This window comes from Phodopus roborovskii, unplaced genomic scaffold (genome assembly GCF_943737965.1).
Source record: "Phodopus roborovskii unplaced genomic scaffold, PHOROB, whole genome shotgun sequence".
In the NCBI taxonomy this organism is placed as follows: Eukaryota; Metazoa; Chordata; class Mammalia; order Rodentia; family Cricetidae; genus Phodopus; species Phodopus roborovskii.
In genome coordinates this window covers 22,059,901-22,110,441 of record NW_026126588.1, presented here as the reverse complement: position 1 = coordinate 22,110,441, position 50,541 = coordinate 22,059,901, and the positions used below count along the sequence as shown (strand labels likewise).

The 50,541-nt window shown below is 45.2% G+C and overlaps 2 protein-coding genes and 1 non-coding gene across 3 annotated transcripts; 2 read left to right on the top strand and 1 right to left on the bottom strand.

Annotated features, from left to right (window-relative positions):
- Positions 1–1,194: 1,194 nt before the first annotated feature.
- On the top strand, positions 1,195–25,993 carry Rnf149 (ring finger protein 149). Its single transcript, XM_051204661.1, has 7 exons — positions 1,195–1,672; positions 12,443–12,693; positions 13,792–13,860; positions 17,344–17,426; positions 19,661–19,757; positions 22,883–23,078; positions 25,343–25,993. The coding sequence occupies exons 1-7, from the start codon at positions 1,228–1,230 to the stop codon at positions 25,384–25,386; spliced, it is 1,185 nt and encodes a 394-aa protein (XP_051060618.1). The 5' UTR covers positions 1,195–1,227; the 3' UTR covers positions 25,387–25,993.
- A 2,670-nt stretch (positions 25,994–28,663) lies between these two features.
- Positions 28,664–28,778, top strand: LOC127236820 (small nucleolar RNA SNORD89). The gene has a single exon (XR_007835802.1). It is a non-coding gene; the product is annotated as a small nucleolar RNA SNORD89 (small nucleolar RNA).
- A 3,334-nt stretch (positions 28,779–32,112) lies between these two features.
- On the bottom strand, positions 32,113–41,811 carry Cnot11 (CCR4-NOT transcription complex subunit 11). The gene is made up of 7 exons (XM_051204387.1): positions 41,292–41,811; positions 39,829–39,993; positions 37,890–38,042; positions 36,025–36,227; positions 34,359–34,561; positions 32,403–32,499; positions 32,113–32,323 (listed from the first exon to the last, which is right to left on the bottom strand). Exons 1-7 carry the CDS (start codon positions 41,806–41,808, stop codon positions 32,126–32,128), a joined length of 1,536 nt encoding a protein of 511 aa, XP_051060344.1. The 5' UTR covers positions 41,809–41,811; the 3' UTR covers positions 32,113–32,125.
- Positions 41,812–50,541: the final 8,730 nt, after the last annotated feature.

Genomic DNA, 50,541 nt, shown 5'->3' with positions numbered 1-50,541 from the left:
CTCTGCTGCAAGCACAGTCTAATAAAAAACACGGGGCTCCTGTATGTAAGAGGTTCTCCAGAGAAACTGGTTTGACCAATTAATTCAGCAGAAATCTGTGAGGATACCCGAGGCCCTCAGAGCTGGAGGATAATGTGAGTGTCAGTAAGCCAGGTTTGGGAGATGAGCTGAAGGTTTGTCACAGCATATTCCTCTGTGTGTGTGTGTGTGTGTGTGTGCGTGTGCGTGTGTCTTCAGGGAAATGCCTGACGATGTATGGCTACGCTGTAAGCTCTTAAGGCGTCCAATTCTTAGGGTTAGATGTATTTTGATATTCAGTGGCTCACATATGAGATTATATTAAATCTGTTTTCAAGTCCGATAGCTCACATATGATGTGTGATGTCACCTCAGCAAAGAGGAAGGATCTCACATCTGCTGGGGTCTAGTAAGACTTCACATTCTTGAAAGAAACAGGAAACACCTTTCAAGTTCAGGGAGATGCTCTCTCCCTGGTACCACAAACCTCAGCTCTCTACCAACCCAACCCACCCCCGAGTTTTTACCAGAGCAACAAGTTGTCATACATGCATGTAACTATGTTAAGTGTTGTCAGGCTCATTTCATGGTGTAGAAAAAAATCTACCCACCCATTATGTTATTTTATCCCGGGACTATTTACCAGCAAGCATTTATTTTCAAACAAATCCCGTCACCCCCCCCCCTTTTTTTTCCTTATGAACGATGCAGCACTAACAAAAGGGGTAGAAGCGAACCCTAAAGAGAAGAGCCACAAAGCAGCAAGCAGCATCCGGACACGAGGGCGGCTTCGCTCTGTTCTGTTTTTTTTTTTTAAGTGGTTGACGCAGCCAGGCCTTTGCGCAGTCAATCAACTCCACCCTCTGAGAGATTTCACACGAACGCAGTCCCACGCTAGCCTGCCGGGAGCCGCGCATCACTCCCCCAGACTTCGGGGACTCCAGACGCGCGGGCTCGCTTGCACAACGCATTTGCATCTGCAGCTCCGCAGGCTCCGGCGGGCCCTAGCGCCTGCGCACACGCGCCCCGCGGCCGCGGGCGGAGCCCCACCCCTTGCGTCGCCACGCCCCCCACGGCCGTCCCTCCGGGCGCGCGTGCGCCGCGGGCCCGGCCCCGCCCCCGGCGCGCTCGGCGGTCTCTCTCCTTCTCTCCAGAGCTGCGGGTCGGCCTGGAGCGAGCAGGCTCGTTCGGGGCGCTCGCTGGGCGGCCATGGCGGCGCGGGAGCCGGGGCCGGGGCGGCTGCAGCGGCCCGCGCTGGCGCTGCTGGCGCTGGCCCTGTGCGCTCCCGGGGTGCGCGGCGGGGCGCTCGAGTGGTACTCGGCCGTGGTGGGCGTCGAGTACGTGGACCCGCAGTCGAACCTGACGGTGCGGAGCGTGTCCGAGAGCGGCCGCTTCGGCGACAGCTCGCCCAGGGAGGACAGGCAGGGCCCGGTGGGCATCCCGCGCGCGGCCGGGGAAGAGGAGGGCTGCGCGCCCGACACGCGCTTCGCGGCGCCCGGCGGCCTCGGCGCCGAGCCCTGGGTCGCGCTGGTGGCGCGAGGCGGCTGCACCTTCAAGGACAAGGTGCTGGCGGCGGCGCGCAAGAACGCCTCGGCCGTGGTGGTGTACAACCAGGAGCGCTACGGCAACGCCACCGAGCCCATGTCGCACGCGGGTGAGCAGGACCCCCCCCCTCCACCCCCATTCCCAACCCCGGGGACGGGGCTGGGGCGAGCCTGCCGGTGGTCCCCGGGTGGCCAAGGCCGGGAAGCGTCCTGGGGAAAGTCTGCAGGAGGAAGGTCCTACCTACCGATTGCAAAAGGTCTCCGAAATCCCTAACCGCGGGGTCGCCTAAGGTCACTCACTTCCCCGTTTGCCAGAGTCGGTGGAGTGGTGAGTGTGTGGGCGTGGAGGGAGATTTCTTCCCCAGCGCACTCCAGGAGGGTTTGCATTGTCTCTCGCGCAGCCTAAAGTGCTTTTGTGGCTCTCGTGGGTCTCTGGTTTCTTCCCTCGGACCAGGGAGTGCCTGAATAATTTCAAAACCCTGGATCGGAAGACCTGGGCTTGCTTGCTGTATGTAGCAAGCACGTCACAAGCTTTGTCCCTCAGGACACATGCGGGGCGGGAGGTCCCGCTCGCCCGTTGCATTGAGCTCAGATGAAGTCTTTTTTTAACTGTATTCATTGAAGACAAGACCTCGCTGTCCGTCACGAGGCCGGTTCTAAACACACTCCTTGCTCCGGGGAAAGCAGCAGGTTGGTTGAGCTTCAGACAAGGATGAGTTAGCAAAATACCATCCTTGGGACGGGGTTCTTCCCCGGGGACCCAGAATTTGATTGTGTTTCTGTTGTGCCTTTTTCCAAGATCACATTAGCTTTAAGGCGTCACACACACAGTTGACTCATTCTCAATTTCCTGTGATTACCGTTTTTTGTTTCTGCTGCCACTAAGTCAGACATCCTTTTCCTGTACTGTGTTTTTGTTGTTGTTGATGATGATGTTCTGTTTTGGTCGGGCGCACCGCAGAGTTTATAAAGTAAAAAAGGACATTGGGTTTGGCCATTTCTGTAGAAGGTTGGGAATGGTGGCCGTTTGATGGCAAGGATGAGATCTCCACTTGTAGATCAACTCTTTCTCTGGAAGGTTGACTCCCTGAGTAGCAGAGACATGGGTTCAGACTGTAGGAGCATAACTTTAGGGGTGGGGTAGGAGACGGTAAGGAGACTTTGAAATTGTATGAGAATCTGCTAGAATGGAGTAATGCCTGAAGAGTTAGTTGGGTTTTTGTGGACACAAGGTTTGGTTGGCTGCAGACAGTGGTGAGTGAGAATGAGTAGAGGTGTATGTTCCTGTGGTCATGTTGTGTCAGGCACTGTCTTTGGTGTGTAGTTAATCCAGATTACAAAATGACCTAATTGTCATTGTACACACTCCCTGTTTCCACAAGACTCGGGGAAGGATCCCAGCATTACAGACATAGCCCATCTACAGTGCTCCCGAGTTCAGTTCTGTCAATGAAAAGAGGTGGGTATGCTGGACCTGATTCCCTGATGCTGGGTGTGTGCGTCTCAAGATGCTAACACACTTAATGTAGACTTTTTTCTTTTAAATGACAGGCTCATCACCCTACAATTTTCTAACTCTACCTTACTGCATTTTTTGATAATGACATTAACATTCTCCCAAGCAGACAACACTTGTTCTAACCATGGCTCAGCAACCTTTCTTGTTTATATTGTTGACATATAATTGATCCAGACCCAGAAAAACACCTCAGTGATGTTAATTAGACTCTTTGGTGGAGGAACACTTAAGTTCCCATTATCTGCTGGGCAGTGGTGGCACACACCTTTGGGAGGCAGAGGCAGGCGGATCTCTGTGAGTTGGAGGCCAGCCTGGTCTACAGAGCGCGTTCCAGGACATCTGGGTCTACACAGAGAAACCCCCTCTCAAAAAAAAAAAAAAAGAAAAGAAAAGAAAGAAAGAAGATGGGAGAAGCCAGTTTTGACAGACTATTTAAACTTGAACTCAGTATTTCCACTTGGGTTGCTTTCCTCTGTTTAGTCAGAATGTAACTGAAGCCAGGAACATGCACCGACTCAACTGTTCTTGGTGCAGATTGTAGCGGTGGACTTCTGTGAAGCAGGGGGAGAGGTGTGCTTCTGAAACTGCACACTGATAGTCTTCTGGTGTGGGGAGAATTCTTCCCAGTTCTTCTGAAACCCATTTCTTCCTCTCACTGGAATCTAGCACTAGGTACTTTATAACTGTAAATCATTGCGGAAACTAAGGACTTTGAAAGAAGAGTTCAAACTTAACTGAATTATATGCATAGGTGCTTAGAAAGCCTAAAGGATGAGTGTTGATGCTGAACGTTGTAGAAATTATCGACTAAGATAGGTAAAAATTAGATAAAAGCCGTATCATTAAAAGTCTTAGTGTTGACCTTACTGTAGTTATTGTAGGTTAATAAGTAACAGACTCCTCTAGCTGAAATTTAGGCACGGCCTTTTAAGAATGACATTTTACATCCTTGATTGTCATTTACTGAGTGCCAAACAGTTGGCAAAGGGCTGGAGAAAGGGCTTGAATTGCAATAAAGCAAGGAGGATTTTAGAGATAGAGAAGAAATACCCAACTTAACCAGCCAATTAATCTGTTTACCTGAACATTTCTGCAGACACTTAGAAAGAGCTTTCAGTGGGTTATACTACATACATTACAAACCTTAAAGACACTTCAAGCCTTTTAAGACCCCTGAAAATGACCACCGTATTGTAATGATAGGTGAATAAGACTTTTAATTGCAGTTTCACTGTGCTTAGTTCTAAGAACCTAGTCTCGGGAAGCTAGGAAACAAGGAGGACCTAAGAGAGACATACATGGTCCCCCTTAGAAGGGGAAAGGGACAAGATCTCCTGAGCAAATTGGGAGCATGGGGGGAGGGGAGAGGAGGACATGAGGGAGCAGGAAGATTGAGTCAGGGTAGAGGAGAGCAAGAAAAGAGATACCATAATAGAGGGAACCATTATATGTTTAAAGAGAAATCTGCACTGGGGAAATGTTCAGAGATCAACAAGGATGACCCCAACTAACAATCTGAGCAACCCTTCCCCAATAATGAGATTGGTGACTACCTTATATGCCATTCTAGAGCCCTCATCCAGTAGCTGATGGAAGCAGAAGCAGACACCCACAGCTAAACACTAAGCCGAACTCCTGGAATCCAGTTGCAGAGAGGGAGGAGCGATGAGCAAAGGGGTCAAGACCAGGCCAGAGAAACCCACAGAGACAGCTGACCTGAACAAGGGGGAGCTCATGGACCCCAGACTGATAGCTGGGAAACCAGCATAGGACTGACCCAGGCCCCATGAATGTGGGTGTCAGCTAGGAGGACTGGGCAATCTATGGGGCCTCTGGTAGTGGACCAGTATTTATCCCTAGTATACAAATGGACTTTGGGAGCCCATTCCACATAGAGGGATACTCTCTCAGCCTAGATATACGTGGGGAGGGCCTAGGCCCTGCCCCGAATGATATGACAGACTTTGAAGGTCCCCCATGGAAGGCCTCGCCCTCCCTGGGGAGCAGAAATGGGATGGGATGGGATGGGAAGGTGAGGGAACTGGGATTGACATCTAAAACTAGCTTGTTTCAAATTTAATAAAAAATATTAAAAAAAAAAAAAAAAAAAGAACCTAGTCTTGGAAATAAAAAGTACCCAACTTTAGAGAAGCCATATATTAAGAGGTATTCATTTTGTACTGGCAGTGCATGTTAAATGGTCTTTTATGCATAGCCAATTATTGATTACCTGTAATAATGTGCTCTCAGCTGATCTACAACTTTAATTTGAATTTAAAATGTATCTTGCTGCTCTACGGAGCCAGAAGTGGCTCCCTAACCCTCATAGAGGATGGGATCTACTAGAACAGTTTTGCAAAAAGATTGACTTGATGGAGAGGTTCAGTACATTAGGGAGTTATGTATATGTGTAGGAGGTGGGCTGTAGGATTTCCATGTAATAATTGCAAGAGACTAGAAGGTCTGAAATTAACATGGAAAAGCTTCAAGAGTTCCCAGTGAGAGTAGGCTTTTTAACAAATCCATTTTGTGGGGAGGCGGTAGTGGTGGTGATGTTTCTATTGTTTCATGTTTGTACGTTTATTTGTGGTGGGGGTCTTGCTAAGTAGCTCATCCATTCCTTAACTCATGATCTTATTGTCTTAACCTCCCAGGTGCTGGTGTTATGGGCGCTGATGGTCATACTGGCCATTTTTTTTTTTTTTTTTTTTACTGATTTGTTTTTATGTGTGTGAGTGTTTTGTCTGCACGTATGGAAGTATAGTACCACATGCATGGCTGGTGCCCATGAAGGCCAGATAAGGGCATTGGGACTGGAGTTGTGGTTTTTAAGTCACCATGGGGGTCCTGGGAATTGCCAGATCCTCTCCTGAAGAGCAGCAAGTTCTCTTAACCATTGAGCCGTCTATCTCCATGTCTCCCTGCACCCCGATATTTTTGACTAAACCAAATCATGCAAAAATATTTACAATTGTATAGTCCCCAATTGTAAATTGTTTCCTCATTCACCCTAGCCAGCCATTTAAACATTTGTATAACAAGGTTTAGTGCAAACTCAGTTTAAGCTGTACAGCGAAAAAGACTTTCCAGATTATTCCCTCTGCTGTAATTCTCCTAACTAGGTCATTTCAGTTGTAGTCCTGGAAGATAAGCTGGTTTTTCAAATCCAGTCATTCATGAAGAAACCTTCCACGGTCACCCATGCTCCATGCCACAAAAACCTGATGAATTGAGCAGGCGGTACTTGTCTAATGAGGAGCTGTGTGAAGGAAGGGCTATCTGAAGCTGGAGAGGTGGTTCCGTGGTAAAGAGTGAGTATTGCTTTTTCAGAGGTCCCCGGTTCAGTTCCCAGCACCCATGTTAGACAGTTCACAGTACCTGACTCCTGGCCCCCTTGGGCACCGTGTGTGTGTGTGTGTGTGTGTGTGTGTGTGTGTGTGTACAGCACACAATGAAGTAACATTGATAACAGTGACTGCTGGTAGAGCAGGAGTTGCTGTATAGAGCTTAAGCTGGGCTTGTACTAAATCTTGGTTTGTTGGGGATTCTCGGGTGGTGGGGGGATAGAAATGGCTAGAATGTGGCAGTTTTTGTATAAAGAAGAAAACCTGAACGTTTAGAAGATTCTGTTACTGGAACCTCAGTATCAATTATTGCTGCTAAATTAGTTTTCTCCACCAGAAATTCAATCTACAACTTTAAATATTTCAGTAGTTCTTATCTCCTTCAAGGCAGTACTAAGGCAGACTATAGTTTCCTTGGGTAGAGAACTGGTGTGTTATGTTCCTAAGTCTTGATACTAAATTTTGAAGTTACTGTCCAATGTTAATCCCTTACAACTGTGCGTGTGTTTAGTGTCTGACAGGGAAGCAAGAGGCACACAAAAATTTGAAAAGGAAATGGAAAGCATTTTATTTTTGGCATAGGAACACTTGCAATTCTGTTTCTGGTAATTTGGCCTGCTAAAAATACTGTTCCATATCTGTTACTCAACAAGGAGCTTTATGATGAGATTGTATGCACTGACATTGTGCTTGGTGTAAGTCAAAAATAAAACAGAAACTGTCCTTGGGGAGCTATCTGCCTAATGGTGAGGTGTAGAGATTACTTGTGGTGAGATTGTGCAAGATGGCCTTTTTTAGTCTATCGAGAATGATAGCAGCTCTAAGCCCTGGGGAAGAAAAGAATTCCAAAGGCTTATTTCTTGTGTTTACAAGTCTCTGTGCCTCCTGTGAAGACATTCACCTGAGATTTTTCTCCCTTGTGCCGACATAGGCACAGTTGTACAAAATTACTTGCAGATTCTTTTGGATTGGACCAGTGGTTTGATGGTAAATAGAGTCTGGGGAATTATGGTAGATATGCTCAGTATCCCTTAGCTGTGCACAGACTCACTTCAGGGCTAGTGCATTTTTACCCATCTACCTTGTTTGTTCATCTGCCTGCCCCTGCTTTGAGAATTGTTCTTGGCATACCGATCAGGCTGGCCTTGGGAACTCCTCTGCCTCAGGAGCTGTGAAAAGCAAATATATCCGTCAGGAGGCAGAAAAAGTTATCACTGAGCTTTGTCCATCTAAAATAGGTCTTGGAAGCTGCTGCTGAAACTGCTGAATAACAAACTATCCCCAGTCCTGGGCAGGCTTTTTATAAATACTATAACAATTTTTTTTTCACTCAGTAAGCTAAATGTGTGCTTTTCTCAAATGGTTAATTTTTCACTTCCTTCTTCATTCGATAAAGTGTCTGGTTTTGGTAACAAGCCAAGCTAGACTCATCACCTTCTCAAATACAAATATTTAAAAGATTTGTTTTCTTTTGAGTTTCTTATCTGCATGCTGTTATTTGTGCATCGTGTGTACTGTGCCCAAGAGGCCAGAAGAGGGCACTGAATCTCCCAAAAGTGCAGCTTGCAGACAGTTGCAAACTGATTTAGATGCTGAGATTTGAACCACAGTCCTCTGGAACCAGAGCCAGCGTTCTTAACCACGGAGCCACCAGTCCCTCAAATATGATTTTATGATGGTTTTATGGCCTCAAAATATTCCTTTCCTTTGGTCTGGTAAACTTACTTTATTCTTGAAGATAAAGCGTAAATGTGCCTCTCAGGGAAAGGTTTCCATCTACATCATATCTGTAGCTCTTTCTTGTTCTACTTAATAAAAGTGACAGCCAAAGAAGAATCCTCAGACTAATTAAAAACAACAACAACAGAAGAAGAATGATCATTCTCAGAGAGCAGTTTTTCCAGGAACAGACACCTCCCCTCAGGCAGTGAACAAGATGACATTTGAGCCGGGTCTGGCTCTGTGACTTACATACCTGTGGAGGAGGTTCAGGGAATGACGAGGTTCAGGGAATGACGCCTGCCTTGGACATAAGTTCCTGACCCCGAGAGCCAGCAGCAGGTGGTGTGTAATGTTGATCAGCTCTCTGGAAAGTTCTGAGCCCGCAGCATAGAGTGACAATATGGCAGCTTTCTGCTTTAAGTAATAAGTTCCATAATGAAGGGCTCACACACACACACCCTATACTCTCTCTCATTGCCATACAAACAACGGATGATATTGAAGCCAGAACTGTTATCAACTGGTAGTTAGGACCATTTGTGTTTTGGTGTGAAACCTTTTAACCAAGATGGTAGAATCATACCATTGTTTCTATTTGAAATACTATGCAGGCTTCTCTTTTCATTAAAAAGCTTTTAACTTGTACCTTGTCATCATGTTAGGGACCTGTAGCTGTGTAGTTGTTGCTGCCCATGTTTCTGGACTGCTGAACCTTTATTCTCCTGAAGGTAGTCAATGCCTGCCTTCATTAAGTCTTCTCAGTGACCGCTCACTAATGTACGAGCCAAGGAAACCATAGTTTCTTCTACTTAGGCCCAAACTGGTTCTGGTATCACCTTGCAGACACAAGCCACCTTAGAACGGTGCCCTTCTAGCGCTTCAGTAACAAAGTTCCTGTGGCTAAGATCATAGTGGAAATGCCGTGGAGTGCGTCTCCCCAAGAGAAGATAGTCCATGCTTTGTCTTCAGCAGATGAATGAAAAAAAAAAAAAAAATGAGAGCATGATGCCCCAAGGTATGGATCGAGGAGATCTATTGTAGATCTGAGGGCAAGCATAGCCAGACGAACTGGCCTATGACAGCAAAGAATGGGAAGAGGAGAGAGCGAGAGGCCCGAGCAAGCCAGGGGACCAAGAGCAGCAAAGAGAACATGTAGCCAAAATGGCTAATTTTACAGGAAAGGGGGCGGGGGAGGGGGGCAAGCTCAGGAGCCGAGGGATTTGGGTAAGGGGCGGGCTCTGCCGGACCGCTATGACTGCAAGGGGGCTTGGGAGCAGGGGAAGACTGGCGGTTCTACTTAGACTCCATTCTGCACAGTGAGGCGCCCACTCCATGCAGAAGCTACTAGCTCATCTTAGAGACAGCCAGCCAAGTGCAGGGGACTTTTAAGGATGGCGTGCTGCCCACGCCTCACCTGTTGGCTTTTTTCTGTTGAGTTCTGTCAGTGCGAGCAGCTACTGCTTTACCTGAGCACATACTGTGATCTGCGGCTTCAGATCCCCGCTTCAGCTGGGTCACATTAACTGGTTACTACAGAAGCGCTGAGTCATCGTATCTCTACCAGCCCTCAAGGCGTGGTCTTTAAAACCGGTTAAACTGAGGATTGACGCTAGAGAGCAATGACTGCAAAACTTCTCTGTGGAAGGAGCAGGGTTTTTTGTTTTGTTTTGTTTTGTACCACTTGAAAATTATACCTCCAAAGGCTGATATTTGGGGAGTCTCGTTCCTTATTTTTGCGCTATTTACCCCACACCAGAACTTGCATCATTTACCGGGTAAATGATGTTTATGCCGTCCTCAAACCTAGACTTCTTAATTACTTTATCCCTGTCAGTGTGACCCTTAGCACAGCACACACAGCCCCTTAAACACTAATCTTGTTTACCCCTTTTAACTTACATGGGTTTGACATCTGCTTGGTTGAAAACTAACTGAAGGAGAAAATTCAGTATACTCATATGATACTGATAAGTGGATGTTAAAATTTTCCTGGTCCTGGAGATAGAGGTCAGCCTCGTGCCTAGTAGGTGTCCACTCTCTGCTGAGCCATCCCCCAGCTCTTAACCTTTTTAAAGCAAAGACACCAGTAAATACAGTTACAGTTTTCAATTAATGTCGCCTTATTTTGGTTTCTGTGCTTGAAACTTTGGGAAGCGGGTAGTGAAAAAATTCCTAAGTTTTCTGAAAGGAAGCTTTTTTTTTTTTTTTTTTTTTTTTTTAACCAGATATTTAATCCCAGCACTCAGGAGGTAGAGGCAGGAGGAATTCATGGCCAACTATGAGACACTGTCTTAAAAAAGAAAAAAAAATATTCATCACGGAAAGCCTTGTGTCTTTATGCAACATTATGCAACGTATACCTTAGTGGGGAAAGAAATAAAAAGATGGTCTTTGTTTTTGTCCTCTATTCACCTCCTGAACAGCCTCAAATACCTGATTTTATTGATTTTTGGATTCTGTCTTACTGACATAGGGGCTGATCTCATCGAGAGGTCCCGGAATCTAAAATTACCAGGACATAATTAGCGTGTCTTGTTTTGACAAAAGGGTCCCACGATTGCCTTTTAAAGGATTTTTAATCATTGAAGGAACTGCAGAAGTGGCTTACTAGTTAAGGGCAGTGGCTGCTCTTCCAAAGGAAGTATACAAAATGCTAACTTGTGCATATTGTTGCTGGTAGAATATATGAACCTTTTACATCTTTGCTGACCTTACAGATGAAATAATGTGCTTTCATATATTTAAAACTCACTCATTGGGAGGTGAGTGCTATGGGCAGACACGGGATTTCTTCTTAAAGCGATGGAGTGTTTGCCAGTCTTTTGTTTTTCGAGATAGGGTTTCACTATGTGGCCCTGGCCCCCGCCTCTGCCTCCCGAGTGCCACACTTATCAGTCTTTTGGCCACCAAATTGTGCTTAAGACATTTTTTATGTTGTTTGTATTATTTCTTAGTAAACATTAAAACGTATACTTTTCTAAAATCTAGCTTCCTTTGTTACTTTAAGCTTGACTTTGAAGATTGTCATTTTTTCCCCCATTGTCAGCTCTGTCTCCCTCTCCTGAACCACCATCCTGTTCTTTTAAAGAACCTCTAGGTGGATTTTTATAATTGAGTTTTTAACTCTCTTCATCTGGATTTTGTGTTTTTTAGAACACATTTAACATTTAGACTAAGTAATTTATTTTGGCATACATTATGAGAAAAACATGCAGATTTTCTCCAGTGTAAAACCCATTTGCCTTTACCTAGTTTTTGAAAGTTATCATCTGCTGTCTACTTTCCTATTTGGCTTTGTGTGGACGTCTTCACCTCACACCACCCAGCTGCTTTAATATAATACTTTAACTGTGAAAACTTGTCCAGCTTTCGTCATTCAAATTATTTCCCTCATCATTCCTTCTGTGTGACTTAGAGCGTTTTCTTTTCAGTTCATCTGTTGATATGTTGTGGTTACTGCATTAATTTATAGCTAGAGTCATAAGAAAACTGAAGATTTATTTGTTCACACACACACACACACACATCCTTTGTCTCAGGGCTGTTCGTGTCTTCAAAGCATTGGTAATAGTAACAGTGATCACAAGCTTGGTGGGATGGTACACACCTTTAATCCATCCCATCACGCAGGAGGCAGAGACAGGTTGATCTCTGAGTTCCAGGCCCGCCTGGTCTACAGAGCTCCTTTTATGACATTCAGAACTACATTGTGAGATGCTGTGTAGGGGGTGGTTGAGTTCTCATATTCCCTAATTTTTTTTTCTTCTCCCGAGACAGGCTCTCTCTGTGCGTTGGCTGTCCTGGAACTCACTCTGTAGACAGTTATAGCATTTGAACCTAGGGCCTTGCACATGTTGGGCAAATGCTCTACCACTAAGCCACACCTTCAGCTCCTGGGGTGCTTTGTGGGGGCAGGCATGGCAAGGCCTCACTCTGCAGCCAGGTTGGCTCACTTACTCTGTTCTCCAGGCCTATCTTTAAACTGAGAGTCTGCTATCTCCACCGCGCCCGCCTTAGAGAAAAATGTTCAGTGTCCAGTTAACTGTGTAACAGTTTTGTGCTTCTTAAAGGTGTGATGATGGATTCATCTGTGAATCTAAGTGGCATCCTTGCTTTTCAGAGAATAGTTCATTGTGATTTTCTTAACTCCATTCAGCCTATTTTCTCTTTTGGAACCAGTTTTGGTAGTTGATGTTTTTCTAAAAGTTACTTGTTTTTATTCAAGTTTTCAAATGTACTTGATGAGCATACTCTTAATCTTATCTAACTTTTGTCTTCTTTGTTCTTTTGTGCAGGAACAGGAAATACAGTTGTCATTATGATTAGCTATCCAAAAGGACGAGAAATTTTTGATCTGGTGCAAAAAGGAATTCCAGTAAAGATGACCATAGGGATTGGTACCCGCCATATGCAGGAATTCATCAGCGGTCAGTCTGTGGTGTTTGTGGCCATTGCCTTCATCACGATGATGATTATCTCGTTAGCATGGCTGATATTCTATTACATACAGCGTTTCCTATACACTGGCTCACAGTTTGGAAGTCAGGTAGTTATGGCTAACTATTCATTTTAATGCATTAATTCAGTTTGGTTCATTTTAAATGACAGCTCATGAATATATCCTCTATACTACTTGAAGTTACATGTAACCACACCAATTTCAGTTTACTTATTAAGCATTCATATGACTTTGATAGTTTTTCGATTGGAACGTATTTTTAAGTCTAGGGCACTGTTTGTAGATTTGTTTCCTGCAGGTGCCTGCCCCTTCTGCCTTTTTGTAGACAGAGGACTAGCAGAAGGTCGTGTGACTGAAAGAACATATGTAGCTCTGTTTTCTAGCTCGGTGTAAGGGTAGGAGTAAGGAGGAAGGGCCTGCTCTGCCTGCTCTGGAGTGATTGACAAACCGTTTACCTGAAGGCAAGCTCTTTCCTGAGCAGAGCAGAGCAGAGCAGAGCAGAGCCGGGCTGCAGTGGCGTAGGCAGACCTCTGCACAGGAGGCTTCCTGGCCTGATAACTAGGCGCACTCTTCTCTCGGGGACTACTGGTGGAGAGTGGGTGGTACCTGCTTCATTACTTTCTTGTCAGTGTTTAAGCGTAGGATTTGTTTTCTGGAAGTTTCTGGAAGTGTGGCTAAGTGGCATCACATGTTTAGAGTGTTAGGAGTTTCCAGTTCCATTCCCACATCACCCAGGAAAGGAGGCATGTTCTTCAGCTGTGGGATTAAAAGCGGCTCTTCCTGGGCTGGGGATATAGCCCTGGGATACAGGGCGCTTGTTTAGCACGTGTGAGGCCCTACACTTAATTGCAAATAAGCAAGTAAGTAAATAAATACATTCTTAGCTGGGTATGGTAGCTCATGCCTGTAATCCTGGTATTTGGAAAGCTGAGGCAGGAGGGTTGTTTGAAGCTCAAGGCCACTCAGGACTCCAAAGTAAAGCATTGCCTCCAAAAGGGAAAAATTAGTTCTTCTCAAGTAGCTTATAAGTTATATGGCTCTTTTATATATTAAAAGTTTTTTCTAAGTTATTTTCATAGTAACCGTTTAACTTTGTTTTACTAGTGAAAACTTTTCTATTTTGTTTACATTGTATTGTGTGTGTGTTATTTTAAAAAGACTAATAATAATGTTTTCTTTCCCAAGAATCATAGAAAAGAAACTAAAAAAGTTATTGGCCAGCTTCCACTACATACCGTAAAGCAAGGAGAGAAGGTAATGCTTTTCATTGTGATTTCCGGGGTTCAACGGGAGGATGTTTGTGTGTTTCAGAAGTACTTTCTTTCCAGTCTACTGTTGAGCAGTAACAAGCATGTGACACTTGGTTAAGCCTTTGTTTGTGTGTTTTAATATTTTAAAGAAAGGCTGACAGGAATATAACGAATGAAGAGGTTATTTATAGCAGTCATTAGTCACGTGGCTGTTTAAATATAGGTGAATTACAATTACAGCCCAGGCCTGTGGCTCAATAGTAGAGCCCATGCTTAGCAAGCTCAAAGTCCAGCACCTCACCGACCAAGAAAGGTTAAATGAATTAAATTTAGTTTAAAAGATAGCTCCTACATTGTATGTGTTTAGTGATAACAGTGTGCCAATATTTCTGTCATTGGAAGTCCAATGGGCCAAAGTACATGGCTGGAAAGATGCTACGCATTTCAGAGGTACGCACCTGGGTTACTCCACATTTATTCTACTGAATCAGAGCCTGAACATTCTCCCTCAGTTACAGAGAGAATACTGAACAGTTGTAGAGGAGAGAAGGGGTACTTTTAAAAGGGAACCATTTTGGATGTGCCCCGAAGATTTAAAACATGCAGGGAACAGTGCGGAGCCAGAGGCACCGACTCCTCAGGGACACACCCTTGGGAGGGAAATGTGCTAATGCAGTACATTTGGTCTTGCGGTGGCCGTCCTCAGCAGCGATGTGTTGCCTTGTAGCTGTGGGCTGAATGCGTTGCTTTGATATTACTCATCTCATCTCAGTAAACTTTGAGACTCAGTCGGTTGCACCTTCCAGTCCTCACTAACCTTCACGGAGGGGAGAGGAAGAAACTGCTTACTCCTTTCCTGTGCTCTATTTGATAGACCTGTGAGTTTTAGAAGTTGAAGTCTGTTATTAATGGCTTCTGTGGTATATTTAGGGTTGAGATGTGCTTGGGGTTGTGTGGGTGGTTCATTTCTTCCCTCAATAATGTCTGCACTGTAGTATAGTGCAGTTTTAATATTGGTGCAGAATACTGATTGCTTACCCCACAAACCACCAGGAGAGTTTCCAGTTAATAACTAGCCATGCAAAGTATGTATAGTTTCTCATGGATATTAATAGGAAATTATTCTGATGATTTATAAACTAGATGCTGAATTGGTTTCTAAAAATGAATTCTTATTCCTTTTTCAGGAAGGAAGTCAGTACTTTGTGCAAACTTAAAATTCTACTGTGCCTGTTGCATGTTTTTTTTTTTTTCCTTCCTTAGCAAAATTTCATTGCTTACATGTGAGAAGACCCATTCATATGTGTAACTTACTGAGCCAAGCCCTTGAGAATACAAGTAAATTGATAGTATTCTCATCCCATACCCATCATTTGCTAAAGTATGATACTAGGAGCTTGTTTTAAAATTGTCAAAATAATTTTTTTTAATGTCTCTAAATGGTCTATGAAGTATATACCTGGATTTGGAAGCATTTTTACATTGTAAACTTACATAGGAAAATGAATTTTTGCATTTTACATCTTATCCAGTTCTGGAGACAAGTGATAATTGTTTTAATTTTTCTTTTCTGTAGACTTATTTATAATAATGTAAAGCTTGTAAATTATTAAAGAATTTAAACTTTTTTTGCATAACACATGAAATATAAGTGAAAATATTCTGTTACAACATAGAATTTAAGTGGCCGGAGAGATGTCTGTGGTCAAGAGCGCTAACTCCTGTTGCAGAGGACCTGGCTTTGGTTCCCAGCACTTACATCCACTCATAACTGTCTGTAACTGCAGCTCCTGGGGATCCAGTGCTCCTGGACGCTGAGGCTTCACACACGTGTGTGTGTGTGTGTGTGTGTGTGTGTGTGTGTGTGTGTGTGTGATCAGTGCTCCTGGACGCTGAGGCTTCACACACGTGTGTGTGTGTGTGTGTGTGTGTGTGTGTGTGTGTGTGTGTGATCAGTGCTCCTGGACGCTGAGGCTTCACACACGTGTGTGTGTGTGTGTGTGTGTGTGTGTGTGTGTGTGTGTGTGATCAGTGCTCCTGGACGCTGAGGCTTCACACACGTGTGTGTGTGTGTGTGTGTGTGTGTGTGTGTGATCAGTGCTCCTGGACGCTGAGGCTTCACCACGCGTGTGTGTGTGTGTGTGTGTGTGTGTGTGTGTGTGTGTGTGATCAGTGCTCCTGGACGCTGAGGCTGTGTGTGTGTGTGTGTGTGTGTGTGTGTGTGTGTGTGTGTGTGTGAGATCAGTGCTCCTGGACGCTGAGGCTTCACACACGTGTGTGTGTGTGTGTGTGTGTGTGTGATCAGTGCTCCTGGACGCTGAGGCTTTGTGTGTGTACATGGTGTACATAAATTCATACAAGGATACTACACATGTATCTAATAAGAAAATCTTTTGTAAACTATCACAACATAGAATTTAAAATGCTGTTAAAGTTAATTTTAATGGTCTTTAATAATGATATGCACATACTAAGTCAGGTTTTTACAGCTTCCTTATTAATTGCTACACCTGGCTAAGGGTATGCTTAAATAATAACTCAAGGGTAGGTGGCTGTGTTTGATATTCTGAAGCTGCCAAACTGCAGCCTCAGAAGTACACTCTGATTGAGTTCCTAAATCCCTGTCTCAGAATCACAGTTTGTCCTGGCTACACTGACCCCTACTAACTAACTCACAGAAAAAGCCCAGGGCCTGTAGATTCTTCGGTGTACAAAGAATGTTGCCAACTCTCCCACCCTACAGCCTGCAATTTTTGTTTCTTACACTTTTGTTCATCTGTTAGGCAAAAACAGGCAACTTACTCTAATGGAGGAGGTTTAACACTAATGAAGTAAAATTTCAGATATGAAGCCATTTGTACTTTCTCTAAGTTCTAACTCTTTAACAAAGGTACAGATATCTTTTAAATAATTCCAGAAAGCAAACACGTTTGAATATTTAAGTTTTATGCTTGAAAATACTTTGTTTATCCATAATAGCAGGTATGGCTGGAATGCAGTTAACTTTCTAGAGTGTTTCCTGGCTTTGATGTAGCCCTGAGTGTGATCTCCAGCCCTGTGTAAACTCAGCCTTGTGGTTCACTACGATAATCCAAATTTTGGAAGATTGGTGGGGGGGGCATCAGAAAATGAAGGTCATGATTAGCTACACAGTGAACATGAGGCCAGCCTGAAAACTGAGACCTTATCTCAAAAACAAAGTGTGTGTGTGTGTGTGTGTGTGTGTGGTCTGCATTTCTACAGCCCTTAATAGTCTACGTTTCTTCAAACACTAATACACTATTTAAAACAAGGCTAATGCCTGATTAGGCAGACAGTGGCTTTTTTCCCCCCTTTGCATTCAGATTCAATAACTGATAAGAAAGTAAATGACAAATATGATTGTGTATTTGGGTCAGGTTGTTCCAGCATGGAGGGGAACCCATTGTTTTATTTTAGTCAGTGATTGTATATGTAATGTCTGTGTGTAACTATGACTTGTTTTCAGGGACTTGATGTTGATGCCGAAAACTGTGCAGTGTGTATCGAAAACTTTAAAGGAAAGGACGTTATCAGAATCCTGCCGTGCAAGTATGAACACGTTTTTTGCTACTAAGAGACTTAAAAATTACCAAACCAGGTTGAGTTTTCTGACAGAGAGTCCTATGCTTTTTCTAATAGGAAGAGCTTGTGATCTTTGATTATCCCATCTTTCATGTTGTCTTCAAGAGTCCTTAAAATTGCTCTGCTGGAGAAACTTGTAGATGGCCACTAACCATTGTGTCTTTGTTTTAGACTGGCATTCAGGCTTATCAAGGCTTGTTCACACTACATTGTAGACCTAGTTCAGCAGCGCACATGCTCAGTCAGAGGAATCAGCAGCAGTTTGCTAGTATTTATAACCCGGGTGATAGTTCCTTCTGAAGCTATGTAAAATGAATATTCTTCCCTTTACTTAGGTAGCACAAGTGTAGTTTTAACAGTGGGAAATAGTGATTTCACTTTTAATAGTCTGCTACTTTAATTGACTTTCTTAAAAGAACTGCTGATAAGCAGAAGAGTATGTATAAAAATTAGATTGTTTTTTAAAGTTTGATACATTTCTGTTGTACTTTACATATTTTAGAATCAAGTTACAAGTTAGGGTATTTGCTTGTTTTACAAAATATTTTACTTTGTATATGGTACTTTTTAATAGATTATGTTCTTGATACCCCGTTTTAAAAAAAAAAAAAAAAATGAGTATCAAAATAAAAGGGTTCCCTGGGAAAAGTGTCTGGCTGAAGTCTGTCGGCATTTACATAAGGTCAGCACAGTAGCTACTTAAGGTTGGTCATGCCCTGTAGAAAAGCCCTGAAAGTGGGGTTTTAGCCTGGTTTTAGAGCAGGACTTTCCCAAGTGTGCAGAGAGAGGCAGGAGGTGTGGCTGACGTCTGTGCCGAGCTTGTACTTGACCTCTGCAGATACGATATGGTGCGCACATTATTGGGATTTTATTTTGGTCATTTTTCTTCTGAGCAGTGCTAAACATCCCCCCAACCAAACTGAAAGTCTCTTTCTTGTTTTTTGAAAAATTCTTCAGATTCAGTCAGTATTAATTTGAGGTTGAATGATAGGCTGGACTAGACTGTTAGATAATTAAGAATTGCTATTTTTAATGGCACTGCAGTTGTTTTGTTTAAAGAAAAAAGTCTTCAAAAGAGTAATAATAGGGCAGTGATGGTGGACATCCTTAATCCTGACATTCAGGAGGCAGAGGCAGGAAGATCTCTGGGTGTTTGAGGTCAGCCTGGTCTACAAAGTGAGTTCAGGACAGCCAGGGCTACACAGAGGAACCATGTCTAAAAAGAAACAGAAACAATCCTGCGTATGTACCTGTCCAGCATGCTGTAGGCAGGGAGCCGTCCTGGGTTTGCACCTGTCCAGCATGCTGTAGGCAGGGAGCCGTCCTGGGTTTGCACCTGTCCAGCATGCTGTAGGCAGGGAGCCGTCCTGGGTTTGCACCTGTCCAGCATGCTGTAGGCAGGGAGCCGTCCTGGGTTTGCACCTGTCCAGCATGCTGTAGGCAGGGAGCAGCCCGTGATGTGGGAGCAGGGTTAGGGGGCTCAGCTGTACTAATGCTGTCTACTCATCTGTCTGGCTTCAAAGCCTCTAATTAACTTCACACATAACATGGGAGGAGCAGGGAACCAACAAGAAAGGAACATGTATGTGGAACATGTATGTGTCTCTCTGGTAGCAACAGACGTTTATTAAAGAGGAAATACTTCTTCCTGCCAGTAGCAGGTGTTGTCATGTATTTGATAGACTTGATGATATGACCAGTTTAGATTAGTTTATTATTGGTGGCTTGTTTGTGGGATTTACTAGCCTAAGTGGTCTGTAACTATTCTACTAAGGCACGTAAAAATGGTTGGGCATTATAGCACAGTACTGCATTCCTAGTATTTGGGAGGCAGAAGTATGAGGATTCTAAGTTCAAGGCAATCCTGGACTGTATGGCACATTCCAGGCTAGCTTCAGTGACATCGTAAGACTGTCTCTCATCTCACATAAAGAATGTATAACCGTGCTTGAAATGGATCCATCCTATTTTTGTGGCATGAAGAATAAAGAGAAACTTTCACTTTTTAAAAAACATTTCACTATTAAGTCCAGAATCTATCTAGCTGGAAACTAGAAAAAATAGGTAAGTGACTAGACTACAATGTTGTGGTACTGTTGGCTAACTTTTAACAGAGGGATGTGTTGGCAAAATGCTTTATTTTCTTTGTAAGATATGGAAACATTTATTTTAAGACATTAATACATACTTAATTTTTTTAGGCATATTTTTCATAGAATATGCATTGACCCATGGCTTTTGGATCACCGAACGTGTCCAATGTGTAAACTTGATGTCATCAAAGCCCTGGGATATTGGGTTTGTTACGCTTTCGTTTATATTCACTCTCTGCCCGGGTTCTTCCTGAGTATCTCACATTTATCAGTGACTAGAGGCAAGAGGGGCAGGCAGAGCGCTGCTCCCGATACCCTTGCTGTTGTCTAAAGATCTCTATAGTAAAAGTGAAGTGTAGAGTAGTCCACAAAATCAGCGAACTGAGTTTATGACAATAAAATATGCTAGCATGTTCCCCAGTTTGTAGCCACTTAAAGCAGTGTAGTTCTGCAGTGTGTGTGTGTGTGTGTGTGTGTGTGTGTGTGTGTGTGTGTGTAAAACCCTGACTCAGAATGTATGAAACAGAAGTGCATTCTGCGTTTTCTGGCTTCAGGAACACATTTTACACATACCACACCCAACAGTTTTTGTCATCTGCTTTTATTGTTGCTTGGTTTTACAGTTTATTAGTACAGGCTAAATTTGTCCTATATTAAATTTTGCCCATTATTTTGTTATATTTTGGTGGGCAAGGACCTTACTTAGGAGATAGAAGACCTGCCTGCTCCAGGTCATAAATACATTATTGCATTTAATCTTCACAGTCTCTCTTTGAAGCATCCTTGCTATCTCTATTAATTAGAAACAAGCCTAGAGCCACTGACCTTTCATATACGTTCTCGCAGCTAATTCAACTTTCAAACGTAAATTCTTTTTAAGTTTTGGAGGTTTTCATTTTGTTTCTGTTTTTTAGATCTCCATATGATCTATTATGACACAAAGTACTATTGATTAAATAATAAAGCATTATAAATAAAATCTCCATATGATCTATTATGACTCAAAATACTACTGATTAAGTAATACAGTATTATAAATAAAAATGTTCAAAGTGACTGGAAATAGAGCTCAGAGTGCTTGCACACTTGCATTGAAGCCCTGGATTCCGTTCCCCTCAGCACGTTAAACTGGATGAGCATTTTATGCAGCTTTAGTCTGTAATAGACATGCAAACTTCTCTAATGGCATCGCTCAGGAGCTGTCAGTGGGCAAGGCTGGCTTCCTGGCTGCAGCTGTGACGTCACGCTCTAGCGTGGCGTGTCTTCAGCTTGCTGCTGCCATGTCCTGCTCTACGGTGTCTCACGTGGTCAGGGTGCTCTTGCTGCAGCCGCTCAGGGAGAAGAGGTTGCCCCCAAGAATTGCTGGGTTTCACCCTGCTGTGTCCTAAAATCTGCAGAATACCTAAACGTCTTCAGTCTCGTTAGCCTGAGATAGCATGCCTCCCTAACGAGCTGGGTTCATTGGAAGTTGCAGTTCAGTAAGAAGCTGAGCCTCAATGGTTCAGAATCTTTTTCTTTCTTTCTTTTTTTTTTTTTTTTTTTTTTTTTTTAGATTATTTTTTATTATGTATGTACTGCTCTGCATGCTTGTCAGAAGAGGGCGCCAGTTCTCATTACAGCTGGTTGTGAGCCACCGTGTGGTTGCTGGGAATTGAACTCAGAACCTCTGGAAAAGCAGTCAGTGCTCTTAACCTCTGAGCCATCTCTGCAGCCCCATCAGAATCTTAATTGAGAAAACACAGGGTGTGATGAGTTGTCTTCTTGAAGAAGTCATTGACCTCCCTTCCTTGCCTTTACACAAAAGCTTGTGCTGAGTTGTTGTCTTGGTTGAGTGACTCACAACCAGCTTTGTGTCTCCTGACATTTTTGTGAGACTGATCTCTGTTCTTAGCTAAGCCAAGGGCTTGCACCCTCATGAATTTTGTTCAGAGAATATAAGTCGACATATACGCATGTATTAGAAATCAGTTTTCATTTTATATAAAGTTGAGTTATTTCTTTCCTTGGAGTGTTTACTTCAAGAACCTAGAACATAGAGGGCCAGAGTGTTTGACTTACTTTGTGAAGGACAGAAAGCTCTTGTAACTTCCAAGCCGTCTAATGTTTCGGTGTTTAGACCTGTCTGTCCCTTATGAGCACTGAGAGTCACCAGTGACCCTGCGCAGGCTTTAAAGGCAGTCCTTTGGTCTCCACTGTGTCCGCTGCACTCATTGGGCAAGCACTGATCAGAGAGAGGCGTTAAAGTGAGCTTGGCTCAGAGATGAATACAGTTAGCGCCTTTGCTAGGTAAAGACTCAGGGATTTCTCATTCGGGCCAAATGGGGCCGGTACATATCCAGAGAGAGAGCATAGCAGGGGAGCATGATCAGAAAAGAAAGGTCTTACACTGCCGTTAGGCACGGGTAGATGGAGCGAGTGTGTTTTAGTGGGACTGATGAGGGCTTCGAGTGTCACCTCCATGTGCGCAGGGGCATGAACTATCAGGGTGGAGGTTAGGGGCTTGGCAGGCATTGAGAGAAGCGGGGTTGGGACTGGGCTGAGTGAGAGTTGGCATTGTGACATTACAACAGGAATGTTTGTTCAGTGTGTTAGGAGTTGGTGTCAGGAGAGAACTGTTTGAGTGTCTGGGATGCCTAGTTACCAGTGAGGGGGGAAGTGGGGTGGGTTTGAAGCGCTCACAGACACTGAGTGCCTGTGACTCCCATGCTCACCGCCTGCCAGCCTTCAGTCACTCTCCGGCTGTTTCTTCTGCCCACGGGCAGCTAGCTTAGCCCTTTGATTAACCAAAAGAATGTCTGAAACGCCCGCCCACTGCTGTGGAGGCTTAATGTAGTGGTGGGAAAGGAGCCCCTGGCCCTCCTTTCATTAGCTTCCTTCAAAGCAGCCAATAGAAGAGGAGGGTTGGAGATAAGCACAGCTGAAAAACTATAAGGAAGGAGACGCCCGGGGCTGGCGTTTAAACAGAAATCTGAAGCCTTTAGCTGTTCAGAGCCTGTTTGTCTCTAACACCCCAGGGCCGTACTGTGCAATCCTGGGGCTGTCATTCGGGCACCTGGCTGCCTCCTGAGGGAGCACAAAGTTCACAGACTCTACAAGTTTCAAGAAAGAGCCACCTTGTGACTAAATAAATAGTTTATAAGGCAGGATGCAAATTGCATCGGACTGGGAAACTGTCTATTGAGAAGTAACCCTTAATGGTGACATTGGATAGAGGAGGTGGTATACTTCCCTCCAGACTCCCTGTAGAGAGTCAAGGATGTATTAGTTTACCAGGAAATGACCCCATACTTGCCTGTCACTGAGAACTCATTGCTTTTGTCTGCTCTCAAGGGGGACCCTGAGGATGCACAGGAGCTACCCACTCCAGAAGCTACCCCAGGAAGTGTTTCTATTGGGAATCTGAGTGTGACAGCCCAAGATGAGGGCAGGGGTGCTGAAAGCAGCCTCCCATCATCTTCTTCCAGTGAGTCTGGGCCAAACCGCCCCTGTTTTAAAGAAGACGCAGGGGAAGACACAGCATTGCTAGGTAGGTGGCTGCGGTTGTGAAACCATGATGTTCCGGTGGTGGCGTGAAATGGAAAAGGGAAAAATTAGATACATTAGATACACTCAGATACATTATAACCTTTTGATGGATACATTGTCAGGGTCATAGTTCTCAAAGGGATACATGTTTGGTAAACCGTTCTTGTAATGTGTGGTGCTCTTTCTGTATCATTGGTAGATCAACTTTTATGAACAATGTGTTTAAGTTTTTAAACTTTCTTCTGAATTGCGAGCACTGATGTGTGTCTGTCTGTGAGGCTGTAGCACTGAGCCTCCCGGACAAACAGCTCCAGCTGGGGACTAGGTATTCCAATTTATGAGCCTGAGCAGCTTCTCATTCAAAGCAGCAGAGCCTTTAGAAAAGAAGCTGCTTTTGTATTGCAGCGTGTCAGACCTGTGGCTTTCGGCGTGCCTGTAAAGGGCTGACATGAACTGTGTCCTTAGCCCTTTCCTAGATCTTTGTAAGATTTAATATTGGAAGTACAAGACCTTACTCATATTTTGTATCTTCTCCCTTGGTTTCTTTATTTCTTCTTAGTGTTAAGGATGGAACTCAGGGTTTTGGGAATACTAACCACAGACTCTGGCACTTGGCCGTCTTCCAGTGCCTAATTTCTGTGTCCTTGGGTTTATCATTGTCTCTCTTCTAGCATCTCCTTGGGCCTTGTATGGCATGCTAAATAGAAGAATCTTTTTCTTGGGTTGGTAATAGAATTATTGACCTGTATTTCGCTAATATTTATAGGTTTTTTTTTTTTAATTCTTTTTTGAAACAGTGTCTTATGTAGATGAAGCTATCCTCAAACTCCCTAGGTGGCTAAGGATGACCTTGAATTTGTGATTATCTGACCACACCTCCCAAGTGCTGAGATTATGGCATGCATTACCACCGTTTTTTTCATGGAGTGCTGGGATCAAACCCAGGGTTGTGTGTGTGCTAAGCAAGCACTCTGCCTACTGAGCCACACCTAATTTCTACTCCCTTTTAATTAATTAATTTGTCTTTTTATTGGCATGCATCATGCAAGTATAGAGGTCAGAGGATAGGTTTGAACAGTCAGTCCTTTCCTGCTGTGGGTCCCAGGGATCAAACTCAGATTGTCAGGCTGAGCAGCAAGCACCTCTGAACCATCTCATTGGCCCCCTCTTCTGCATTCTCTAAAGATTAATTATGAAATTATTTTGAGCCTGTTATGATAGTGGTGTGATATCTTTAATTCCAGCACTTGAGAGGCAGAGGCATATGGATCTTTGTGAGGGTGAGGCCAGCCTGATCTATATAGGGAGTTCCAGGCCAGCTATAACTAAATGGGACCCTGTCTCCAAAGAAAAGAGGAGGTATAGAGATGGCTCCATAGTTAAGAGCACTCAGGGCTGCTCTTCCAGAGGACATGAGATCCATTACCAGCAACCACATGATGACTCACAACCATCTGTAACTGAACTTCCAGTTTCTGGAAATTCCATACCCTCTTTGGCTTCTATGGGCACCAGACATGCATGTTGTATGTACATATATACATGTAGGCAAAATACCCATACACATAAAAATTTTTCAATTAAAAGAAAATCCCACCAATATTTTAGTAGAATTAAATTAATCTTTGGATTATTTTGAGAATAATTGGTGGTTCTAATATTGAATTTGGCCATCCTAAAAGGTTTCCAAAACAGTAAGATTCAAATTGAATCAGTGTGTCCTTTAACATGTTTAGGAAAACTTACAGAAATATTAGAACTTCAGTTTTTATTGTGCATGTTCATGTGTGTATGGGGGGGGGGTGGATGTCACAGGGTCATAAAGCTGGGACTTGGCCTCACCGATTCTCTGACACTAAACTGACCACATTACAAGCACTGTATTCAGCATAGTAAGGAATTTTGCTTTTAGGAATCCTGTTAAGACAAAGTTCGTCTACTGTGATTGGGCTACTGACTTCAGAGAACAGAAAGAAAACTAAATTTCTTTTCTAAGAACATGGAAAATGTGTGAACACAGAGGTCCTTTAAAGGCAGTTGCCATGTGAATGTTGGCTCGGGTCACACTGGAAAGCCTGTCTTTCACACCGAAGGAAAGGATATTTCTGTATTTCTTTTACTGGCATTCTTTGATATGGGTTGTCATTTTTACATGTAAGTTTTATTTAAATGTTTCTAATTCATTTCTTGGAGTGTTATCTCCAGAGCGTAGCTGAGGTTGCACAGACGCACTGACCGAGGGTGGCCTTTGATGCTTTGTTGCAGGGGCCGGCAGGAGTGACCCTCAGCGTGGAGGACCCATCTGCTAGCACCCTCCCTGACAGACACCGACAGCCTTGGCTTGAACTACAGGACATTTAATTTTTTACTCTAGGGAATAGTTTGTATACTTGAAAACAGTGGATATTATTTTACTTTACCTTTCAGATTCAGATTTGATATACAAAGGGCTGAGATATTTTATTCCTAAAAAGACTTAATTAGCCTTCATCTATTTATCTACTAAAGTATGATGTATATCATAAATTTTGTTGCGTCAGACTGTCACAGATGTGTGTGTGTGGGGTGTTTCTGAGTACTAGACTAGCTTCTGTGGTACTGTAAACCAAGATTCTGTTTCTCAGGCTTCTAGACAAAGCTCACTAAGTTATGTAGAATTGTGTAATATAATTCAGTAATTGATCAAATGGACTTTCCCTGAAGCAGAGACTCTTTAGAACTTATAAAATGAGAAATCTTGCCATAGGCAGTGTTGCACACCTGTAAACCCAGCACTCAGGAGGCTTCAGCAAGAGGATTTTGAGTTCAAGCCAAAAAGAAGGGATTGAGGGGAGAGAGAAATCAACTGTCTTGCACTATATTGTCCATAGAGACTTTAAAACCAAGCGTACCTTTCTGTTGTTTGGAATTGTGAAATGAACACTAGTCGACTTTATGATTTGCATTTTTACCTTTATTGCCAATTTCTTTTGACGTGTCGGAGAAGAAAACTGTGTTTTTCTACAAAAAATGACAAGAATGTCATATTGCACATTTAAAGTATTAAAATACTGTTTCGTTAAGAAAATCAAGTAGGCATCCTGTGATGTTTTTAAGTGTTTAGTATATTTCAGTGGAGCTAATCTCTACAAGTAAAAAGATTTAAATAAACATTTTGATTTTTGTGGTTAGACTAAAACAGCATTTTCCTAATGAGATTTTAAGACAGTTCACCCTGTAATCTTGTAACTGTCCTTCCTCTGCTTGATGTTCCCACAGGTAAAGCCTTTGAAGGTTGTCTGAGTTCATAGAGTGGTCAAATATACTTTTTAAAAGAATGGGAGTCCTTTGTTGATCTTAAACTTGTGTTGCATGTCTACTTTGTAGACAAAAATAAATGCTTGTTGATTAAAAAAAAAAATGTAACAAGTTTTATTTAGCAGTCAGTCCCAACATTCAACCCAAAGAGTTTACAGAGGATTAAAAAGTGTATTAATAAAAGCCAGTCTTTACCCAAAGACATGAAACATAATCCTGATTCGAAGTATTTTGCACTTCTTGATAAAGAGAGTGCTTTCTTGTGCTTGCTTGTTATTTTGTGTGTGTGGTTTTCCCTGTACCTGTGTGCCATCTGCATGCCTAGGTGGAAGAGGCCGGAAGGGGACATTGGATCTGAGGGAACTGGGGATACAGAAGGTTGTGAGCCATCTGGGTTCTCTAACCACTGAACCATCTCTCCAGCCCAAGGGAAGAATGCTTTAAGAAGTGTTTCCAGCTGACACCACAAGTCAGTAGAGGCCACTGATCCACAGTCCTTGCTTTTTGCATTAATGCCCTCAGCTGGGACTATTTACAGACAGGAGGCAAACATGAGTCAGCAACACATCCAGGTTATCACTCTCTACTTGAGGCTTCTGCCAGGTAAAAGACAAATATCTCCATAGCATTTCCTCTGCGTACAGATTTAGGAATAACTTCATCAATATCATTTTCAGATCTGTTTTCCATTTTCTCCAGAGTAAAACTTAATGCTTTAATCTTTATTCACAAGTTCTGTTTTGATCAACTTCAGCTACTTCTTATCTAAATGGGCGACCATTCTAGTTTCCAGTGATCTTTTGTGGTCTTTCTTTGTTTCAAGGCACTGAGCCCTACCTAGGTCATTGATAGTCCTATTTTCAGGTACAGTGGAGAGGATGCAGAAGAAATGGTAGGATGGAGAACACCGAAAAAGGCCCTTCTCTAAACACCAGAGGCATGGCCTGAATACGCTCCAAAAGTCTGGCTGTAGGTGTTTCAATTCATGTCTGTGTGGAAGGTAGGTCCATTTTGAAGCACATGCTCTCAGTTTCGGTAGTCACTGAACTAGTGGGCTCTACAAAATGGGATAGTGTATGTCAGCAACCATAGGTGTATTGGAATGTTATATAAACATACTGCTTCCATAATACATAGGAATTGTTCCAGTAAGGTTCATTAGTTCCCTGGAACTGACATCATTTAAAAAATGAGTCCAGTACAATTTTGAGATCTTTGTATAGAGGAATAACAGACAGTTTCACATACAAAAGTGTTAAATGTGGACACGTCTCCTACATCTGGCCCTGGGGCAGTGCTGTGACACCGCCATCTTCCCAGGCAGAGAGCATCAGCATCAAGGGCTGCCCCAGGTCAGCACCAAGAAAGTATAATTTCAAAGGCTTAAATTCATCCTTAGAGCTATATCTAAGATGTGAAAGTGTCTTAGCTATTTTTCTACAGTTTGATTCTAGCTACTCATAGTAAAATGTGAATTTTACTGAAAGAAATGTACAACCAGATAAATATGATGAGCTGTTGAAGTAGTAAATCTTTCTTATTAAGATCTCTGTCAAGTAGATTAGTGCTGTCTTCTGAGACATACCAGGGGAAATGCTGGCATCAGTCTTACAGCGAGTGAAGCTGGCTTTTAATCATTTAACCTCTACTGAAGAATGTTTTAAGGCAGGTCTCACTGATGGGAGATGTCATTCTGTAAATATGCTTCTCTTATTTGTTAATGAATAAAGCACTGTTGGCCAATAGGAAAGGAAGGAGGGACTAGGAGACGAGGAGGAAGAGGAAGTAGTGAGGAGTCAGCATGGAGAGACTGGAGAGGCCAGACGCCAGCCCCACTCTCCTGTAAGATGAGACCACGTGGCAATACTTAGATTAATAGAAACGGGTTAATACTTAAGGCAGAGCTAGCCGATAAGAAACAGGTAACTGGCCAACAGCTTTATAACTAATACAGAGTCTCTGTTAATCAGGGCTGGTGCCACGGTGGGTCCAGGCCGGCAGGGAAAACCTACTCATAACATCTCACTGTTTAATCCAAGTTTGGATTCGTGTCCCCTGCCTTCCCAGTGGTGAGGTGACAAGCGTGCGGGCCACTTCTGACCCGATGGTGTTTGGAAGATTGGAGGCAGCGGTTGAAGAAGCAGTGTCCATGTCCCAGAAGGTGGTTTGCTGTGCGGCTCCTGGCTTTTCACTCCGCAGTATGGATTGTGACCACGTGGTCTCCCTTAGCAGGTAATTCATTCCCACATGCCGAATGGACTGGGGTCTTAAACCTTTCTACCTGTGGCTGCTGAGGAATGATGACAATAAAAGGCCGAATTGCAGCGTCCCCATCAACAGTTTGCTCTCCATGTGGGCACGCGATGACAAAACCTCCTGAAGCGAATCACTGTCTGACCTCAGTATCAAACTCCAGGGCGGGAGGAAGCTTCCTGCCTGTGGTCGCCTTCTCGAGTGGGAGGGGCTGGGAGACGCCTTCCCATTCTAGAAAATAATCAGTCTTAGACTGACTGCCCTGACCAAGCAGAGTCAGTGTACCTTTAGAGACAGACACTCATCAGATCAAGGATTGCTGGAGTTGTAAAAGTCATAGTAGCCCTTCCAGAATAAGATGGCAGCAATTTCCTTGGGGCAAGTTGATATTATTTGCTCAAGGAAGGATGAGGTTTAATCGGTGCATATCTGTTATTAGCTGCACCTTGAGGGCATTGTTACAGGTCAGGAAAGCGTTGCTTTGCCGTTCCCTGAGCACTAGCGTTGGCTTGAAGCAGACAGCTTTGTGGTGTGATGTGATGAGCTCTTCTGATGCAACACTGCATTAGAGAAGCCGCCTATGCCATCTTTCCAGGTCAGTCAGAAACATTTGTGAGCATTTCATTCCCCAAATACCAGGGTTTTAATCCCTCATCAGAGTGCTGTCTGTAGCGCCCCCATTCGCCTCAGCGGAGTCTAGAACAGAATCACGAGTTGAAGTATCTGTGCCCATTCATAGAAAATGCGAGAAACAAATCCCCCTCCCCCTTTTTTTTCTGACAAACAGTAGGTTATATGCTGGGCTAATAAGTCTAAGAAAAGCAATATTTCTATGTAGTTAATGAATCTCAAGCTTGTGCCAGTACCTTCTGTAAATCTTGCACAGTAGTAGTTAGCAGAAAAAGCAGGATGACATTGCATGTACAGTCTCTCTTAGTAAGCAGTTGCTAAGGTCTGATGACTGTGTAAGAGCTTTTTCCTAATTACTAATTTCTCAAATAAAGAAATGACCTTGTTTAACAAAAGCCACTCAGAATATAGTGTAGTGTCACATGGATCATAGACTGAGACCCAGTTACTATAGAAATGTCACCTACAAAGATGCAGTGTGCAAATGAGAATGTGCACTGCACACTTAGTGACCTCAATTCTGTAAAATTGACTGAGTCAGTAATAAATGCCGTTAAAATTAAGTGGTTATATTTTGGGATTCCAAAATCTGTTTTTAAAAACAACTTCTTCTACTACTCTTAAAACGTTACTGATTAAATTTTTTTTTTTTTTTTTTTTTTTTTTTTTTTACAGGTGACTTGAAGATTTAAGTTGAACTTAAAAATGTCATGATGTTTAACCTACGTTAAATTAAACTCATCTAATTACACTTACAAGTAAGTGGTGGTTATTCAGGCTCACTCAAGACTATAGTCCTCCATACTTTCTTAGAGATGGTAACTTGATGCCCAAGCTGGCCGTAACTTTCTGGGTTCAAGCAATCCTGCTTCAGTAGACCCCGACAGCTGGGATTACAGGTGTGCGTCCAGTGTCAACATGCTAACCCTGAGCAACCTAGTGGAGCTACAGACTTGAACTGTGCGTCTGATGTCCACCACGCACAGCTCCTCTTCCCCGTGAATGTGGAGACTGCAGTCTTCACCTCTTCGCCGTAGGGCCCGTCTCTGAGAATTCTGTTGCGTGGACACTGGTTTCCCCTGTGCCCCAGCAGTGTGCTTTCTGAGGCACAGACATTGTTGACTTGTGTGTGCCTTCCTTTTCCTTTGTAGCTCTCCCTGCATGAGCCCCTTTCCAAGCGTGGGGGGGGGGGGGGCGTGACAACGACGCATTGCATTTGTCTTGGCAGCTAAGTTAAAGTGAACGTAGTGAATTGACCCCTGGTGTCAGCGTGACAAGGCTGTGACAGGGCTGTGACAGGCTTTCCGTAGTAAATAAGTTTCAGGAAACCGTCCTTGTCATCTACAAAGTTCACACTCAACCACAGAATCAGGTTTTAAAAACAAATGCACACATATGCTTTCCCTGAAATAATAATCTTAAGTTTTCAATTGTGTGTTGTGCTGTACCTATAGCTACCCTGGACTACAGGGTAGACAGGCTGGTCAGCTATAGAGCCATTTCCCACAGTGAGTCTGCACTTGCCATTCTAAAACAGTTTGGGCTGTGTGCTGTTCCTTGCCCAGTGTCATCTGCAAAATGGTGGTGGCCACTTTGGGACATTGAGAGAAGTCAGCTGGCTCAAGGCTCATTCCTCTAACCATAAGATAAGGAGAACATCACATATCTTCTAGACTTCTGAAGCTTGGCTTCCTTTAACTCTTGCCAAATGCTGGAGAACAGATTCTATCCCTGTAAGTCTATTCTAGAAATGCCTCTGTAAGAGGAATTTTTTTTCTTAATTTATTTGGATAAAAAGGTATGTCAGACATGTTTTTAAAATGCTGGATGTGGTGGCATACACCTTTAATCCCAGGACACACAGGAAGCGGCAGAGACAGGAGGGTCTCTAAGTTCAAGGCCAGCCTGGTCTATATAGTGAGCTTCAGGACAGCCAGGGCTACATAAACAGGCCCTGGGTAAAAATGAAAAAATTTAAGGCACCATTGTCTCCAGTAACTGACCTTCACCTCCCCACCAAACAGACATCTAGGGTACACCCTTTTGGTATGCCAGCTTGTCTATAAAACAACAAAAACCATGCCCATCTTAGACTATCATAATTAGAGAATAAAGTTCCAGCTATTATAGCCTAGCAAAAGGTTCCTGCCTGAGAATACCCATGTTTGTTAGAGGCCCAAGAAGTGTGTGCCAACCAGGTGGTAGTGGTAGCTACATGCCTTTAATCTCAGCACTCAAGAGGCAGAGGCAGGTGAATTTCTTGAGTTCAGGGCCAGCCTGTTCTACAGCCTGCATCAGCCTAGTCAAGTTCCAGGACAGCCCTACAGAGAAACCCTATCTTGAAAACACAAAACACCAAAAAAAAAAATGGTATGTCCTTGGTTCAGACCCTGCTTAATAACTACACTCAGCTGCTCAGCACAGACTGGACCATAAATTCTGTCTTCGCTTACTCTCATTGAACATGTTTTGTGTTAGAAGCTGCAGAAGCAGGATTCCTGGCTTTTAGGAAACCTCTAGTTATTCTTCAAAGAAAGAAAAGAAATAAGAAAAAAAAAAGTGGGTACTTTGTAAAGGTACTTTGTTTTAAATTCAAAAGAGAAATACTTGTACCTCCTTTCGCTCAATAACTGTTTTTAGAGTAACTCCCTCCCATGTGTTGTCATCAGCAAGGGAGTTAAGATACATTTCCCCAAGTTCTTACCAAAATTCACCCATGCGAAACTCATCTAAGAAAAAGGAAATTTTGCTTAAGTAAATAGTGTCATTTATATTTCTTAAAGCAAGCAATCCACTCAAGCGTTTCAACAGGTTCAAACACCAATCCAAATACAGTTGAGCAATAGAATGGGAAGTTCTGGTGAGGTCTTATTTTGCTATTTTGGTCTCTGAAGGGGTTTCCCCAGTATCCAGTGTCTTCAGTAACCGGAATAGGCCTGCAGCTTCCCGTATCCTACTGAATTCAATGCAGAAGGCCTGTACCTCTATGAACAAATCTTGCACGTTAATAATCTTGTTACGGATCAAAGACTGGAGAAACACACAGACAAGACGCACCAGACGGTTCTGGAAAAGAAAAAGGGACAAGTTTTAGAGACGAATTTTCCTAATGGATAATAATGTTACAAACATTTCTACTACCCACCTGCATATATTTATCCTTAATTTGTTCACAAGTAGAGATGCAATTTGATATGTAAAGGTGAATAAATTCAGGAGGTAGGTCAACAGCTGTAGTTAGTCTGTTTCATGAAAGAAAATTTGAGCTGTTAACAGTATTTGTTAATATTGAGAACTGTAAACATGAAATCAAAGTTTCCCTGTGGTCACCTAGTAAACATTTATGTGACCCATTTCTCTAGTTTTGAATCAACCTCTGACACTTGTTTCTACTAACGAGTACACTCTCTAATAACCCGCTAAGCAATGAGTGTCCTTTTATGTCCCCGAGTGTTCCTGGCTGAATCACCATCAGTCATGGTCTTCCTCCCTCCTGAGCTCCGCCTCAGCAAAACTCAGAAAGGCCGTAAGTGTAAGCACTGGACAGTGTGTCTGTGATGAAGGAAGGGCCAAAGGGCACAAGACACAATCAGACTAAAGGGGCTTTAAGCTGGTGATGTGAACCTGGGGAAGCCTTTGAAAGCTCCTTGTGACAGGGAACAGGCCTTCGTGAGAACTGAGCAAGCCACAGGCGTGGAACTGACCATCACAGTCTTGAGTTACAGTCTTGAAGATGACTCAGCAGCTGTGTAACAAGCGTAAGAGTTTCTCAGCCCAAGAAAGCCGTTTCCAAAGAGTTAGTGGAATAATAGGAAAAGGAGTTAGAGCCAGGCCGTGGCGGTGCATGACCAATCCCAACCCTTGGGAGACAGAGGCAGCCTGGTCTACAGAGTGAGTTTCAGGACAGCCAGGGCTACATGGAGAAACCCTGTCTCCAAAAACCAAACCACCCCCCCCAAAAAAAAAAAAAAAAAAAGGAAAAGAAATGGAGTCAGATAAGAATTCTACAGTGAGTTCAAGTTCAACCCAGGAAATATTAGGACATAGGGCTGGCTACTGCAAACCTTTTGCTACAAACTTTGAAAAGGTGAGTAGTACATGCTGCCTTTTCTAAACCTATTTGACCTTAAAACATAAGGCACTGAAGTACCTTGAGAAAATTGCCACCAGCACTACGCCTGCGGAGATTGGAGGGAGCACCAGCAGCCAGGCTGCCTCGCCCTTGGGAATGGAAAATGGGTGTCAGAAAACATGCAGGACTCGGGCTTCGTTGCCAAAGAACCACTGCAGGGATGCAGAGAGGGAGAATCTTCCAATGGCAGAACTCAGCCAACGCAAAAACAGCCACAGCGAGGGGAGGCAGAAGCAAGTGGCTTGTTTTCAACAAGTAGCCAGCCAGCCCCGCCAGGGACCCGATGCTTACAGAGACTCTGAAAGCTCACACTTCCTTTCCTCTCCCACTCCCAGGTGACTTAACACAGTCTTTTGCTCCTAAATAGTTGCCAACTTATATACAGATGTTAAAAAAAAATGTGATCTGGCTCACACCCGTAACCCAAGGTTCACAGAACAGGACTGCCATGAGTCTGAAGCCAGGATGCTGTGAAACCCTCTTTCAAAAAACAACAAAAGTAAAGACTACCTCAGAAAAATAAGTACTAAGTACATTTAGTTCATAATTTACCCTGTAAAGAAAACAAAGGATGAAAACACCCAGTAGGGAATGCACCCTTCCCTTGATGGCCGCCAACGAGCCAGGATGGCGAAGCCAGCCAGGGCTACGCGGATACTGAGAAAACCGTAACAAGGACAGAAGCCGGGAGTAGCCTCTGGGACTGCATGCCCAGGTCCAACACTGGTACTGGCTGCCAAGGAATGTAATACCTGAATTTGTAGGGGCACAAAAGACAGTGAAGAAAGAACTGAGTTCCTACAGATAGAAGCTAAATTCACATGCGGCGAAGGATTGGTTTAAGCCAACGGTATCAGGAAAGGGAAAAAAAGAATAAAACAAAACAAAAACCTGTTAGAGCCTTTCAGATTCCCAGGTAATTTAATCAGGGTTTGAATGCTACACCTCTGGTGGAACATGCAAACTTACCGATTCACAACTTCCATCGAGTGCAAGGACATATCCATATTGACCAGGACAGAAAAATACTCCGTGATCTGGCTCGACTGCATTAGCTTGAGCAGCATTTCTATAGCCACTAAAGGGTTGTTTTCCACTAGGTCTGGAAGTTTTGCTGGAGTAAGGCCGATGTGATAAACAAGTTTGGGATCTTTTTCCAACTCACCAAGGAGCTAAAGAAAACCAAATGGAGAGGTTCTTCAGTCACATCAGACTGCATGCAAACCCATGTTTATCTGAGTTAATCTGTTAAATTTCTTCCCTCAAACCATGTTCATTCTGTCTTGATGTAGTTTCAGGTTTGAATTGTGATGATAAGAAAATAGAAGACAGTTTATAAATGCACTGGTCATTCTTCCTGTAGACATGACAGTCTTACATGACCATAATAGTGTCACACTTAAAATCCTAATTACCAAACCAAGTTGAGTGTGGCAACACACATCTGTAATGCAAGCACCGAGGCAGGCGGCTACCAGAATAGGAAACACTTAGTCTTCTACCTGTATTTTACAGTTCAGAAGTTACACCCACACTGTGCAATTCCAAGAGGTGGGGAAATTGTTTTCCTTGTTCAAATACATACTTTTTCTTTTAAAAAATCATTTATCTTGCCAGGCAGTGGTACCTCACGCCTTAGATCCCAGCACTCAGGAGGCAGAAGCAGGCAGATCTCTGTGAGTTCCAGGCCAGCCTGGTCTACAGAGCAAGTTTGGACAGGCTCCAAAACAATAGAGAAAAAACACAAAATTTACCTTGAGGCTACGTTCCCTGTGGCTCAGGCTGGCCTTGAGCTCCCAGTCTATGGAGAACGACTTTACATTCCTGACTGTCAATCTAATCTCTACCCCCCCAGTGCTAGGATTACACCCACCAAGCCCATTCAACTGTTATCTTCTTTTATCGGCTTGTCTGTTCCACACTGGACTGTTTCATGACTGCCTAGTTGCTAACTGAAACTACAAATAATTGCTATCACATCACTGCAAACACGTTTGAGGGGAGGCTGGTAGACTCTGGTAGTCAGGAGCACTGGCTGCTCTCCCAGAGGCCCAGGGTTTGCTCCCTAGCACCCACACGGAGGCTCACACTTGTGTCCAGTTCAGGGTCTGGTGCCCTCTGTTGGCACCTGTGGGCACTGCACCCGTATGGTGCATAGACATGGGTGCAGACAAGACACCCATACACACAGGATCTTCCCACTAGCCTGTCCGTTACCACACAGGGTGTCTTTGCTCCAGCTGTCTGTCATCTTGGGCAGCAGGAGAGATAGCTCAGCCCAGCACTAAATGTTGTAAACTAAAGCCTACTGCACTCCCTGGACCTGTGTATAAAGCATTAGTAACTCTACGCAGCCTCAAGTGACCACGTGCCTAGCTGATGCGCACCTGGGGCAGTGCCCAAACAGAGTCCCTTCGTATTCTAACTGCCCTCCCTGAGCAAAATGATCAGAGTCGAGACATTTTCAGACTTTGGGTCTCATCACAGCAAAATTACCAAATAAGGAAAGCCAGAACACAGCTTCAGAGATCGTCTCCTCCTGCTGGCTCACACCATCCCGATTGCTGACTTATCACAAATGGGAGGAATGCCTTGCGATGGGTCACAGACGGGAGGGACACTGGTGGGCACACACCTGAGTCTGCTGCGGAGACGACAAAGGGCTTTTGAAGGCTTTGGCCATGATTCGCTTGATCTCCACACCGGTACTGTTCTTCACACACATTGATTTGTCCCACTGAATGGCATGCTCGGGTTCTGTCGGATTTAGCCAGGCCAGCTCATCCTCACAAATGTGGAGAGGAGGTGGTGGTCGGATAAACTCTGGCCGGAAGTGGCCTACAATGAGAGTAACACGTGACTGTATTAGTGAGCTAACAGCTGCACATGCTTATGTGCACTTCACTTAATGAGGTGCAAGGGTGCCTTTAATAAGGACATACACATGATAAACCCCAGCTTCCAACAGTCAAATTATAACTAAGAAAACACACACAACCAGCAAGACACCCGGGACCAAGTCTGCTTTTTGGAAAGAGGAAATCTTGTGCATGAAGTTTAAGTCAAGTATGTCCACTTAGGCTAAGGATGCTGATGCCAAATTGGCAGATTTTTATTTCCATTATTTTTAAAGTACCACTATATAACTCTGTTTCAAAAAACAATCCCAATATAGACACCCATCTATGTACCCAGCTATGGGTCCTGCCTGCATGATAAACCACACGGAAGACCCAGGAGATACGACCAAGTTAATTGTTACTAAATTGTAACAACAACAACAACAAAAAAACCTCTCAGCCCCACTTGGCTGCTTCTAGCCTTCCAGAAAGTCAGCAAGCACACATCTCCAGCATCGCCAGAATGAATTCCTGTCTCTCAGACCACTCACCCTTCAGCACTTCACAGGAAGTACTCCTTATGTGAGGGAGGGACATCAAGGTGTGGCTGCCCTCACTCACACACAGCTGGCTGATGGACCATGCAATCAAACCCAGAAGCTGGTGGATCTCTTGAGTCTGAGGCCTGCCTGATGGACAAAGTAAGGTCCAGGACAGCCAGGGACGCACAGGGAAACCCCGTCTCCTAAAGCCACCACCACGTGCCACAGAGCTGGAGACAGGCTTGTGACTAGCTGGAGCCTCAAGCAGGGAAAGCACTGTGTGACAAATGGAAGGCAGGCTGTGAGTCCCCAAGGCCTGGAAAGGCCACACTGAGGAGATGATGCTCCTGTGCCTGTGCAGAGTGTGCCGATCAAACCGCCCAGAAGCAGGCTTATTTCAAATGCAGAGGGTTTTCTTCCCTCCAATTACAGCAGAATGAGGGCTGACCAGTTAGTCAGTGAGACAAAAAATAAAGCTAAGATCACTAAAGCAGCATAAAATAGGGACTGGAGATCTTCCAGAGGTTCTGAGTTCAGTTCCCAGCAACTACACAGTGGCTCGCAACCATCTGTAACGAGATGTGGCGCCCTCTTCTGGCGTGAGGCATAAGTGCAGGCAGGACACTATATATACATAATAAATCTTTAAAAGTATAAAACAATCTATTAGACAGGAAGTTGCAAAAGGCCTACTCAGGGGCTGGAGACGTAGCTTAGCTGTGGAGGAGTATGTTTCTATGTTTCTTTTACACAGTGGTCCTGGTATAAAAGAAAAAAGAACAGCTCAGTAACCCCAGCACTATTGAGCTAGAAACAGGAGAATGAGGACTTGAACACAGGAGTTTGCAAGGCTACTTGGCACTGCATGAGAGCCTGTCTCATTAAAACAAAAACAAACGGACAGATTCATTAGTAAAATTCGAATTTCCATCTCCAGGCAGGCATATAACAGATAAGTAATAAACATCCCAGTGTATAAGTGCTTTAAAAATGACTAAATTTTACCATTCATCTCTGCTATATTCTAAAGCAAGGCAGGAAGTCTCTCATCAGAACTGAAAAGTTCCGCAGTGCTGCTAGAGTGAACCCGAAGATATGGTTAGTGCACATACACTTACTTTCAATAGGAGGTTTCAGTCCACTGACTAAAGACTCTGTGATCCGAGATGCAACAGAGCTGTCAAAGCCAGAGTTAGAGGAATCTGGGTCCGGGTCACTGAGGATACTTGGAAAGCTGGCCTTACTCTGGGTGGGCAATTCAGACTGACGCTCTGGAAGAGATTCAGACAGGAAGATCTTAAGGCAGGCCCGAGGCAGGATACCAGCAAGGTCAGCACTCGGAAGGTGGAGGCAGGAGACCAGGAGCTCAAGGCCAGCCTTAGCTATCTGAGACTGGGGGAGAAAGAAAGGGCTTTTAAAATTGAGAACAGGGGTACAAAATCAATGTCTTTAACTCCTATAAACCAGACAATAACATAAAAATACCCCAACAAGGAAAAAAGGACTAATGATTTTACAAAAAATATAAATGGAATAAACATTTGAAGAGCTGTTAGGAACCAGGACACCTCCAGTTAAAATACAAGATCTTATTACACACTCACAAACTTGGTGGAAAATTAACAACCAACGCTTGGAATCAGTATGTAAGTGTAAGGCAACACTGGTAAGGGTTACAAAATCACCAACACGGACTGACCCCTCTCTCAAATCATACCCTACAGAGGGATGCCAGAATAAGTACAGAGTACAGTATGATTTATTCTGAGTGTCAAGTTCAAGGATATACAAAGTGAGAACCGCAGGTATGCACACGAAGGAGGGGCTGTAAAGTGCATCAGTGAATGAAACTAAAGGCAGGTCAGTGAGAAGCCAGCACCTGAGGCTGGTCTTGAACTCCTGGGCTTAAGGGATCTCATTTTACCCTCCCTTAGCAGGGTATGGGCATACCACCACGCCTGGAAATTACTGATTTTTTTCTTAAGCCTGAAGTCTGGCTGCCTGTGGTGATTTGAATGAGAAATGTCTGACAGTCTTTGGCATTTGAAGGCATGCTCCCCAGCTGGTGGCACTGTTTGGGGGCTTAGGTGTGGCTTCACTGGAGGAAGTATGTCATAGGGCAGGCTGTGAAAGCTTAAAGACTCAAGCCATTCTGACTTTGCTTATCTCTGCTCCCTGATTATGGGTTATAAGGTGAGCTCTCAGCCTGCTAGTCCAGCTGCTACAGTCGCCCACCATGATGGCGATAGTCTCAGCACTCTGAACTATGCCTTGATCATGGCATTTTATCACAGCAATAGGCAAGTGACTATACATTGCCAGTGTTGAATGTATTATAAGTCCATAAGATACTAAGCCATGTTTCAGATTCTGACATTTTAAACAGAGGACTAGGGACTGGACATGGCTTGGTGGTTAAGAACACTTGCTTTTGCAGAGGACCTGGGTTTGATGCCTAGTACCAACATGGTGAACCACAACCATTCATACCATTCCTAACTCTAGTTCCAGGGGATTGATCCCACACCCTCTTCTGACTTCTGGCATGCTTAGATCTGTATATGCAATGTGGCCGTGAGTATAAATTCCAGGAGACTAGGAACAAAAGGCTTTAAGGAAGGGGTAAGAAAGGTAAATAAATGAAAATGGAAAGCTAGAGTGAAAGGGTCTGAGAAAGGGCAGACAGCAGGACGGTAGCAGGAAAGAATAGGCTGGAAACATCACAAAACACACACAGAACCCAGAAAGGAAAGAGGGGATTCAGGGTAAGGGAATGGGAGCTGGGTGTGCACACCTATAATCCCAGTACTTGGGAGTCAGAGGCAGGAGGAGCTCTTAGAGGCTAGCCTGGTCTACAGAGCAAGTTCCAGGACAGCCAGGAACAGCCACCAAGAAACGCTGCCTCCAAAAACAAAAAACAAAACCAAACAAAATAAAACCCACAAACAAAAGAGGGGGAGAGAAAGAGGCAAAAAGGGTAAATTTTAAAACTAGTAATTAAATCTTGATTTTAAGTAAAAGCTCTCAAGCAGACAAGAAAGCCCAAATGACCATTACCTGCCAAGGCTAACTGGAGGCCACTAATGTCCACAGACTGTCCCATGTTTCCAACATCCATCAGTGCGATCTGTCGAGGTGTCTTTTTGAAAAGTTCCCTTGGGGGTGCCAGCATCAGCTGGGAAAGAAAAAACTTTTCTGGTGGAGTTATAGGAGGCAAAAACCCTGCAAATAAAAAGTATACCGATTTCTCTCCAATGGTTACTTTTTTAAAAAAATTAACTTGAATCTGGTAAAACAGCATTTGCTACTTGCCACACCATGCTATTTTTATAAAGTAAGTGTAACTGTGTTCTGGTTAATCAAATATAAAGTCTATACACAACTGTATCACTTGAGATTGGTGATCTACAGAAGTGTCAATGAAACTTATGGCTTTAATAACTCAAGTTTCTGTGATCAAACACTTCAATCCCTGCAAGGCTAAAGCTTACTAAGGTAGCATTCAGAAACTCTACAGCCCAGTTTAAACATACTTTATTAAAAAAAAAAAAAAAAAAAAAAAAAACTAGGGGACGTGGAGAGAAGGCTCAGCAGTTGAGAGAGCCCTGGCTGCTCTTCCAGAGGACCAGAGTTCAATTCCCAGCACCCACATTGCAGCTCACACCTGTCTGTTAATCCAGTTGCAGACCCTCTGACTCCGTCACCCAGACCTGCCTGCTGCAGGCAAAACACCAACACACATAGAATAAAAATAAATTAAAGCAAACAAACAAACAAACAAAACCCTAAAGTGCAGCCTTGTGACAGGGCTGGGGGATGGATAGGTGACCTAGAGTCCTGGGCTAGGCTCGTGGGGTGGGGTGGGGTGGCGGGGTGACCCTGTGCATCCGTGTCACCAAAGTAAAGTAAGGGAGGCATCCTCAAATGTAATCTCCGTGTGACCTCAGCAATGCTGCGAAAGTAAACAGTCTACAAAATCTCTCATCTTCCAACAGTGAATTGGAAGGCTTCATCTCTGCCCACGTGACATCCCGGCCCACAAGAGCCCCGGTGGCTGCAACAGTCGTTAGATGCTGTGTAATTCATTCGGATTTCCAACCTGCCAGTTCTTCAGGTTCTCAGTACCCAGTTCTTTACCCTGAGACTCAAGCGGGTGTGTGCGTGCATGTGTGTCTGTCTCTGTCGTGTGAGTGTATGAGAGTGTGTGTGAGTGTGTGTGTGTGTGAACGGGGGGGGGGGATAGACTCGGTGTCACCGGCTATAACCTCGCACACCCCGGGGCCTTAAAATAATGCACGAACCGCACCTGGCATCCTTTGTACCGCCCTTGGGCTCTTTCGGTGTGGGGGCGAAGGGAGGGGGATCATTTGGATCGCAGTGAACTTTGTAAAAGACAGAACTTGGGAACTTCTGATTCCCCCCCATCCCCATCCCCATCCCCATCCCCGATCCTCTCTACACACAGGCTGAGTCTTGGCAGCGGGTGAGCTCGCAGTGCGTGCCGCATCTGGGGCGGGTACCTGAGAGCGGGGGCCGGTCGGGCTCCTGTCCGCCGCGGGCGGGCGGCGCCGGGTTGAGCAGGTGCGCGAAGCTGGCCGCGAAGGGGTTGGCGGCGAGCGGCTCGGTGCGGTACATCTCCCAGAGCAGGTAGAGCGCCGTGAGGCGCTGCGCCGCGCTGGGCAGGAGGTCGGGCTGCTGCAGCAGCATCACCAGCACCGAGCCCAGGCGGAAGTGGTCGGCCTTGCTGAAGTAGTGGTGGAAGGCGGTGGACAGGCCCTCGAAGGTGCTGCCGCCGCCCGCCTCCTCCGAGATGATGCTCAGCAGGCTCGAGAGCTCCTTCGGGCTCAGGCTCATCCTGGCCGCGGGGCCTCCGCCCGCAGGCCCGGGGCCAGCCGCGCCGCCTCGGCCTCCGCCCGCGCCCGCGCCCGCGCCCGCGCCCGCCGGGCCGCTCCGCCACGCCGCCTCCCGCGCTCCTCTCGGGTCCGCCGCGGGGAGAAGCCGGCCCGCCGCCGCGCCCGCCCCGCCGCCGCCGGGCATCAACTTCCGCCGCCCGGCTCCGAGGCCCTGGCGCCGGCTGAGCTGCCCGCCCCGCCCCGCCCCGCCCCGCCCCGCCCCGCCCCGCGGCCGTAAAGCGCAGCGGTGCACGGCAGCGTCGCAAACCAAACCGCGGAAGCCACACGATCGGGACGATCCGGACCGCGGACCAGCGCCGATCGGCAGCGCCAGGCCAGCCGAGCCCGGGCTTCCGGGGTGGGCGGGGAGCCGCCCCGGAAGTGGGAGGGGCTGCTAGGCGGGCCCGTGGACCCAGAAGGGAAGTGGATTCCTAGATCTGTGCAGTCTGTCTTTGCGTGTGTAACGTAGGGCGGCGCGGGCGTGCGATCAAAGCCCGCCGAGGCGATCTCCGGGGAGGGGTGGGGGGGGGTGCCGGACCCGCCCAGAATGTATTGATTACCTACGTTAAGACGGGGGAAAAAAGAAAAAAAAAAAATGGGTCTCAGATGCCAGCTGGCTCTAGGCGGCTCACGGTGGAATGGTGTGCAAACAGGGACGGGTTTCTCGTAACCGGTTTAAATGTCAAGGCTTAACGCAGTTCTCAGAGATGGGATCGCGTTGCACGTAAGTGTTTGTGCACAGCTAGGTAAACACAAACACTGGGCCGGACCCGGTACTAGGGAAGCGCAGGCTTAAAGATCTCTGTGAGTCCCAGGCTAGGCTGGTCTGCACGGTGAGTTTCTGGATAGCCCGGGTCACATCGAAAAACAAAAACGATGTCTCAAATAACCCAACACTCGTTTGCTCAAGAAATACTGGTCTACAGAGCGAGTTCCAGGACAGGCTCCAAAGCTGCAGGGAAACCCCCGTCTCAGAAAGCAAAGCAGAAACAAAAAGATAGTAAACAAAGAAAGGTGAAAAGCCAAGACAAAACATAGAAGAAGAGAAGCAGGTTGATTTAAGTTAACAGGAAAAAAAAAAACTAGCCAGATGTTAGCATAAGCTCACAACTAATAGTAAGTCTCCCCTGTGTCGTGGTTTGGGAGCTGGTTGGTGGCCCTGAAGAAAAAGCCTGGTATGTACGCTCCTGTGGGTAACTGCTCCTCTCTCTGCTCCTAAGTAGCCACCACAACTGAACTCATTGGCTCACCCGGCTGGCTACACGTGAGGTCTGGTTTTGGTGCAATGCCTGGGGTGAACAGATAGTTGTCCATGTCTTCCCAGGAAAGACATGAACACCGCGAACAGGGACATCAAAGGACGAAAGATGCATCTGACGCGAGGATGTGTGCTTTGCAGCTGCAGTAGCAATTACATTCACCCTCCTGTTTCATTTTCATGCCCTACATTCCATCCTACTGTGGGTGAAAATATACAAGAACAACGGCTACTCCAGTGTAGGATGGAGTGTCCGTGAGGAGGACCCCATCATGGCCATCTTCTGCGCAGTCCAGAACCGGAGGCCTCCTTAATGAATGGGGATGCCCCGTTGTCCTTTACAGCTTAGAGACTAAGGGGTATATTGCAATCCCCAAATGCAGCGTGTGTAAGACAGGGTCATAAGCAGGATGTGGTATCAGTCGCATGGCCCTTGCTCTGAACATAAGGCATGCGGCTGGAGGCTAAGCCATGTGTCCAAAAAGAAATCGCCCACGTAAGGGAAAAATGACAGTGAGGAAGGCAAGTATGATGCTGTCCTTCACATTATTGCTGGGGATGGAGAACACCAAAGGAAAAAAATACAAAATAAATCTGTACGGAACAGGCCCTCTTGGGATCGGGAACTTGGGGATTCATGAGAACGTGAGGTGATGTGATCCGAGACAGACCTCAGGTCCGGGGCTCAGTATGTGGGTCCAGTCTTGGCGTCAGCCCAGTCAGTACAGGAAACTATGGTGACCAGGGAGTAGTCTGCCTTTGAACTGCTTAAGTGAAAAAAAGAAGGGGAAAAAAAACCCCAAACACCTTTATGACATGAGGGTGAATGAAAAAAAGGAAATTAAAAAAGGCAGACATGACTTCCCTTTGGCATGATGGAGGATTATTTTAATATGTCAGAGTGCGTAGCCAGAGGCAGAGACATCTGGGAGAGTCCAGAGGGGGCATGGCCAGCAGACTGAGCTGTCCCGTGTGAGGAGAGATAAAGAGGCAAGCAGGAGATCTGAGAGCCTAGCAGCCAGGAAGCTGGATTGCATAGGGAGGAGACTTTGAGGGAAGGGTAGCCCAGCCCCTGGGCTGGAGAATTCAGGACAGGGGTCAGGATTCACGTCCACCTGCTGTAACACGTGGGGACTGAGGGTTGCTGGGAGAAACTAGCAGTCATGCCTGCTTTGATAGGTTTGATAGGCACATCAGTTAACCATTTGTCCCAGGTCTGAGCTCTAACAGAGGGTCAGCAAGGTGGCCTCAGCGGGTAAAGGCACTTGTCATCAACCCTGGCAATCTGTGTTTGATCTCCACAACCATCGTACCCTCTGACCTCCACACGTGCACCCTAGCACGCCTTTGATCCCAGCACTCGGGAGGCAGAGGCAGGCAGATCTCTGTGAGTTCGAGGCCAGCCTGGTCTACAAATCAAGTTCCAGGACAGGCTCCAAAGCTACACAGAGAAACCCTGTCTTAAAAAAAAAAAAAAAAAATTGAAATGAAGCCCTTCACCCTGGCTTGTGAGGCTCTGGGATGTAGGCTTAGCTGGGGTGAATCTGAGTACTGTACTGTGGGAGCTAAGAAACTGAGTAATATAGCTGCCCAGCCCTCCCTAAGAAGAAGGCTGCATGGCCTGAGACAATGTGAGAGAAATCAGTCCCTGGACTAACCCTATGAGCCCTGAGGAATACTTAGTTATTGCTGAGGTCCCAGTGCACATCAGAGACTGGAGAACAGTAGACGAGCTTGTTTGTTTGTTGTTATTCTTTTAGAGGGAGACATATCTTTGGCAAATAATCAAGTTAGTTTCGTACTTGATACGGTTGAGCATATCTTCCAATGCTCAATCCTCCTGTCTCGACTCACCACCATGCCCAGCTTCATCTTGGGTCATTCCAAACCACGCACTTCTGAGAATATCTGACATAGCAGTTCACTGTGAGTATATAAGAATATCCAACATATTAGTGAGGGGATCTCTGAGTGTCTAATGAGACGAGAGCTCGGCCATTCGAGGAAACTTCTTTTGTGGATATAAGGGCTGACATCTCCGCCCTGTATGGAGGACTAGTCCAGCCAGACATGGGACATGTGCATGCTCAGCTTCAGTACTGTTCCAGGAGAATGGAAAAAAGAAGTCAAAAAGAGGGTATGACCGCTTCTAGGTATGGGGGGTGGAGGGGAAGGTTTGTCACGCATAGGGGAGGGGAGAGCCAGGCCAAGAGGGCAAAAGAGGACCAGCCTAGTCCAAACAGCTGGATTATATAGGGAAGAGATGCTGGGGGAGGGGAGCCCAGCCCACTCTCTGGGCCCAGAAGGACCTCTGTGAGTTCAAGGCCAGCCTGGTGTACATAGCAAGTTCCAGGACATCAGGAATCCACTTCTCTAAGGACTAGTGGAGTGGGCTATTCGTTTATGTGGTGCTGGGTGCGTAGTAATCTCCACATCCCTCTCATTACAGCCTCTGCCCATTCTTACATCTGTCTTCTCTCCATTGATTTGCATGATTTTAAAAAGATTCTAGGTTTGATCCCTCTGTAAGATTTATGTATTGTTCCTGCCAGTACGTATTGATCTTACTCTCTTAATGGCTTCCTATAATTGTATTCCTGACTTCCTGTGGGCGCATCTAGTATACCAACATGCTATTTAAACCAGCCTCCTCACAGGAACTGGGGCTCCCTCCCTCCTTAGGGGACTCAGAGCATTTTACAGCTGTGCCAGTGGATCCAGGGCAAAGTGGCTGCGTATGCTGAGCTCATCTCTCTTGACTGATAACATTTGCCACTGCAGCCCATTGTAGTGACTGCCAGCTGAGCCACAAGCCCTAGCCCTTTGCTTCTGATTTCAGCTGCTATTTTGTTGTTATTTTATTTATTACATGTGTGAGTGTTTTGCCTGCATGCGTCTGGATACCACATACATTCAGTGCCAGTGGATACCAGAAGAGGGCGCCAGATCTCCTAGAACTAGAGTTGCCGATGGTCACATGCCTCAACGTGGCTCTGGGAATTGAACTGGGGTCCTATGGAAAAGCAGCCGGTGCTCTTAACCTGTAAGCCATCTATCGCTCCTGACCTTCATCGGGATTGGTTTTGATCCCACTGGATGTCCTACACCCATATGGAAGACACCCAACTCAGTTGAAATACATTTATTTCTCCAAGGAAAGATAGCTTCTTAATACATTTTCCATTGAATGCCACAGACTAGATATTGTGGTTTGGTTATAAGGTATTCCCTATATCCCGTCCCCCAAAAAAGGGTTGTGTATTGAAAGATTGGTCCCCAGCTGATGGCAGTGTTTTTGGAATGTTCTAGATAAGAATGTTTATCCTCGATGCTTTCTGTCCCACTCTCCTGCCTCCTGTCTGTTGTTTCTTTACTCTTTTGACTTTTTAGGGGTAAATCACACACAGAATACATGAATGCCCGGCCTTAGCTTGGCTTGTTTCTTGTCAGCCTCTCTTAACTTAAATTATCCCATCTATCTTTGGCCTTAGAGCTTTTATCTTTCTCAGTTCCTGTGTACCTTTCTCTCCTTACGCCATGTCTGGCTGGGTGGCTGGGTGGCTGGGTGGCTGGGTATCTAGGTAGCTGAGTGGCTGGGTGGCTGGGTATCTAGGTAGCTGAGTGGCTGGGTGGCTGGGTATCTAGGTAGCTGAGTGGCTGGGTGGCTGGGTATCTAGGTAGCTGGGTGGCTGGGTGGCTGGGTATCTAGGTAGCTGAGTGGCTGGGTGGCTGGGTATCTAGGTAGCTGAGTGGCTGGGTGGCTGGGTATCTAGGTAGCTGAGTGGCTGGGTGGCTGGCCGGCTGACCCCTGAAGTCCTCCTCCTTCCTCTTTTGTTCCCAGATCCCTTTTCCCGCCCAGATCCCCCTCATATTTCTCCTCTCTGCCCGCCAGCTCCACCTGTTCCTCTCCCCTGCCTCGCTTTGGCCTTTCAGCTCCTTATTAGACCATCAGGTGTTTTAGACAGACGGGCATAGTAACCCAGCTTCACAGAGTTAAACACATACAACGTAAACAAAAATAACACACCTGACAGTTGTATTCCCCAACACCTGTCCACCACTATGCGAACAGCTCTGTTCCACTAAGGCCTCCCTGCCCTGATGGACCAGCCCGTGTGAAAGTGTGAAACCGTGAGCCAAACCAGTTGCTTTGCTTAGTCGTTTTGATTGCATCTCTGCAAACATCACTGGTTAGTGTGTCGGGTAATTTTTTAATTAATTTAATTTTTAATCAATTAATTAATTTTACGTGCATGGGTATTTTGTTCACATGCATGTCTGTGTATTATGTGGGTGTCTGCTGCCTCTCAGTAGAGGATGTCAGATCTACATGGAGAGAGCAAACTTCTGAAATATTTCCTATGACACTTACACACATAGACACGCCATAGCACCTATGTGCCCACAAGCATACACACATAAATGAAAAATAAAACTTAACAAAAAGATTTCCCCTCTATACACACATTATACCTAATAAACATGGCTGTGCCATGTTAAAGAATTGTTTGTTGTTGTTGTTTGGTTTGGGTTTTGGTTTTTTGAGACAGGGTTTCTCGGTGTAACAGTCCTGGCTGTCCTGGAACTTGCTTTGTAGACCAGACTGGCTTCAAACTCACTGAGATCCGCCTGCCTCTGCCTCCCAAGTGCTGGACTAAAGGTGTGAGCCCGGCTCTCTTGGTTTTTATTGGTTGAGTTTGGGAAGCATTGGAATTACCTGGCTACAAAATTTAAGAGACAGCCATCTAATCCTGGAGAATTCTCATCTAAGACGTTTTAATGAAGTCCTAATGAAGGCCGTCCTCTCTCTGTGTTGATTCACACAGCAAATACAGTGACAAACAGGAATAAGGAGCGTTTGTCTTGGTCTTTTACAGGTGTCTTATACACAAAGAGGATTTTCTGGAGTTACAAACTCAGAACAGCACACAAAGCCACAATCAGACACCATCTCTGTACCTGCGTGCTGTTTCTAACATATTTGGTCAGGGAGGCTAGTGCTCTCAGGGTATTGCTGCTTCCTGTAAATGGTCTTAGACCTGATTACCACATCACACACACACCACACACACAGCACACACACCACACACCAGACACACACAGCACACACAGCACACACACCAGACACACACAGCACACACACCACACACACCAGACACACACAGCACACACACCACACACACCAGACACATACCAGACACACCAGACACAGCACACACACCACACACATACCACATACACACCACACACAACGTACACACACCATATCCATACCATACACACACATCAGACATGCACAACAATACTACACACCACATACATACCATATACACATACCACACACACAGAGCACACTCACACCATACATCCCCCCCCCACACACACACACATACAATGTTCTAAGTCAGGGGCATGAAAGACTCTCAGAAGGAAAAAAGGACGTAATCCACTGGATCGTCTGAAGCATGGTAAGCATACCATGTTCTTAGAGGTCAGATGTCATGTGACCTCTGTGTTCTGAGCAGGCTGTATCCAGGATGTGAGCTGAGTGAGTATATAATTATAAATGATCTCAAAGCTCATTGCCAGCTTGGTTACAGGCTGGGTGAAAACTCTGACTTGTAAAGGCCACCTTTAAACGCCTTTTCTCAGAAAAATCATTCCCTCACGTATGCAGAAGAGCAGTAGAAAGTTGAAGCTTCTTGTTTTTATTTTTATTTTGTTTGTTTGTTTATTTATTTTGAGGCAGGCTCTCGGTGTCTTTCTGACTGGCGTGAAACTCTATGTAGATGGAAACCACCCAGCAATTCTTTAGAGTCTTTATTGAGCAGTTGCACACTCTGGTGTGTGTGTGTGTTTTCTCGTATCTTACAAGGTAGTAATTGAAATTGTTGTGTCTTGCGTACATGTGTGTACACATTTACTGTGCTCCTACTTTGAGATTTTTATATCTGGTGGGCTGAGATTTCTACCATTTTTTGTGGGTGGCTTGCTTCTGGAGATGTACCTCGGGCTTTACTTTCACGTGGATATTATAGTGTCATTTCTCTGTAGCTTTGTGATTATTGACATTGCATACCGTGTTGGGCTTGGGAAAGCCAATGAAAGCAACATCCAGGATGGTCTAACTGGTTGTTCAAGCAGCTGTGGTGCAAACAGGAAAGTGCTGTTGATGTGAGCTGTGCTATCAGTAACAGCTTCTGATACTAGCAGCTACCACGGGGCCAGGCAGCAAGCATTTGCTCGCCAAGCAGTCAGGTACAGGCATCGTGGGAATAAGAAGCGGTGTCGGGAGCCACAGCGCCCCCTTGTGGGTGGCAGCGCTCATACCTAGTCTTGAAAGCAATGCATGGGCTCAAAGAAGCTGCAGTGGTAACCCCAGTGCGCTCTATGCTGGCTGAGTGGCAGTAGGAAGTGTAGTGTCCCTATACGCTGCTTTGGTGGGAGAAGAAAGGCCTCTGCATCCCCTCCCCTGGCCTCTGCAGACCTCCTTTGGCCGTGCTTGCCTGGAGGGTGGTGGGTGCCACCAGTCACGGCATAGTGCGAGGCCCATTCGGCTTGTCTCCGCTCTGGCCTCAGAGGCCAAGTCTCCCGATTCTCCTCTCCTGGGTAGCATGTCCCACAGCACCCACCCTCCACCCACACACTCCTCCCCCCCCCGGACTGCGACAACTATCCCTTACAGGCAGGGAGTTTAAGCCGGAGTAACTTTGCTGGATCCGTTGGGTTCTCCAGGCAGCTACCCACTGAGCCTGTGCGGTGGGGTGTATAAGCAACCCAAACTCAGACGATAGTTTCTTTGTCCTCTGTGTACCACTCTGAGAGTGGCTGAGAGATGAGGCCTTTCCAAGCAAGAGTGGCTGTACAGATCGCAGCTTACCTCGCTGCTCTTTGGGTCGCAAGCCTGTGAGGACCGTGAAACTTGCTAGGAGCAGCGTTGGCTGGGACTCCCTTACCCCTCTCATCCCTAAAGAGAAGACGCCACTGGCTGTGGACAGGGAATGCTAGACTCCTCTCTCCCTCCCTCGGTCTGGTTTTTTGTTTGTTTGTTTGTTTTGAGACAGGGTTCCTCTGTGCAGCCCTGGCTGCTTTGGAACTTGTTCTGTAGACCAGGCTGGCTTTGACTCCGAGATCCACCTGCCCCAGCCTCTGGTGGATTAAAAGCGTGTGCCATCACTCACTATCCAGTGTGGCTTTTCTCTTATTATGCTGTATGCTGGATCTTACAAGCTCCTACTACCTTCCAGATTTCCAGTGTGCTCCCACAGCCACTCAGCTTAAAATGCAGCTGTACGCTTGTTATTTTGGATGATGGTTTGGCTTCTTATATGCTAGGCAAGCACTCTACACACTGAGCTACCCCTTAGTCCTGTTCCTTGTTTGTTTCTGTGAGTTTTTGGCACCTGCTGCCATCTTGAAAGTCTCCTAAGTCACAATGAAACAGTATCTCGTCAAATGTTGCAGGTAGATGGTCCCCAGGAGCTGGGCATGGTGAGGGCCAGAGAGATCAGCATGACCGACCCTAAAGGCTCACATAATCGAGCTAGCTAGGAACAATGAAAGTAAGTGTGTGGAACAGCAAGAGTATGAGCTTGTTGCCCAATCAAACTGAAGTAGCAG

What these genes read in the sequence shown, in the direction of transcription:
- Cnot11 (XM_051204387.1), bottom strand. Translation starts at nt 41,808, where the DNA reads ATGCCCGGCGGCGGCGGGGCGGGCGCGGCGGCGGGCCGGCTTCTCCCC. An exon ending in CCTCCAGTTAGCCTTGGCAG is followed by an intron (nt 38,043 to 39,828) that starts GTAATGGTCATT and finishes AATCTCTTCCAG; the next exon opens with AGCGTCAGTCTGAATTGCCC. An exon ending in TTAAGGATAAATATATGCAG is followed by an intron (nt 32,324 to 32,402) that starts GTGGGTAGTAGA and finishes TTTCTTTTCCAG; the next exon opens with AACCGTCTGGTGCGTCTTGT.
- Rnf149 (XM_051204661.1), top strand. Translation starts at nt 1,228, where the DNA reads ATGGCGGCGCGGGAGCCGGGGCCGGGGCGGCTGCAGCGGCCCGCGCTG. An exon ending in CCGTAAAGCAAGGAGAGAAG is followed by an intron (nt 13,861 to 17,343) that starts GTAATGCTTTTC and finishes ACTTGTTTTCAG; the next exon opens with GGACTTGATGTTGATGCCGA. An exon ending in ATCAGAATCCTGCCGTGCAA is followed by an intron (nt 17,427 to 19,660) that starts GTATGAACACGT and finishes TAATTTTTTTAG; the next exon opens with GCATATTTTTCATAGAATAT.